We start from the raw sequence: 71415 nt of genomic DNA, 5'->3' as shown, positions 1-71415 counted from the left end.
ATATTCATTATTGGTGTAAATAGATGTGATATGTTTCGCCTTAAGATAATGATATCGTTAGAGCTGGGTTTCGATTCAAATTTCAAGAATCGATTCGATTCCGATTTTTAAGTTTCAGAATCGATTTTTTCCGATTTTCTCAGATTCCATCCGATTCGATCCGATTTTGATCTGATTTCCGATTCCATCCGATTTCGATTCGATCCGGGGGTTAATGTTATTAAAAATGAAAAATGTATTTGAACCGTTTCCTTCACTTCATGACTGTGTAGAGAAGCAACATATTAAAACTAGTATTATATCAATATTAAACAGCAAATCTTACAAGTATTGGTAGTTACTGATGGCTGGAAGACTGATGAAAAGGTTAAGGGGTCAATCTTTAAAAAAAAAAAAAAAAAAAAATCTTAAAAAAAAAAAAAAAAAATCGATCTTTGGACGTACGAATCGATAATCGGTCATTAATATGCGAATCGATTAAAAATCGGAAAATCGATTTTTTTCAACACAGCTCTAGATATCGTTGTCTTTGTGTCTTGTTTGTAGCGAACCCAAACCCATATCCTCACAGAGAAACACAGTCACACGCTTTATGCAGAGCTAAAAATAATTGTGTAGACATGAAAAAAGCCAGAAGAGGTAGAGACCTCAGATATTAATACCGAGGCAGGGACTGTTGGCAGAACTGCAACCGCATACACGTGTAGTGATTAAAAGCAAAAAAAGGTTGAAGCCATTGATTTCAGGTTGGCTATTTAATAAATGTTATCTTACACACACACACACACACACACACACACACACACACACACACACACATTGCTGAAACTCACATAAAAAAAACAGGTTGATGGAAACCAATCTTATAAGACGCCACTTGCCATTTAAAAAACATATGGCATCGAGTCACACAGACGACTACAAAAATATAAGCTGTAATATAAGTGTGAATTTCACAGGTGTGACATATTTTAATGACATGATAATGTGCGACACATATTTAGACACAATCTCAGGATTTGTGTTATTTTCAGCCGTCAGGACTTTGGAAAATGGGAGATATTAAATCGTCACAAACTCTCTGTCCTGGGAGCATTTTGGTGCTTTTTGTCCTGTACTGTGGGTTTTCTGTGACTGACGTCATTGGCAAAACATCGGATATGTGTACTTATTGTAGTGACAGCTCCTGTCACTTCTGATTTTGAAATGAGTCCTTGTGTCACTTCAAGTTGAGATTTCTTCTCACAGTTCAACATGCATCTCGTCTCCTTCACATGGTACCTTGGAGGGTACTTGTAGAAATACCTACTAAATACTACACTCTATGTACCACCACTGTTGGCATAGACAGAAGATTCTTATGTGAAATTTGCAGGAAGAGAAAGGAAAGGTTTGTTTGTTAATAATGACATTATAATATTTTATGATTTTATATTGGCTTGTACCAGTTTATCATATCACCAGTACCTACTGTATATTATGTGAATTGCTTTAAAAAAAAGTGAAAAATGGTGCCAAACACAACAATATGGTATGAAAAATTCATAATTTTAAAGTAGCTATGGGACCTTTGAAATACTATAAACATACATTTACACCTTTAGATAATAGAACCTATTTCATATCATCTCTATGTCTTTATGGCTGAAAATAAAACACATTGCTTCGTGAGTATGAGGACGTGTAGAAATTTCAAACCCATTGTTTTCACTGTCAAACATGATTATTGGCAGAAAAGAGAAACGAAATGCAGAGAAAAGAGAGAGAGGAGTAAAAATGTCTTATCCAGAGACTAACATCTTCCAATCCCTCTCTACAGAGAGATCTAGCAGTGGAACAGGCAGTAGTCTGCATCTTGCATGATCTGCATATTTTGGGGGTATTATGATGACTATTGATGGACAGCCAGATCACCAGTGGAGATGAAAACAATAGCGGCTGTTTCTCATTGGAACCGTTAACACAACACTCCTTCATATAATACAAAAAAAAAAAAAAACATACAAAGACAAATTACCTACAAACATACACACACGCAAATCAAAACTAAAAATAGCTCCACAGACGCACCAGTATGTTAATGCTGGCACTAACAGGGAGGGAGATGGATCACGGTAATGAACCCTCATGGGCTGAAACAAAGACCCACTTCTACGACAAAAGACAGATTCTCATGTGAACTCACGCACAAAGGCAGACAAAAAAATCTAACAATGCAGAGTCTCGCAGTAGAGGGTCAACACAAAGCACAATGATTTGCAGGCTCTCAGAGCAGGAAACAGCGTAGAAGAAGCCTTGCAGGCCTCTACTGTCAAGTCCATCTCACAATCAGTCCGAGTACAAAAAAAGGAAAAGCAGATGTGCGTGCCGTGTATTTACATACACCCATATGCCTAAAAAAAAAAGCCTACTCTTGCATGCCATTTTGGGATTTTTCAGTGCCCGGAGTGCTCATGTTTTTATCATAGGTTGTTCTAGTGGGACATGATACACTGGAAGTGTTAATAACATCCTCCACCACAGAGAAAGGAAACTCTTAACCTGGCAGCGTCTCTGCTGAAGCAGTACAGGGACACATTAAAGAAAGTCACCTAATCTAGCACTTCTGATATTACTGGCACTCTTTCTTCTTTCCCATTTGGTTCCGCATCTCTCAAGCCATTCGCCCAACTTAGGCCTCTAACTAAAATGCATTACTTTGGGGGAAAGACTCGGAGATAATGAAAAATGGATCAGTACAATCACTATGAAACATCTGATCTCAACCTTCAGGGAAACACACGCTACACCTTCTATTCTGTTGTGATATTACTCATGACAAGCTGAGAGATTTTAGAATAAGACATCAAGGTATGATAAGTATCGAAACCAGCTGTGCATAAAACACTCAATTGTGTTAATAAATTGTAACTTAACAAATGAATGTAGCCTCAATTCATAAATGAGGTGTCATTTTACAGTTACAACCAGGAAAGAGAGAGAGAGAGCATGTCTGTGCCTGGCGAGATGAAGTCATAGCCCCGAGAATGAAAAATCAATAGAGTCTAGAAATTTCCACTGAGTTGGAGTGGATTCAGTATTGATGGATCGATGGACGGCAGGAGAGTGTGAGTGTGAGACGGTGCTTCACAAACACGTAGGCTGGTAAGGCTGTACACATTCAGACAATTCAATGACACGAAATTCATTGATGCATGCTGCACCTAGATTCAGGTAGAAGCACACCACCAACACATGGAGGAGATAAGAGACCAGTCTTATCATCAGCTCCATGTCTACCAAACGCTGCTTATCTGCCTTTTATCTTAAAAATAAAAACAATCGAAAACTCAATAAAGGATTAAATGATTTGTTAAGATGAATATATTTTGCAGCACACCAAAATCCCTCTTTGCTCATGAAACAACGATGAGACACATCAAAACCAGGATCTTCCTGTTGTCTTCTCTATCTCGGTGCTAAAACAGAGCATCTGAAATATTTATAGCCTCTGTCAGGCCACTGCTTCTGCAGCCCATTACAATCAAAGCATGCTTTTCCTTATTTTTATATTTATGTGTGTGTGTGTGTGTGTGTGTGTGTGTGTGTGTGTATCTTGATGTTTGGTGCGCAGACATCCAACAAATGCACACACACATACTAAACACTGATATTTGGATACTTAGATGTTATGCAGGTTTGGATTATCACGTCTGAGACAGTAATATAATGCAGTACAATGCAAGCAACATAAACACAAATGCATACAGTAACACACAAGAACACGCACAAGGGTGACAACAGAGGTACAGAACGACTGCAGATGAGATTTTCATTATCAATAACCATCCATCCATCCATCCATTCTCTACCGCTTATCCTGTATTCAGGGTCGCGATTATTAACGATTTCTGAAAATGACGATTGGGGAATCATTTCCAATGATTTCATGAGTCTGAAAGCTTAAAAAGACCTCTTTTAGTGGCAAGCAGCCATTACAACCTTCAAGATACATAATTTATTCTTCTTCCCTTTAATTTCCAGTCCAAACCCTAACTTCATATTCGACATGAGAATAATCCCACAGATTACAAATGTACTGTACACACACGTGCAGGGAAAGAAATAGGCTACACATTTTTGTCTTTTTACTGAAAATGTTCTTTGCATTCAAGATTTGACCAGGTGACACAGGATATTTCACCCCTTCAAATTACACTTCTGCCTGGTCCTTTTTCCTTACTCATTTTCTGTTGCGCATTTCTGCCAAGAGACAAACAGGGGAAAGACAAGGACAATGAGGGCCAATAATAATCGATAAAGAAGCACGTCTTCATTCACTCAGGAACGCATCATATCCACTTGTTTCTTGTTTGTGCTCCTTCAACTTCTGTCTCACTGCTTCACCCATTCGTAGCTTTGTGCAACCCCCTCCCCTTCTCTCACTCCCTCAACATGCCTCCTCTCTCTCTCCTTTCATAACCTTTCAATATTTATGAGCACTGCAGAAATGCTACTGGCAAAGCGTGCTGAGTAGCGCTGTCCCTCAGAGTCTGCTCCTGACGTCATCACTCTGGGCTGACACTCTGGGCTCCCTAAGTGTCCAAACACAAGTCAAGTTCCCTGCCAGAACAACTAATATCTGAAAATAAATGTTAGTAACACACAGTTAGAGTCACGTGGGAAACTAAAAACAGTTAAAACAGGGTTTTGAATGCACAAAATTTGTTGTTGGATGGAGAGCTTTAGTGATTGTTTGTCAATGTCGCAGGTGTTACTTATCCAGCATGCATAACACCCGACCTTGGAACACCGATGTGGAATATAGCCATCATAAATTATACTAATGATACTACTACAGCGGAAAAATATCTGCTATGAAAAAGGTCAATACCACCAATAGAGATGATATTATTTAAAAAGAAATAGGCCACTGAATGAATGCCTTTGCTTGGTGATAACTCCATGACCTTTTTGGAAATACAGCACAGCACGGCTGCATCGATTTTTGTTGAAGAAGCACATTTACATGAACCACAGCATGTAATCTGGAACTTTTTTTTCTTTATAATTCATATTATTATATATCTTTTTACCAGGTCCTGCATAGTCCTATATATAGCTTGGGGCTGATTGCCCAATGCCACATTAACTTCCCTGGGAGTGAAGCTGTCTGTGATTGCCCAATCAGGTTTAAGAGGTCGGCACTAGCATGTGATATAGCAATCGCTCTGAGCTGCATCTGCTCACCCAGGATCTGATGTGACTGACCTTAAATGCGTGCAAGGAGGTGGTGTGCCTCTCACTTTTAATAGCTTCAAAAAGCCTCATTTGGAACACAGTAAACGCTGCGCTCTCATGCAGCGTAACACTGTGAATCATCATTTTTATACTTCAGTTTTTGTACGGATTAAACAATACATGACTTCCATTCTTTCTCCTAAACTAAGCTAACTGGCTGCAGTCTGTAACATTATAATTAACAGATATATATGAGAGTTGTCTTAATGTTTTCATCTAACTCCACTAGAGAGCAAATATGCAGAATTTCCCGCAATTTGCATTGTATTGAAATTGTAACATGAATGTACTTGAAATAATAGAATTCAGTTTAATATGAGTAAACGGGCATGAAAGGAGAAGGGGGGCAAACCCGGCAACTCATAAATGGTGCATTAAGACACACAAAGACTGAAAGGAGGATAAGGAAAAGGGGATAGACGTTAGAACCAAGGAGCCTCTACGTCTGAAAGTCATGTGCGCATAACTAATGCAAAGCACTCAGCTGCACTCGGTCCACGACTGCACTACCTCCCACAAGGCTGATATACTATCACTGTGACAGGAGGAAGCAGTCGGCGGAGGGAGGAACAAGAGTGATGGATAGGAAGGAGGAGAAAGACAGGAAGGGCAAACAAAAGAGAAGGGATGCGTCTACATCCCCGTAATGAAGCCGATACCATCTGAAAATGCTGTTTACACGCCGAACGGGTCTGCCCACACATTTTCAGGTTGTTATTGCAAGTTTATGACACACAACGATGGCATATTATATCATCACCTCAGACTGCTTTCCAACTTCTCATTTCAACAAGTGTTCAAAAGGTGAAATGGCTGAAAATACCAGCTTTGGTGTGGTTCCAACAGCTATAGCAGATACATTAGTGTGGACATGCCCTAAATAGTGATATGGAGAAGTGGAGGTCAGGTGTAAGTGAGAAAGATGGAGAGAGGAGGAATGTAAGCCTGCTGTCACGTGTTAAAGCAAACCTATCTGCGTGCAAAGGGAGAGATAGGGTGTCTTAGAGCAACGAATCCCCACTCGGGGATGTTTTTACTTGTATTCCCCCCACAGAAAGAGGTCAGAGGTCAAGGTCAGATACAGACCAGCACTCCCGGGGCCTGTGGAGATGCAATGTCTTGAAGCAAGGTCAGTGATTCCTATTAAAGGGAGGTCTGCATAGTCACCAAGCATCTCTGCTACCCCAATGAATCATGACATTCCCAGTGGTTCATCCTTTAAATGTATATCTATAAGCCCCCCCCAACCATATATAATGTGTTATATATAGTGCAGTCTATGGTCCATCCTTTCTATTCATCCTTTTAGCGGTTGGTTTGAGTCGTTTGCGCTGCTCTCAGTAGACGACACACAGTTGTAACACTTCTCGTTTCAGCACTGTCAGTTTATCACTTCATCCTCCCCCCATCCATCTGTCATCTGTTCCTTCTGAGGTGTTCTCAGGCCAAGACTGAGGTCATTGCCATTACCTTTGGGCTTTGATGCATCCGGTCTGAGGATATTTATCTGTGAGTTGGCAAAATCTTACGTATTGTATTTGGCGTGTGTGTGTAAATATAAATATATATACACAATAACAGAGTTATGTACATAGCATACTAGGATAACATTTATAAAGCTCAGTGAACTAAGTTCAGTGTTTAATATCTGACAAAGCGTTCATTTTTTATGGCTCTACATTACTGTATGAACAACGTTGTACAAATGTTACTCTGTGAAACTCTTCATGATACATACAGAGCGTAGTTTGCAGTAGGATTTTAATAATTAACCGCTTAACCATCAGTTACACAGTTAAAAGACAAAGAAAAAAAATATGTATTTAACATGTTTTTGCATTAATTTATTGCTGCAGCATCTCCTCCATTCTTCACTATGCCATCATCAATGTGGACCTGTGCATTCCTCTTTATGAACATTTGGCAAATAAACAAGATTGAGTTATGTTTTATAAAAGGGGGGGAAAAAGCATAACTGTACTAGATAACTGCACAGATAGCAACGTGTAAGTTAACCACAAAACTCAACAGCGAAGTCACTATAAGGTCACTGCAGTATGACTCAGGAGTCGGAGGCACAGTCGGGTGTTAGATGTCAAGAGTAACTGTGATCGTGGCCTGGGGAGGGGAAGATAGACAGCCTGAGAGGGGTAGGGGGGTTCGGTGTGGGGGAGCGGGAGCCGCTGCCCTATCATGACGTTGACTGACTGACTACCAAATCAGCCGTGTCATGAATCAGGACTGTAGAGCGCTCCCGAGCTGACACATACTAACTCACACGCGCACACTGACAGGCACAAGACACACAAACACATGGGGTCTTCAGCTGCGTGTGGATGCACGTGCACCCAGAAAAAAAAGCCAGGTGCCACATTTTTAATACACAAATGCATAGACTCATGCACTCAAATCATGTGCGGACATGTCGGCGTGGACACGTATAGTAACTTTACTTTCAGCCATGATGGAAACAGGCAGTCAGAGAAGCTGACATATGCTCCGCACTGCAGGATGGAAAGACTCCCAACAACTGACAGACTCCAGTTCATAAGCCATGACCTCCCCCCTACCCACACAGTTTGTTCTTCCAAAACAAATAGAAACTCACAGACAAATTAACCCCTAACCCTAAAAGGTCATCTCCTAGCAGCCTTACAGCACCGCAGGGGATGGAGACCCTTCAATTTCATTCACTCTTTTTATTTCAGCAACAATCTGGGGGACATGATACACAATGACAGTAGACTGATGAACCGATTCGTGACGGACACACTGTAAGTCAAATATGCTGTGGAAATATATCATGCATATCATACACCATAAACCATGAAGGTCTACTCATTTGTTTTATCACCCGTTTGGGTCCTTTTTCACGTCGGACCGAATGCAGCGCAGTTTTTTTACAAACTGATACAATCTTTCACTATAATTAAACAATGTTTACATAATTGCTTTGGTGATGTTTTTCTGAGCTTTCGCAATGAAGTTCAGTTAAAAAAATCTCGACTGTGGAGAGGAGGGAGAGGACTGAGAGAGGAAGAAGTTGAGAAAACAGATGAGTCATTTGTACCTTCCTTTTTGGTGTTTCCGGCACTTATGCATTTATATATGGAATATATATGCGTTTGCATATCTGTGCAAGCATGCGTTAGCTGCATGTTGAGCCGCCCAACTGTGCGTGCCCGTGTCAGTGACAGTGGGTCATCACTAATCACCCAGCGGGTGCAGAGTCATACCAGTAAGCCTCATGCTAAGCGAGAGGCGGGGGCACAGAGGTGCTGCTGGAGGATGAAGGAGGAAAAGTCAAAGAGGATGCACGCAAGATGAGCTAAAAGACAAGATCGCAGGAGGGCACGGCTACCTCCAGCTATTATTGTGAGATCACAACTACCACTATGACTACAGCTTCTAAAAATAAACAAAAGCAGCGTCAAGCTCTGTCTTGCTATCCTGAATACACCGAGAATGAGCCTCAAATGCGCCTTTGTCAATGAAATTATGTTTTAAAAAAAGTAATCAAATCTAGTGCTTTGGTATCTGGAATTTTAATGAAATGTAGGGATTAAAGTGCATATGCTTCATCACAATCAGAACCACCACAAAAATGCCAACTCATCTCAACATGCCACCGTGAGAGAATAATGGTATTATCCTCAGCCGCAAATTGCTATTGCTGGTCTGATGGATTTCACGGGAGGGTGACCACTCCCCGAGGCTGGTCGATAAGAGTCATCTCCTTATGATTCAGCATTCTGTGCTGGTTCACAGGGGGCGTTTTCGCCCACAAGGAGCTATTCATCAGTGGGAAAAACTCTTGATGCCTGGGTCAGGCCTGAAGGCCAGTAGGGGTCAACACATTGCCTGTCATTAGAAAGCCACAGCTAGTAGCTTGTTCCCAGAGGCCAGCCAACTTCTGCAAGTGTCCAATATAGTCTAGATTAGAAAAGCGAATCACAAAAAGAGAAGATGGGGGAAACTGGAATACTAAATGATTCCTGATCTGAACTCATTACTAGTGAAAAAAAAAACAGTCTGTGGGCCAAAACAAACCCCCAAAAATGACCAATGACACTGAAACACATAAAAACAGGAGACTAGTGAATCATAACAACGCCTGAATTAAGCCACCTCTCAAAACACTAAAATGCATCATCAGTCTTGGTCTAAAACTAGTCAATGAGGATGTAAATGAGGTAGCATCATGTCTGTGACACATGTTACATGATGTCACAAAGATAAGCCACTGAGCTCTTCCCAAAGCTCGTACTATAATAAACCTTATGCACCAGGGAGAGCTAAAAATATGGGCTAGACAAGCTGACACACTGCATTTGCAGAAAGCGGCACTTCCTACAGAGCACCATCAATCTTCCTCAGCGGCCGTGACAGTATGTGGCTGGTGTTGTTTTCATCTCGTCTGTATTTGAGTCATCGTGACAATATGTGGTCCTGGAGAAACCTACTGTAGTGCGAACCACAGATGCAGTTTTGGAGTACTTTGCCAGGTGTTCATTTGTCTTTATGCCTGCTTGTGGGCATATTGTCAACACGATAGAGTCACAACCCTGCAAAGTTGCAGGCACTGAACTTAACAGGTGTAGAATTGAGATCAAAATGAAGGCACAGATTGAAAATGGGTGTAGTCTGAGCAAGGACGCCGGAAGGAGAAGGGGAGGACGTGGGGAAGGGTCCACTGGCAACCCCACCTTTTGCCCCTGACCTGATTTGGCTTTGAGGCTGGTGTAACCCCATCGCAAGACGCGTGTTTTCTGTGCTGTGTATTAAATGTGATATTCATACACAAGTGTTAACAGGCAACCTAAAAAAGTCCACACATGCACCTTAAATTAAGGCCTGTGCGGGAAATAGAACATTTTGAAATGCTGATTCCCTTTTAGGATAAAATGTGCAAAACAAGAACACTTACTTTGAATGCTCTATTCGTTCTCTGCTGCAGGACTATCACGGTAATAAAAGACAGGCCTTTCATGTTGGAACAAACAATTATCAAGCAAGTACCTGGCTTTGAGGATAATGTATGTTTTAAGCGTTCTCTTTCTAATTAATATTGAAAAGGCCCCCTGAAGCCATGTTATAACGATGAGATGTGAGACAGTTGGAGAAAATACTGCTGCAGCATTACGTATCAATTGTGTCAGATATATCTTGGGAGGAAGAAAGTAAGCAAGTAAAATAATGATATCTACAACAGACAGAATCTACTGTTCCAGAACTTTTAGCAGTGGAGAAAATTACCAGATGCCAGATTCAAATATACAGCAATTAGAGACAGATTTGTGAACTGAAGTCAAAATAACTAAGCTGTATACAATGCCAACCCTTTTATAATGTGTTGTTTTCTCTCTTTTTCCTGTAGGGGAAGCAAACTACAGTGTAATCAATGACTTCAATCACGTTTTGCATAGTTTAATGAGCATGCTGACTTGAATTCTGATGAAGGAGAAGAAGCCTCACCTTGCTAAGCTTTAGGATTAAGGGGGTGTTTTTAGTATGTATGCCATGTGCATAATTGTTTTGTCCTCTCACCTTGGCCTTCCCAACGGGACTGCTGGTGCAGAGCCAGCAACACAACCGGTCACCCTGTCAGTCGCTCGTCCCACCTTAAAGCAGCTGAGTCAGATCCTCTGCATCATTACAATCTGGCCACGATCCACAAATAGTTTAGTTTATGTGTATTCGTATCAGGCAGAGATGTGAGACAGAGACCAACAGTGTAAAAAAAATCAGGTGTGTGAGGAAGACAGGACATAAGAATTCCAGACACATCACGTTGGGCGTTTTAGTGACTAACTTTCAAGGGTTACAGATCTAAGATGAAAAACGGACCAGACTGGCCAACGCCCGCTAGCAACCCTTCAATCAGAAGGTAGCCACACCCTGAAGAACACCCTGCTATCATCTATTTCACTCTAATGGGACGTTCATTTATTAAATTAACATGCTGCCATCAACATGGCTCATACGGTAATTAGTAGTTATAATATAATGAGAGTATTTCTAGTCAATGACTCGGCTCTATCCTCTTGTGACTTTTGTAACAGGAACTAACAGAAAGTAAATAGATGAGAGGATGCAAAGCCAAAGACATTCCTTCAGGGAAGACACAAAACGCTGTTTATTCCTTCTACCATTTTATCATTAAGTGCCTTCGGCTCGACAATTCCTTTGGAAAACATGGCTGCGGAAGGGTTGAAATCAAGATGAAATTCTCCGCTTGGTGCCTCCAGAACAGTATTACATTTCCATCTGTTCCTGTGTTCCTGCTAACTGGATATCATCTCAATGCAAGCAAAACATTTTATGACTCACAGGCTGTTCTGGCAAAACACAGTGTTAACATTTATTTATAAAACTCATCCTCTAACTCTGTGTTTAGACTGCCAATGGATGGATGTCCTATGGATGATTAATTGTACGCGACTGTTTGCTGGATTTGCCACAATACACAAAACAGGGGGGAAGGAAATTGAGCACAAGAGAAACTCACTATGATCTGCTTTCCCGAGTTCCTGTGGAACGTTTGAACGTATTCCCTGCATTCTGTCTCGCATTAGTTTGTCAAATAACCGCTATCAATGATGGACGTTAGAGTTAGCTGCGGTCAATAACATCAAGGAGTTATTCATGCACATTTTCACTGTTGAATTGTCGTGAATTACTCGACCGCTTGATGATGCGCAACATTAATTATAGATGTTTGGAAGCTAGAAATGAGGGCAAATACGCATGGATATTCATTTCCTGGCTTTTGATTTTACATTGGCCGGGCACATCAGTTAGTGGTTGACTCTGACGCAGCAACGACAGTGGCTGAATGATGCTGGCAGCGGCTCTGACATCTAAAGTGAGTCAGTTTTGCTGACAGAAAGCATGTCGGGGATTCCAGAGAGAATCATTTTGAATCCTGTGTATACAAACATTTGACACAATGTGTCTGTTTTTACATGATGGTCTTGATTTTACTACTCTGCTACTGAATGACTTCTTTTTAGATAATGTTAATTGACTTATCTGGGCTTCTTCTTTGCAGTCATATATAATTTCTTAAGACAGAGAGCTAGACACTGCAAATAAGAGAGGTGCTGAGGGTGTGGTGAAAGAAGAAACAGTTGCTTCACGATCCCCTTCTACCATCTAAAGTTTAAAATTGAATTAGCAATGAAGTATTTATACAACTGCAATGTGCATTTTCCAACTTGATGCCTCTGTACAGTAGACAGCAGAGGAGGACGGTGCAGGGAGGCACACAGCACTGTTGATTGGGTTCCTTTCTATTTCTCCCTACATACATGTCACGGACATAATGACAAATCCACAAGCAACACTCAACAACAGCTCATACCCACAGGGGGAGGAAGAAACGTAGCAGAAGGATTTGGAGTCGACTGAGGAGAAGCACTCAGGTTGGGTTTGCTTCCAGCTGTCTCCCCTTGCCGTTGTGTTTCCCAACCCTGCTGCCTGCAATGTGTGCTGATGGAAGCTCACTCGGTGCAGAGTGCAAAGTGATATCAGTGAATGAACGGTGGCTGGTTTTGGCAGGGATGTTTGGAAACCGCTGATATTAGATTTTGTTATTTCAGAAGTATCAAGACTTGAAAACCAATAGTTTACAGTACTTTTTCCTCTTTTACCCAATAACTTGGATTTTTACAGTGTGTGTGTGTGTGTGTGTGTGTGTGTGTGTGTGTGTGTGTGTGTGTGCGCTTGATGATAAGGGTGTCATGTGTCACTGGGATTGCACCAACTGCTACATGGGTGACGTCACAAATCAGTGAATGTAAAAGTCTTATCAAAAAATGACATGTGGAAACCCAAATTGTTTCCATACCTTACTGGATGAACAGTGTTTACCCTACTTAAATGTGAGGTCACGGGGTCGTATCCTGAGCCTCCTGGACCATTTCCTGCATTCTCACTTTGGCTTTCTTGGAACAGATACGCTGTCACATTACTGATACTACTTAACAATAAAAGTGGTAACATCCTTTCACCTCATCATTAAATGAAACAAGTGAGTCTGAATAATATATCAATTGAGGCATTAAATAACCCATTAGCATATAGTGTTTTTTTTAAATTGCAACTCTAAAGTAAATTGATTTTTGATCCCCAGTGACCACTATATGAAATCCTTGATTTTTGATCATGCATTACATCCATTAGCCGGCACACATACTACAAAACGTGTAGGCCAGTAGAGGAAAGTGATGGAGTCGGGGTGTGCCTGAGAGCGGCTGCTTCAGTGCATTAGTGGCTTCCTGCAGGCCACACGATCCATGTAGACCTTGAGGAGCACTAATTCCATTACATAATGCCAAGTTCCAGCTCTGAGTGTGTGTGTGCTCTTTGTGAGCATATCAGCTGTGTCTGGCATTGTGCCAGTCCATATCACTTTCACTCTTCCTCTAATGATTCTTAGGAATTAATAGCACTAGGATACTGATTTTAAGTCCACTGCATCATTAGTACTAGGTCCACACTGTATGTAGGTCAATTAAAGGTTTGCAGTTTCCCGGTCAGCTACAGCATCAAGAGATAATTGCATATAAGGCAAGGAGGGTGTGTCTGCATTTATGTTCTGACTGTCACACAGTTTACATTCCGATGCATAAACGTTTGGCAGCTTTGAAAGTTTAAATGTTGCCAAGATTAAACTAATGGAAACACTCTTCCTACTCTCATGCACAAGTTTGATCATGTATTTTACTTTGTCTTTCCAATTTCATAGCATTTGAAATGCTTTTCAAATGTTTAGCTTATTCTAACCTCTTCCCTTTTCAGTTTGTGTTTATTTGTTCAGTGTTCCTAATGCAATATGAAAGTGGCGGTCCATAAGTACACAGCCAGAATGGGCACAGAGATTTGCATTAATGGAGCAAAATTACTTTTCTTATGTCTGTCAAAGTTGTCTAACAAGCAGCCACACCATGCAAGGTATGCATATCTGAAATCACTTTGGTCAACAGATCAAAATGTGTGTCAGAGTCGAGACCTAGATAAGCCCTCGGGGGAGATCTGATAAATATCGGCCATCATGCTTCTATTCTGGAATCCTCATGTTTGAGCAGGTACGATCCGGGGCAACATCAAGATACAGTATTACAGCAGGTGCTCAGCAAGCACACTGTAGTGGTGTGTAGACAGATGGGAGGCTCTGGTCTCAGATGCAGTGTAATCCTAGGATGGTAGGTAAATATAGCCTGTGGCTGCTTCGGGCTGGGCTGAGTGCTGCTTCGCTCTGCTCGACCTTGGCTCATCCTGCCCTCCCTTCCCTCAAATGGATGAAAAAAGGCACCAGTCCACACTATTACGCTACTGTCATCCACCCGAAAAAAACATGCGTATCATTCCTCTAAAAATGTTTTCAAGAATTGATCCAATGTATAAGCTTTCACCATACCCTGCACCACCTGAATTTGTATTCAGTTTATGTCACCATGTTATATGTGTCCTGTTTTATAGCAGCGATACAGAGAGCATCATTTTGCTGAGCTGTACAATTGAGTGTTGTTGCTCTGTTCAACCCTGTGCTGACATTTTCACAAAGCAATCTCTGATTCACTACCTTTCCAGCACTAAATGACAGGAAGACAACAGTAGTAGCTACCGAAGCATATTGAACATCTAGCAAGCAAAACACTGAGGCACATTGGTCGGTGGCAACCAAAACAGAGCGAAAAGGGCAGTATGTATCGGTCACATTGCTTTCTAGTGACAAACAATGTATGAATGCAGCTTTAAACAAAATAGTACTAAGTAATCAGCAAAATATAGGAGAAAAAAATATAGGTTTGTGCATATCTATTCACACAAATTTTCAGGTAAACCAAAAAAAACCCCCCAAAAAAACCCAGAAGTACAAATCAAATACATTAGTCCCTTGAATTCTAGGACACATCCTTAAGAGCCCCACTCTCGTGGGAACAGATAAACATACTCCACTTCCTCCCACTCCCCACTCAAATGCATGCTGATCAAAGTATTCTTTTCATACCACCTCTTTCGTCGAATCTGGGACAGCAAATAATACTGTATTTAATCACAGTAGACTGGCAACCATCTGCAATAGTTAATACTTAGTGTAAAGAGAAAAAGGGGGCTGGAGCCAATCCCAGCTGACATTGGGCAAAGGCAGGGTACATCCTGGACATGTCGCCAGTCTCATGCAGATGATACCACTTTAAATGACCAAAGTTAGGCATTCATTAAATCCCCTGTCATTGTCCCATGTGTTGTTTTGTTTGCGGACAAAAGTTGGCAGACAGGCAAAGAAATAGAGCGAGGGAGAAAAGTGGGTTTTGGCTAACTTGGGTTGGGTATCCATAAGGTTACATAAAAGTGGAATGAGATAGCCTGAAGCTCTTCTATCCACTCGCAGTAACACAAACTGCACGTGCATGCACACACATACAGCTCCTCTCAATACACAGGCAAGCAGATACACGTACACAAAAGCACACTGTCCATTAGAATCCATTGTAATAAGTGCCAGCCTGGAGGAAACAGGAACATGTACAAGCCAAAGGAGCCTCATGCTGAGGTACTACAATAGAAAGTTTTATAACTCAGATTCGTCAATCCCATTGGTTACAGAGCACTGAAAAGACAAACAATCACTAGTGGGATTTAAAGATGACCAAGCATTTTCATGTACGTCCTTATTTATATCATTACATTCTTATTATTACATCATCAATTTTTGTATTTCATCACAGCCATGTTATAAGTTGCCAATTCAAAAAGCATTGATTGTTGGTATGCACCGCACTACTGACTGTGGTCCAATTAAATGTTTGTTTTTAACTTATTAATTGGTGTACTGAACTCAAATTCTAATTTGTTCCTGCAATTCATAAGACAAACTATTAGAAAGTAGACATCTCGGAAGTAGAATTTTCAAACATTTGGTGAGCAAATTCTCCTTTTCACCCAGAGCTTGCCATCACTTTCTCTGTTTAAAAAAAATATTAATGTCAGTATATCAGCAGTCACTTATTAATGTTAATTAAGATATAACTTGCTAAAATGTCAAAATGACTTTTGTCTGTCGTCTTGTTAAAGTGATCTCTGCAAGCTGGTGTCTGATCGTTTGTTAGGAAAGAAGCTCCATCATGGTGCAACCGCGAGTGCTTCTGTCGTCCCAACAACTTTAAGTGAGCGATACTTCTTCTCTCTCTAACTGACGACAGACCAATTTCAGGAGTTCCATTCTGTTTACGTTTGAATTCACATATCAATTATTAAAGCTGATCAATTTGACAGTTTTAAACGAGGACCTCCAGTATTTGGATGAAGAAGCTTGTGAAAAATAGTGTGTGTTGGTAGTGAACAGCTGTTTTTCAATGCGTCAGATAGATACTTATAGATACAGATGCCCAAAGTTCAGGACCAAGATCGGGATCAGGGCCAATAAAACTCGACCGCAAGATCCCTAATGCTGAGCAGCATGAATCAATGAAAGTTATTTGACTGTTGTGACGAGTAACTAGTAAACATACACCAGTGATCAATGATGTATAGACAGAAAGGGACCCATAGTGGTAGTGATACAGCCAAAGAGGCAATAATACATACTGGCAATGCAGCCAAACATTGATCTCATTCAGTGCATTCCACATTGATTATATGTTGCTTTGATTCCACGATGAGCAACATATAGAGCTCTTGTTTGGACTGAGAAGGAACTATTAATGTAGATACACAATGCATTTACACACAAGTATATGCACTGTTATCTTGCTATTGCAAAAGGCAACATTCAGTCATATCATTCAGTTTGCCTCTGTGACATTTCTGCTGTTACTCTTCTCTCAATTATTTGTTTCCATTTTTCAGATGAGTGAGGAAAGACAGGAAAGATAAGGAGAGACCGAAGTAGATGACAAAGGTTGTTGATCTACTCCCAACGACTCTGCAGCTGCATGGTATGCACCGTACCTAGCAGAGCTAGCAGATTGTCCCTGCACTTTCTTTTCAGATTTCCTAACTGCATTACTGTCCAGTCTATCCAGAGTTATGATAGGATCTCTGTTGGCACAGCAGAGGACGACCTATGTGCAAAGAGTAGGGAAGAGAGGGGCGATGCTGCTGAGTTTGATTTACATCGAATGGAGCTAATTAACATCCCCAGAACATTAAGACCAGCCCGCGCCTCCTCTTTCCCTCTCTGTCTCTTTGACTTGCTTCCTCACTCTTTCATGGTGCATAGCAACACTCGACTGTGGAAAGAAAGACAGATTGAGAGAGAGATACACAGGGAACAGACACACAAAGTGACACGTTGGTGATTGAGATGAGAGGGAGAAGGGCCACTCATACAGAAGCAGTGAAGCAGGGGTGGTTTCACAAAAAACTCTTCCTTATAGCTGCATCAAATGTGCCTTAAGCAGTGAAATCCTGTAGATGACACAACAACAGCGGTTGTCTACATTGCTTTTTTTGTTGTTGAATAATTTAAAATAGCAATGAAAGAAATAGATGTGAGTTCTTGCTGATTTATACTTGAGAATCAAATTAGAACTGCACAGAGCAAAATCGTTTTGGCCACTTACATGGCTACAAACTGTTTTATTTTTTATGAACTGACTAATTGTGCTTGGGGATGCATATTTTATTTTCCACTACACTGAAGCCAAAGGAACTCTTTACAAATGGACAGTTGTTATAAATCAAATGACCATTAATGAAATCTTAAATGTAACAGCGCAATTGATTGTTGAACAGTAAAATAAACCTATGTAGCAAACATTAACACACTATAAAGGTCAACAATAAAGTTAAGTAGGCAATAAAACTGGCTTTCACAAATCAAACTATACCAACAAAAAAGCATTAATATTCTAGATTTGATTTGGCTTGTAGTCTCTGATCATGGTTTTGTTTAAAATGACTAGGGAATTGAAATACAACAGAAGTGCAAAAAAAGTACTAAGTTTACACAGGACAAGAACAGCAGTTTCCTGGGTGAAAGCCCTGTTTTTTGAACATACTTAAAGTGCAAACGTAATCGACAACAAAATACTTTTCTGTCGAAACATAATTCAAGATGCGGTTTTGTTCTGTGGGCACATTATTTAAGGGTGATCAGGCTGCTCAGCTGAACTACAAACACCCAGTGATGGATACAAGTAAAACCATACAATAGTTCTGGGCACAAACAGGAACAAATGCAGGTTGTTTGACTGCAGAAGTTTGGATATTAGTACTGGGAGATTTTGGTCGGTACCTTAATGTTACCCGTACCAATACCTAGCCCAAAATTAAATTAAATCTGTAATGAATTAATGTAATCCTCAAATAATTGGTGTCCACACAATTCAATTTTAGTTTTTGTACCATTTGATGCAGTTGTTGTAAATGTGCTTCTTTAACCAAAGCTGTTTTACATACATTCCCACTATAAGATCTTTCTAATTACAACAGATTCTGCACATAAACATAAATTACTATTAGATTTTTGAATTACAACTATCATAAGATAGTGTACAAAGGACATTAAAGAGGGCCTATTTTGCTGACAATACAGCTAACATAATTGATTCTGTGACATTCGAAAAATATAATACTTCACTACATCTACACATTTTCATCACGACAGTTTGCAAGGTTTGTTGATGAAAAGTAAACCAGTAAATCATACCACACAGCCAATCCAATTTATGTTGAATATTAAATACAGAAAGTTGATTACACTCCATGAGTATGCAAGCTCTATCTGCAATTCCATTTTAGAATATTTTCCTTTGTGTTTTTTGTGTTTACATCAGACAAAATTACTCTCTAAATATTCTCTAAATTTCTCACACACACCTCACAGAGTGAATATAAAATACCTGTCTTTTCTCTGTTGCCACTACTCCATATTCATATGTACACACAGAAATATTGCAGGAGAAACAGAAATAAATTGAGAGTGTGTATTGCATTAGACACCGAAGTCTGTACATGCCATAATCCTGCTGATACCACTAAGGAATAAAATTCATAAAAGTTTTTTTTCCATTCATTCAACAAGTCCCTTTCGCAGCAGAATATGTATAATTTCCGTGCTGCCAGACATGAGTGCAAGGCACAACCCCAATAAAATCTACACCTCAAGGTACAACCAGAGTGGGAGAGCGCAGGAGAGAAGTGAGACAGATGGGTGAAATAAGAGATCTCATGCCTCTAGGGTGATATTTTACGTGCCGAGTTTGTAGCAACACCTTTGAATCTTAACTCGTTACACAACAGATATTACGAGCAACAAATATTTTATCATAAGCCTGGAATACTTGACTGAACAATACGTGTAGCACAAACATGCCCCCCAAAGAAGATGGGTTAAAATTGCATCTATTATTAGAGTGTACCTCCATCTTCCCCCTCCATTTTACATCTTCCCCAATGAAAGAAAAAAAAAATCTGTAATATGGGGGAAGACACCAAATCTAAGACCAACACAGCTTCAAGGAAAAGAATAGAGCGTGCAGGGCATGCCAATGGTGATGAGATTATATGCATACGGAGACATGCAAGTGCAGCATACTGAACTTGCATTGCATTAATATAAATGAGCTGCACCTTTGCAATGTTGAAATCCCCCAAAATGCTTGCAGAAGAAAACTTACATTGACATTAGCATATTATTTAACCACCAGCCTATATTAGTCCCACTTCTAACGGCACACAATCATCATCAGTCGCCTTTTCCTTCCCCCACAGCTAAATATCTAACCAAGCACACACAACCTGTACCACAGCATATGTGCTTGACTGGGTAGCCTGCACGCACCAGCTGAGGCCGCAAGACCAACTGTGTAATTGTACATGTGTAATTGCATCCTCACCAATCTTGCACAATAGATGCAGTGAGGGAGAGGGAGGGAGAGAGAGAGAGCCCTTGAGAGAAAGAGAAAGGCAGGTAGAGGGGGAAAGATGGATGTAAGAAACATCGTCACCTCCCCTGTCTCCTGAGACAGACAGCCATACCTTGCGCTTGCGATCCCTGGACCGATTCCTCTTTTTTATCTTCTCCTCCTCCTTCTCCCGCTGCTCCTGGGCGGCGGCCTCTGCGAGGTCCTTGGTCTTACGGAGCTGTTTGGCGGCTTGCGCCATGGTGCCGCTGCTATTGCCGCTTCTGCTCTAGTCGGCGTCGCTCCAGCCCTCCTCTTGTTTGCAGCCCCACCAGTCGTCCCCCGTTTCCTCTTCCTGTGCCCCTCTGTCCCCAGAGCCCCGTCACCTACTACCTCTTCTCTGGTGGCCACCACGACATGTGTGTCTCTGGGGCAAGCAGTGGGGATGTCTGTGTCCAGCTATTTGTGTGTATATGGGTGATATACAGACACAAGACAGCCTCCAGCAGCCACAAAGAGCGATGCTACAGCTAGAGGTGCTGATGCTGCTGCCTGTGCCGCGGCTGCTACTCATCCAGTCCACTTGCACTGCGCTGAATTGCCTCCCCTCCCCCTTCTTTCTTTCCTGCCTTCCTCTCTCCCTTCTCTCCTCTCTCCTCCCTCTGCTTTCACAGACCAGTCACGCATTCCTGTGTTCAACACGGGGGGGATCCTGCTGCAGAGCTCCCCCTTTTTTTATCTGTCAAATGTCCTCCTCTTTCTGCTGCTCTGCCTCTCCCTCCGGTCTGCTAAAGGCTTTTCTTTCACAATAGCTGTTGCGTCTTGCATAAGTGGGGTACAAAAGATGAGGGAGCCAAGGCTGATGAACGCCTTCTAATTATTATTTTTCCTCACATGTTCACCTCTTTCTGACCACGGCTCTTCCATGGCACCTCCCACCTGGAAACAGATGGAGAGAAAGAACAGCAGTGAGACGTGTACAGAAGAAATGGATATCATATTTAACCTAACGTACAGTATCTGAGTGCTTGTTCTTCTGCGGCAAGATTCTCAGCACAGCATGGTAACTTTTTGACTATCAAAGGTTGATGGAAAGGTGGCAAGGAACCATGGTGCCATGCATTACCCCGCTTCCCTCTTGTTTTAGTGTCAGAGTCAGACAGGGGGAAAACCATCAACAACATGAATGCTTCATAAAAACTGCATGTCCTCTCCCTCCCCCTTCATTCCACCACTTTCCCCTCTTTCCATCACATCGGGAGGTCATGCATGGCCGTTTGGTGTTGCAATTCAGAAGCAAATGAGTAAACATCAGCATGAACCGACAATATGGTGTTGCAACGATAAATCCATAAACCGCATTCTTTAAAAACGATGTATTTAATAATAATTTAAACAAATCAAAATAAAAACTGTGCTAGGTTCACACAAGATACGAAGGTCAATAGAGGCCAGGGCCAGGACCCCCAGGTGCAGGCTGTGCAAAGATGCCCTTGAGACAGTCTAGCGCATTACAGCAGGGTGTAAGATGCAGGCAGGCACGGTGCACACGGAGCGCCATAACCAATTGGCGGGCATAGTGTGCAGGAACATCTGTGCTGAGTCTGGGCTGTAAGTCCCGAGGTCAAAATAGAAGAAGGTGTTTGAGAATGACCCTGTGGGACTTCCAGATTCAGACTGATAAACTGCTGATGAATGAATTCAAACCATCAGACAAGCAGTATGACAATAGTGCATGACTTACATCTCTTTGTTGTCATTTTAACAGTTGTATTTTTATTCCAGTTCTCTCAACAATAAAAGTATTTCTGAGGATATTTATCCTTTGTCAAATAACTACTAGTGAGTGTGTACCTCTGTACACTGTGTGTTTGTGGGTGGGTTACATGTTTTTTGAACTGTGCCTTCATTTGAGTGACAGCTTTGTATTTTCTTGTGCCCGATGCTAATGGACCTATTAAGCTGGAAGTAAGTGTAACAAACGAATGCCGTAGCCTCCACTGCACTCTAGATTTGCCTGAGCTGAAAGGCCTGGTGCAATAGCTGTCAACCAACCAGACAAATTCCACATAGAAAATTACCTCCAAGGAGATGTGTACATCCAAGGTTATGTGCTCATCATAAAGACTAAAGGGCAAGGGGTTTCTATGCCTGTATAACGGTTTAACCAGTTATGTGTCAAATAATCTTTGGCAGGCACATTTTAGACATATGAATGATGAAAGGATCACTCCCACGGGTGAATGGATGTCTTGCTTTCACTGTGTAACTGTTATGACACCTGTCCAACAAAACATGTCATTTACAGAAAATGCCATGCACTGCTTATTCTCCCAATATTTCTCCAACCAGTGATGATGAAATTATTTTAACACAAATTTTATTCTGAAAGACTGTGTCCATATCCCACTATTTTGGCCACTATGTCACATAGTATGTGAGGTTGCATGCATATAACCTGTTGGAAGTGTTTGTGACTTAATATAACATCCAAAATAATGTAGCTGCTGCTATTGCATTTGGAACCACAATACAGCGTTAGATTAACTGCTAGCTAGCTTAACTGCAGTTGGTAGCTAGCAGTTAAGCTAGCTAGCTACCAACTGCTAACCTTTAACCTAATTATTCTCGTGTTTTAGCATTAAGGCTGAATGATAACGTCCCTCTCATAGATTTTAGTCATAATTTAATGAACTGCAAAAACGAGTGGTAGCTCCCAAGCTAGCTTTTAACTAAAAATATGCACTAGCCGAAGTTTTTTTTAGCTAACGTTTTGTAAGCTAGCTAACCTTGCTACCAAATAATGTATGGGCAATGTAAATAATTTAATTAATAACTTGCTTACCATAATATCCCCGCATATTTATGGACCTGTTGTCAAGTAATGCATCATTTTAGGATCCTTTTAAGCCTAAATGATCTGTAAACTGAAACAGAAACCGTTGCTGAACCTGAGAAGGTGTGGTCTGCTATGACGTCATAATGCCTCCACTCTTTCTTTGACAGCCTGAACTGTTATAACAGATGGACGTGAACATAATTGGCCGGCAAATAGATAACTTTAAGCCATTAATCAAAATAAACTATACAGTACATCTGCTGACAGCAGTGGGGAGTGAGGAGGCCACATACTGATGAGTTGGAGCAGATGATGCTGGGATCTATCACTGATCTATCACTCTGGGTTGGAGTTGAGTCCATCCAGTCAAACTGTAACCTGCTTAATATGCAAAACGATGACGCAGCAAACATGTTCACTTCCCGTAACCTGAAGCAAAACAAGTGGATGAGGTTTTGTCAATATGATTTGTGTATTTGGAAATATCTGGAGGCCTTCTTGGTTGATAATGCCCTATCTTGGTCATGGATGGGACTTCAGTATGAGTGGACTCATATTCTAATGACTGCTGGGAACAGAAAGATTAATAAAACGGATAATTCTTTCAGTTCTTTATAAAATGTCTTATGTGTCAGCGACTCAAATATCTTTGGAGAGGATGTTACATATTTGATGTAGTAAAATAGATTTACAACTTGCTGAGTGCTTCTGGGGATATTCAGCTTGCTGTAGAAGATGTCCAAGGATGTCGCATGATTGAGGATTAAGCAATCATACAATATAAAATAAAATAAAAATATGAACAAAACTGGCCAGTAATGCAGCGGCTTCATGATTGAATTAGGAGTTATGTCTTATTCTTTGACTTGCCACAGTGAAGTCATGGCTCACCAACATATGGTTTATAGCATAGACGTGTAATATGTATTACATGTGTCACACTCTACATTCCTGAGTGGATTAAACTGTTGCTTATGGATGGTGATTAATGATTCTACAGTACTAAGATTTACAAGTACATCACTGCTGTTTAAAGCCTCAAACTGCCCTGCAACATATTTCACCACCTCATGCCTACAGTGCTATAGCACCACCAAGTGGTAGCTGGTTGTTATTACTACTTTCCTGTAACTTGCTTATAGCTTTTTAAAAACTTTGGTTTCATTCATGGGTATGTGGAATTGTTGGAAGAGTTTCTCTACCTGTTTTGCTTGAATTTTTTTTTTTTTTTTTTTTTTTAGTGTTTGCAAATATGTGAGAGAAAGAGACTGCAAAGTGTGCACTTAAATCACATTTTATGTCACAGTACACTGACTAACTTTATGTGAAACCACGCTGATGTGCAGACATACGTGAATGTGTTCATGGCAGGGTTGTTATGATGATGATTTAAAAATGGTAACAAATAATTATAATCAAATATGTATAGATAAAGTAGTGATGCTGTTTTTTTTTTTTTTTGTTTTCAGATTATTGAATTTATCTTTCATTTGGTCAGATTTTGCTCTTTGTATATGCACCATCATTGTTATTATTGTTATGCATATGTTCTTTAAATGTCCTTGAAATGCCCGACCGTTTTGCAGTGCCTTTACACTTGTGTCACATGCCATCTGGCTGACCTCCAAAGCGCACTCGGTATCCACTGGTTTTTGCCCTTGATGATGCACTTCCCTCAGCAAAAAAAAAAAAAAAAAAAACACATTCTGGGACTCAGCCAGTGCTGCTGTGTCCAATCTAAAGCCTATAGCCATCTCTGAAATGAAAAGAGAGGTTGTGAGTGCTGCAACAAAGGACACTTTCTCTTCACCTTGATGTGACGTTTACCCTCCATGTTGTTCTTGAATAGGCTTCATCAGCTTTATGCTAATAATGTTTAAGGTTTTCCTTTGTAGGCTAAGTATAGAGTGTTTGCTGGAGCGGTGGGTATATTGTAAAAAATGCTTGTGACCTAATTAAAAAACAAAAAAGTATACAAGAATGATTTGACTTTCATTGCAATTGCAGCCTTAACTTATAGTTGGTTTGCATTCATTTTTAACACGAATAAAACATGGTTTAACATCAAATCATGTTTTAGCAAAATGTATTTAATCTATTTAAAATATGATTTAGTAGTAACTTTAAACTTACAGGTATTATTATTATTATTACAATTTTTACTTCATGGAGAGGACAGTGTGAGAGTGAAAGGGGGAGAGAAGGGGACGATGTGCAGTAAAGGGCCACAGGCCGGACTCGAACCTGGAGCCGCTGCAGTGAGGACTTAGCCTCAGTCCAGTACCCCGTTTAAATGGCTGCCTTTTTAGATGGATTAAGCAAAATAATCAAGCTCCTCTGAGAATGTCCGAGTTACAGATTCAAAGTTGAGTTTTATGATGCTGCTGATTTTTTCTCAAGATACCAATCACAAAGGAAACTGTTCTGGCTGAAAAGGAAGATTGGACCATCAGGCACTCTATTTTTTATTTACTGTTATTTACTTTTTCCCCTTACGGTGCAGTTCTTATTTTCTCTGCTATGATTTGGCCATATTGCTCCATTAATTTGGCCAACATATTTTTCTCAAAGGATGATGAATTAGAGCATCTCTGGGTAACATTAGGCTAAATTATGTAACATTTTCTTAAGGAATACAGATCAGCTTTTATAGTCGGCTTATTAAAATCCCTACATTTATTAATTTGTTTTCCTTTGAGTAAGCAAGCGTTTCCTTATTGATTAAACTCTATTTAAATGGGTTAAAATCAGGATCAGAATTTCAACTTCATTTTTGCTAAACTCAATTAGAACTATGTTTAGATTAAATAAAGTCTTCTTGGTGCAACCCAACCATATCAGTATCTTACCCTTTATGAGATAGATGCCTATTTTTTCTTTACTACTACTACAATTAGCAAAACAACGAATGCTATTGCTATTACAGTACCATCACTGCTGTAGTTCCAGTACTGGCAAACACATCAATTCAATTCAAACAACTTTATTAATCCCATGAGGGGAAATAGATTTTTTTTCATACATCAAACAAAGAGATAGATACACCAAGGAGCATAAAGTTGAATTAATGAGTCAAAAAGAAAAAGAAAGTCAGTGCACTTGCACACTTGAAACTGTAGGTGTCAGCAAAGTTTTAATATAAGACTCTACCACATCCGACATTGTGGAGAAACCACACATAGGAGCACACACTATGGATAAACTCCTACAAAACTGCTCAGGACCAACATCCCTATTTTGTTATTCTTGTTATGTATTTCCCCTGTGTTATGTGCTGTGGGATGTCTTTCTCACTTAAAAAGGCAATGTAGCTTATGCAGAAATATTGTGACATTTGTGTGACATAATATCCAATTAAGCAACCTCAGCATAATAATAAATCATACACACGTTTAAAGAACTGTACTGCTGGCTCTGCCGGGTAGAAGTAACATAATATTATTTAAAAAGTTAGTACACCAATGCAGACAAACAGTGAAGAATAGGTTCAATGAATTTGCCTAGCATTTGGACAAGGTATTTTTCATCCGGAGATATATTTATGATGGTTTATCATGGCAAAATTAAAGAAAATAAAACAAAACAAAAGCTCTTTATTTATTCTCATCTTTTTGCCATGTTAAATGTTAAAACACACATATTCTCATCTGCTAAGCGAATACGCACATTTCCAAAATATCAATCCATTCCATTATAGAATAAGATACCTGATATGTTTAAATTTGATAAAGCTTCACAATTTATTCTTGGGGTGCCACTGCACATTTTAATGGATTAGAACAATTAGATTGGCGTAATTGATTTATGCTGCAGCAGGGCGAAAGGCTTCGGAAGAATTTTTGTACCCTTTTTTAAGTCTCAAGCTGTGCATGACCACTCCTCCATTAGCAACCATTGATCACTGCTGCTGGCTATGCTGGAGCCACTCTGGGAGATTCAAAGTGCTTGGGGGTGAAAAGTTCTGGCGGGCACCCAGAATTTATCTCAGAGTCACCCCTGTGGAAGCCAAGACACCACAATACTGCAGCCCAGCTTCCTGTCAAGGAGAAGAATAATGCTAACTTTCTCTCGTTCCATCTGAAATGCTGATGAGAAGACTAGCGCAAACGGCAATTCTGCATTGCTTAAAATACAAGTCTCCTTTTTCATTGTCAAAGCCTTCTCGATAGCAGGTGATGACGGTGCAGGTGGCATATTAATCAGCCTTCAAGCACAGATATTGCAATTCTCTGAACATCTTCCAGCAGCATCCGACTTTCTGATAGTTATAGGGAGGAAAAAATATGAGGCACATTGAAAGGTGGTGATTCATTCTTAAAAATCCCCATTGAATCCAGCAGTGTATTACTCTGTCTTTTTTTACCCTGGAGCCGCAGCATCGCCTCCCTCACCCTGCCGGGAAATTCTGCGACCTCTAAGGCTTGGATTACCTGGCAGGACCTGAGAGAGCAGCTCGAGAGCACTTGAGGACAAGACTGGTGCTGCTCCCGATCAATGCACATCGACTGGGCCTTTTTTTCTTTTTTATTACAAGAGTTACATTACAGTAAATGTGTTTGCTTTGCAGTGGTCCTGCAAACTGCAACGGCAACTACCTTGTTCCATAGATTAGTAGGAGGAGGTCTGATCCTCCTCAAATGGCCGCCCAGGGTATGACGAAGCAAGTGCTTTGCTTTATTGCTGCTGTAATCTCCGGTTCATGTCACAACGCTGCATGATCCGACTCGAGACAGGGACGGGGCTTGATGGAATATGATGGGGTATAATGGGACATGATAATATGACAGGTTAGGATATGTGGTTTGTCATGATATAACATGACACAACCCCATCGCCATACACACTAAGCAATCGGTCCTTAACTCAAGGAGTGCTAAAGCTGCATAATCAGTGTGCTTTGTATGGAAAAAGCATAACATATGACATGAAATACTTACAATGTGTGTAACACAACTACTGACAGTTATTCTTTTGTGACTTGGGTAGGTAACAACGGAGAAACCAGCAACAGTATGCTAGATTTGATAAATGATCCAACCCATAATCCCAGCCCAGCATTGCCAACTCAACGAAGCTAGCAGTGCTAGCTCCATGAAGTACTTGCTCTCCCAGCCCAGAGCCCGCCCCCCCTGCCCCGATCCGAAGTGCTGACTCAGGCTGCACAAATCCATGGATTCAACGTCCGTGGATTTACTTCTACTGCCTTTTGATCGAGCGAACATGAAGTCCAGCAGTCTGTAATTAATGTTTAATAATTACAGACTTAATATCTTTGCCTCAGAGTCGGGTCAGGTACTGCTGGGTGCATTTTCTACCTGAGGTTCAGGTTAGAGTAGCACACCGCTCTGATTAATATATACTCTCTGTTCTCTTCTCAGGGTTGGGGCATCTTCTCTGTGAGACTTAGATTAAAGCCTCCTGCCTTTTGAAGGGATATCTCTTCCTTTTCTAACATTAAATCCATCCAACTATTCTTCACTCGCTGTGAGGGCCCCATCTGTCTCAGAAGTAGAATCTACGCCTGGTGTTCAAAAACTCCCAAAAGGCCCAGCACCGACTTAAATGCTGTTTCACCACATTAACATTTTTCTTCTGGGATAACAGCACTTAACGCGTGCACTTTAATTGTGTGTCATTAAAGTTACTTAAGTCATTCAATCTAGGAGAAAAACAGAAGGTTGAACAAATTAAACACATTGAGATGAGTCTGTTCGGGGATCATTAGATTTCCCTAGCAGTGGAGGGAAGGGAGGTCGATATAATATAGATCTCCTGCAATGTTGTTGAAGTCAGGGGTTCTCAAACTTTCTGGGGCCAGGGACCCCTTACAGGGGAGACCCCCTCATAATCATATTACAGATTAAGCACATTTCAACTGACACTGGAAGTATGACTTCTTGTGTGATTGTGTGTGGCTTCTTACTTTTAGCAATCTATTGAGCGACCAAATAGGAAGCCTCCTGGGCTTTCTCTGAAGGTGTGGCCAGGTTCACCATCTGACGAGTGTGTTCCTCACAATTTTGACTGAATTTTTTTTTTCCTTTTTCTTAATTTGGCTAGTTTGGGCTCACGTCACTTGATGATGTGGACTGACTCAAATATTTCTCCATGGTAGCATGCTAGCTAGCTGGCTAATAGGCCTCTGCCACGCAAAGCAGCAGCGACAGTGAAGTGTGATTGACAGATTGAGGTGATGTCAGAATTGTATCAGAGTTTCTATTGGCCCAAAGTTAACGTGGGTGGGAGGAATGGACACAATATACTTGTTTTAGAGGCGTAAATGGTCCCCAGCTGTAGACTGACTATGGGTCATGGACCCCCAGGGGTCCTCGGACCCCACTTTGAGAACCTCTGGTTTAAGTGATAAATAAACTGCTCAATACCAGGTTACAGCAGAAGGTGAGCAAGCAGGAGTCCTGCAACATAGCTGGTGAGTGGCACTCGAAAACTCGTGTCACTGTCCCGGTTGCCCCGTCTCTGCCTCACTACAGAGACACGGAGGTAAAGGGGGAGAGAGACGGAGAGAGGCAAGGTTGTTCAGAACGGGAAGGGGAGGGGGCAGAGTTTTGGAAACGGGGAAGCGAGCTGCACTGCAGCAACTGGGCGTTGGCTCAGCCCACGGAGAGAGGCAGAGGATGGAGAGAGAGAGAGAAAGAGTTCCAGGCCAAGTCTCCTCGATGTGAAGAGAATTAATATATATGTAGCCTTTATAGATACGATATTGTCCAATGGGTTGACAGAATGACTTGGGTACATTCTGAGTTCAGGCTGGCACCATCAGTTCAATGGTGGAAAGTATTTAAGTGTATCGAGACATTAGATGTAAGTACACATCAGACAGATAAAGTTATTAAAAGATTTTCCACACATCAGCTAATACAATTTGATATAAATAGTATAGATAAAACTGTACAACCATAATCAAATATCAGCAATAGTAATATAACACTATGGAAAAAAGGCACTTTTAGTACACCTTTTCTTGTACTAACTTTAAGTACATTTAGCTGATAATATGTATGTAGCCGTACTTAAGTTAGAGCAAAAATATCAACATCTGACTTCTAACTTCTAACAGAGTATATTTTACATTTGTACTTTTACTTATATAAGGAATCTAAAGTATTTCCTCCCCCATCGATCCGTTGAAACGTTTTATTTTAAATGATATATAATCAAGGGAAATCAGGAAGATTTCATTTATAGTTTTGGGTTTTATGTCCACATCTTTAGTTTGTGCTTTACTGATGTTGCAACATCTCAAGCATTCTTTCATACTTACTTACTCGGTTGGACTTGAATTAATGTTCTGCTGTGTCATTGTCTTTCATTTTCACCTGTTGCGACATGTCACCTAACTCTGCTGTATTTATGTATTCAATATAGCCACTATAGCTATATAACCACTGGACTTCAGATATGAATGCTTTCTTTGCTCTTCCTAAAAAAAAACGATCACTGCAAGTGCTTCCTGAATTTCCTTTCTCATTATGAAATGCGCACAATTATGTATTAGTGTATGCACACATGGCGGGTCGTTTCAGGCCACCTGTCATATTATAATAATTTATAGAAAGCCATGATGTGCAGGCAGCTCCTTTATCGCCGACCCACCTAAAGAGCGGCCATATAATGTTTATAGCCGTAAGCATTTTTTTTAACCCCTTCACAGAGCCGCCTGTCTGTCTCTCTCTCCTTTCCCCTGCTGCCCAGCTCCTTCTGTCTCCCCCCTCTCTCTTCATCCTTTTCTCCTCTTTTCTTCCTTCCTCCCTCTCTTCCCCTCTCTAAGCCAGGAAAATGTGCTGTGTCTGCATGGAGGTTATTTGGTGCAGGAGACGGGGAGTAATTGATAACGGTTGCTGCTTTTGCTATGTTCGCTTTTCAACGAGAAATGAGAAAAAGACAGAAACACGGGGGATTGCAAGTGAGAGGGATAAGAAGGTGGCAAACAGAAATACAATGTCTAAGGAAGTCATGTTTTACTGTGTAACGATTAGCCTTCTTTTTTTTTACTTTATCTGATGTTTGTGCAAGATAGAAGAATCTACCAAGGCTCTGAAATAAGTAACTATGCTGTGTATTGACAAAACCCCATGTCGCTGTCCGTGGTGCTGAAGTAGCTCTAGAAGATATAACAACAATTAATTACATTAAATACTTAGTGTCTATCCACTGACTACTTAGTTTAGACATTAATACATTTTTTATTAATACACAGTGCATCTGGAAAATATTCACAACGTTTCACTTTATCCACATTTTGTTATGTTACAGCATTATTCCAAAATTGATCAAATTAAATAAAGTGAAAAAGGTTTGTTTACATTTTTGCAAATTTATTAAAAATAAATAAATGAAATATAAAATGTACATAAGTATTCACAGCCTTTGCTCAGTACTTTGTTGATTGTTGTATCTGTAGTGTTTTAGTGCCTTTGTTGTAATGCAGGACTGAGACAACGCAGATGTTACACAGCAGTGAAGCCAAACACTGGAAATGGGATCTATGGCATGTGATACTACAGTGAAACAGGGTAAAGCAAATGGATTCACTCTTGTCTCATTTTTCAAAATATGGATAACGGTAAAGCTATATTTCACAAGCAAACTTACTCTAAGGACAATATGATTTTTTAAGTTAGCACAAGCTAAAAAATCTGTTGTCGTACTACATGTAGTACTAGTCGATTAAAATTCAGGGTTTCCAGCAGACCTGCTTCATCACTGAATGTGCTCCTTAAATATTGATGAGAAGTCTTGAGCGAAACTCAGGCTCACTGTGGCCTCAAGTTAGAACTGTACGGAAAATATAAGACCCATAAAGGTATATATGGAACTACTATAGCTTACCTGAGAGCACACACACACACACACACACACACACACACACACACACACACACACACACACACACACACACACACACACACACACACTCTTTCCTGGAGGCTCAGATATATTCAGTCATGACAGGAAATTTATATATATACTGTATATGTGTGTGTGTGTGTGTGTGTGTTACTGTATTTGATTTCAACTTCTCTGACTTTGTAATGCTCATTCTGAGAAAACAACAATATGTTGGAGGGACAAAAATAACCAAGCGGCAACAAAGAAGAAAGAGTTTCGGGACTCTGTAGAGAAGAAGCTTCAAGCTCATCCTGCGCAGGGGAACATTTGCCACACCCAAAATGCTAAATACCTCACCCCCTCATCCCCCTTTTCCTTCTTCAGGGGGAACGGAATATGCTGATGAAGCTGGCAAGACTCTCATGGCTGAAGAAGAAGCATTTTGACACTTCTGAGATATCAGCGTGAGTCAGGCAACCCGAGGGAGGAAGCCTGTGATATCTCATCTCTGTCAGTCTTTGGAGTTTTAAGTGTGCTTGCTTCTCTCTTCCTCATAGTGTAAAAAGTGTTACGGATACTGCATACCATTGTGTTTTCTCAGAGTTTAGAGGGCCAATGTTGTGCTTGTAAGAACTTTTTGGAAGCTGCTTTTAATCAAATCAGTAGTATTGTAACGAGCGAACCCTCTGAACCCTTTGCAAACAATCTGCTGTGCTCTCATATTTGACTTTGTAAAGTGTCTCTAGATGGCAGACATGAATGCTATCCAGAGCGTTTCCAGCCACTCACTGCACTGCTGGGAGCCAAAGATGAAAATAGTCAATACTTGGGTGGTGGGAAGAGAATAACTGAATGCATCAGAACAACTAAAGCATGCGGAAAAATAAAAAAATGTCCCTGCACCGAATTCTATAACTGAATCAAATATTAAATGCAATTGGTCAGGAAAGCACTGTTGAACCGCTATTGCTTGAAGGTTTAATCTTTTTTTTATTGTTTTATAACATATTGCGTTTCCCGGGTTTAGTTCCAGATGGCTCATAAACAGGATGAAGGACTGGAAAAGTGTACACTCATGCACAACACATATTTTTCAAGCGTGCAGCAGCTTTTCTTTTTTCTTTTTAGTTTCATGAAATATGCAGAGTAAAGCTCAGTCATTGCCATGCACCAGTCGGGGGGTTGCGTGACTTGGAGCTCCATGACGCAAAGCAAAGAGACGGCTTACTCAACCGCGATACTACTTTTACTCTGTTCAGCCCGACTGCATTACAGCACAGGTTGTAGTATGAAAAGGGAGGTTAGTGGATTATAGAGAAGAAGAAAAAACCCCAGCAATGCTTTGAGTTTCCTCAAATGACATCAACATGACCTTGGGTGGATGCAGATATTTCTGCATGGTTTAAGAGCATCATTTAATGTTATATACACAATGATGCCCATTAACCTACAGTGCATAATTAATTTTGGTTAGGATTTTATTATGCATAACACTCATAACAATTTTTCCAAATCGGGGTTCAATAAACCCGGCTAATAAATCTTACAAACATAAAAAAAAAGAGATATTAAGCCATTTAATTGTACATATCACACCATGGAACCGCACAATGAAAAGAGGAGTGGTTGTGTGATTGGGCAACGCCTGGGGGCAACTGCAGGATTTTTCCCCAAAATTTTAAATAAAATATGGGAAGCACTTACTTCAAGGATTTTAATGCAAGAGCAAAGCTGAGGCACAATGCTGATGTAAGGTGCCAACAGCTATGACTCATCCCCATTAGGGAAGCACCCTCCCTCCACCCCTCCTTCTCGCATTCCTTCCACCAACCCTGCTTTCCTTTAATGCGTCTGCATCTATTGATAGCTTTTTTTCTTTTAGACGGAGAGTGAGCACACTGAGTAACTACCGTAACTTCTGCATTAACGAGCGAAAATAGAATATTAATACAGTTTCAACAACAGACTTAGGAAGCTGCTCAGTAGGAAAAGATGCTTTTCCTATTTGATGAGCATCTTTTTCAAGAAGCAAAGTTTATCAGCAGTAATGGAGAGAAAGGAAGAGATCCTGAGAGGAACTTATATTTCAAACTTCATTCCTGCTTTGAGCAGTCACCGAGCTGTCAGTCACTGGCATTAAAAATACACTGAACATGAAACCCACAGCCTTGACAGGATGCTCAGTGTGCTTTTCTCAACCTGAGCATTAATCCTAACCTTAAAGCCAAGTCTCTCAAATAGTCATGTGAATAGGTTAAAGTGTCCCAAATGTCACAACGATGCATGCAGATCACAGCAACCTGTCAATCACAAGTTAGCCACGCCCTTAAGCATACCCTGCTTTATCGTCTATATTCATCTAAATGGGACCATTATTATCAAAATGGACATCATGCTGTATTGAAACTTGAAACTAGTGATTGAGTCCATAAACTCATCTTTAAAATGTTTACTGAGATGATAAACCAAGTAAGAATCAGGTTCTTTTTTAGACTTCTTTTTACAACGAGAAGAGTTGCCCCCTGATGGCCAGTAGAGAGAATGCAGGTTTAATGACCTTCCCATTTGGAGGTTGCAGCCTGATACAGACATGCATGCCTAATGTGTAACCACATCTGCTAAACATAGAAATATGTAAACTGTGGTGTCTGCCCACAAATGCACAGTGTATGGGGCATACCGCTCACATATGCAGCTGCAGGGCTGACACTCAAGCACACACATATACACACATCTTTCTAGAGGCAGTCACACCGACTTGAGGGATTACATACTGTCTCAGAATACAAAGTAGTGCTTAGCAGGATCGGCTGCAGGCGTGATGGTGAACTTATTACTGTCTGTAAATAAACGTACCCTCATTTCCAGCCATTCTCTGACTTGCAATTAAATGACAACTTTAATCCCACAAATCCAAAAAAATGTCATCTAATTGCTCTTGATGGTCCTTTTTACACTGACAATTTGGAGGGTCTCTCAAACATGTACAAGGGCATTAATACACAAAGCACACACATCTTCTATTCCTATTCACAACCAAATAGTTTTAGTTAGACGGTCATTTAAACCTCCTTCCCTCTCCTGTCATCGGTCCAAAACGGGTGAAACCGCCTCCAAAAAAAGAAAGCAAATCTATTGGTCGTTTGTCTTTTAGATATGAGGACTTGTGCAGGGCAACCGTTTGAATACAGAACGAGACCATCCCCCCTCAATGCAACAGTGTTGTGTTCATGCTGCAGCAACAGATACAGTTACGTAATGAGTTTTCAACGGATACTTAACATCCTGACACACACACAGACCAACACCCACCCTTCTAAATCCCAAAACCCCTCTCTTTTCTCTGTCTCTCTTTTCCATGCCCTCCCCTCCCCTCTTTCCTCCCTCCCTCCCTCCCTCCCTCCCTCATTCAGCTGTATCATGATTCTGCAGCTCAACCTCTGCAGCATGACTCCACTTTCCTCTGCGCCTCAGTCTGCCTCTCTCGCGGCTCCTTGACAAGTCAAACAGAAGCACGAACAGGACCGGCTTTAACTCAGACTAGAGGCAGAGCTACAGCACACACCGTGGTGTGTTTTACCTCGCGCAAACAACATACTACACTTTCACAGTCACTACTATTTTTAGAAGCAGCCCAGACAGGTTGATTTGTCCTCGCTGCAGTCATCGGAGCTTTTAAAAGGTGCCCTTGCACATCAATCAGACAGAAATAACTTCAAAACCAAAGAACATTTGACTGGAGTTTTTGGAGGAATAAAAGACCAGGTGACGTGCTACAGCATTTTTACGCAGTCTCCCTAAAAGTGTTACCTCCCTCTGTTTTTGTGCTTTATACTGGAGCAGCCCATCAAGACTCAAAGGAGCACCACAACAACGATGTTGCCGTTTAACATCTTCAGTGTTAATCTCTATGCTTCAGTGACTAGTAATTGTGAACACTGCCCAGATACTGCATTCCCCTCTCATGCATTCTAAGTAACCAATCATGCCATTGCTTTAGCTCTTCAGATTTCTTCAAGGACGTTTGAAATTCCCTCGTCTCGGGGTCTTTTGTAGAGGTTCTTTAAGTCTGTGACGCAGTCTGGAGACCTTCCTTCCTTACTGTAACATCGGCCTTTTATTTGGTCCTAGAAGAAAATAACCTCAGTCGTGCTGGGCACAGTGGTGCTAAACGCTAATGTCAGCATGCTAACATATTCACAGTGCCAATATGCCAATGTTTAACAGGTGTAATGTTGACGATGTTCTCCATCTTTGTTTAGCATGTTAGCATGCTAACATTTAGCACTAAACATGAAGTGCAGCTGAGTCTGATGCCATTAGTTCTGCAGGTTTTTGGACCCACTGAAGTGGTGGCCCTCGATGAAACCAATGTCATCCAGAGGGGAAGGTGAGTCTGAACCATGTTCCACTGCAATCCATCTGGCAGGTGTCAAGGCACCCTGAGGTTCCCCTGAAATTGCAAATGTCAACCTCATGGTGGAGCTGGAGGAAATGTCAGGATGTCACAGTTTCATTGTAACTGCCTGGGTATGATGCATGTTTGTAGCAAAGTGTATGCTACAGTGGTGGTGCTGGATGAAACGACAGGAGAAAACCAAGCTCATCACAGGGACCAACAATGATTCATGGTGCTCCATGCAAGAGTTGTTGAAATATTTCAGTCTGTATTCTGGACCAAAGCGATGGATTGACCAGCTGACATCGCTACCTCAAGTCACAGATGATCTCCTTCTTAGAAGGACATTACATTTATTTTTTTTACTCATAGCATCACCTAATGCTTCATGTGGATATTTGTGTGTTTCACACATAAAGGAACACACACAAATGCTGACTCATACCAGTAGGATTCAGGTGAGTCATCCAAGTCGACCTGAGCAGTTTGAACAGTTTCCTTCTCTCTCAGAATGGTCAAGTCTATAATATCGTGCTTGTGTTTCATTTCACTGAACTTGGGACCGTATTCTCCAAAACATAGCTATGCATTTCATACAATAAGTGTACAAATGTGATCAAACAAGGGCTTACAAAAACATGATTCAGCATCTGACGTGAGGTGTTGAATGCAGCATATTCTCTATTCTATCAGAGCCATGACTTGTCATGTGTATTGCTCAACCTCCAGACAGCAGACGAGGACAAATGTCATTGAGGTGATTGTAATTCATCGTGTAGTTTCTTCACACCTTGTTCTGGCTCGTCGGAAAATACGCATTGAGGTGATTTGCCGAAGAACGGTTACTGAATGGATGAATCGGAAGAGGGCAGGGCATTAAAACGTCTAAATAAATGATTGAGGGAGATAGAGACATAAAAAGAGAGAGAGACAGTGGATCGGCTTCTGTGTAGGTGGAGACAGCAGAGAAGGGAGGAGGGTTGCAGAGAAGAAGGATGATGAGAGACTGCAGATTATGATGTCAGACCACTTTAAACTGGTCCAGGATGTTGGAGATAGATACTTAGAACTCTGGGAATTAACACAGAGGCTCTTTCTCCTGTTACGCTGGTAACTAAATTGCACCATCTGTTTATGAAATTAATGACTTGCAGGGTAATTTAAATACATTTTGTAGGTGAAATATTCCCTTAAGGCCGACCCATCTGGCGGCTGGAGTTTACCAACAAAAAAAGAATCCTCTGACATCAAGAAAACAGTCTAATTTTGTGAAGAGAGAGTTAAAAACAGACACTGATGAAATAATTAAATAGGGGTCTCACCGAGTTCACCCTCAGTGGGGAAAATTCTGTTTGATCTGCTCGGCTTCGGCTGATCGTTCACCTCCTCCAGATGAGAAAAGCCGCTGACTTCAGCTTTAAGATTCACTCAAAGGCAAGACCTCGTCAGCATGTGCAAGAGAGAGAAAGAGAGGGAAAAAAACCACCCAGATGTGATGTGTAGCATATGTTTCTGACCTTTCCTTTCCATTCTCTCTGAGTGACCCTGACGGATGACAACAGCTTCCTGCAGCTCAGTGCAGGATCTCCCCCTCCTCGGACACCGGGCCGCTTTATTTGCAAAGAACAACATGTGTAAACAGAATCGTCTCGATGACATTGGCGCAGAGACGCACTGACAACCGACACCTGCCACACAACACATGCTGACACGCGCAGTTTGGGGACAATATGTAGCGAGGTAGGGGAGGCCACAAACATGCTGGAGGTGGCAGGAAGCGCTTATGCGGTTAACAGTCCATATGCACTGAAGACGGCAAAGCAGTCTCACTGTACTTAAACACTAAAACATGGAATATGACCTCTGCTACATTTTTTAAAACATTGCAAAATGTGACCTGGGATGGGATCTAAAAGAATTAAAAAGGCATTTAATTTTGACTTCAAATACAGAAGATTAAATCCTGCAATGCAGTAAAACTGGCAAAAATATTATAGAGACCTTTACGAATATAATAATAGATAGCATGAATAAGTAGTTTGATTATCAGGCTGGACTCAAAATAATAGTCAGCAAATACCGCCTGAAGTGGAAACACCATACATCACTGGAATATATATTGTTTAGTGGAAAATAAAGTGTGCACTAGGGTGTCCGTGCTATAAATCGGTTGGGCGTTGGGAGCCAACAGATTTATACCAACGTAAAAACCACTTTCCTTCAGTCGTATATATTTTGTTGTATAACTTCATCAAGGGTGGGATTGAAACTAATGTTGACATGTCATTGTTTTCCAGTCTCCCCTGCTGAGGAAGTACTAAAAGATGCAACTGTGTGCATTTTCCAAGTTGCCTTTTAAAATGTTGCAGAGGTGGAGATGGTTTGTATGGAGGCCATGTTCATGGATCATGTGTACAAATGACCAACTCCTCAGGAAAAATGATTTACTTTCACCCCCTTCAAAACCTCCTGGGCTCCACACAAGTCTAATCCTTTTTGCGTGTGCTTTTCATAATGTGTGTGCGTGACACAGCTTATTTCTTGGGCTTCGGCCAGTCATACTCCCTGTGTGAGGAGAATGTGGAACGGTGTTATTTCTGTGGCTACTTAGCCGTCCGCAGAGAATCACCTACGAGAAGAGGAGCTGCATCTGCCCATAATCTCCACACACCGAGAGAAAGCTACTGATGCATTGCAGATAAACTGCAGATCCCAGTGTAACCCCTCCCTTTGTGTTCTCCTATGCCCCCCTCCCCACCTCCACTCTTGTTGCTCTTTTTTTGCCCTGACACTATTCATGACATCATCACTGCCTCCACACCTCCCACTATCTACAGCCTGTCACACCCTGCTTACTGTACCGCATCATCGGATCCGCTTCACCTCACACTCCTCACGGATCCTCCTCAGGAGGCGACACAGCTTTGAACTTTGCAGAATACTGCAGTCTGAATGCCATTATGTTGGTTTGATTAATCACACACATGCCTCTGCCAACAATCTTCTTTGTTATGCAAATGCTGACACTTAAAATGTGGATTAAATGTATGACCAATTAAATATAGTGGAGTGAAAAGTACAACACTTCTTTATGAAATTATTTATAATATTTGCACAATGAAAAAACTACAAAACTACTTCAAAATTGTAAATAATTACAGTTCTTGACTACATGTAAATGTATCTAGTTACTTTCAACTACTGACACACACACACACACACACACACACACTTGTTTATTTACATATATGTTTGAATGCATATTAAAATTATTATAATACCCTGAAGTGTAAGTGTTTTTAATGCCATATGAGTGTAATTTCTGAAGTAATTGTACTTATAGTACACATTCCATAAATATATTATAGGAAAATGTACTTAAAGGGAAATATATATTTTTGTATATTTTTAAAATATATGCTCAAAATTATTATTGTAACAACACAATGGAAGTATATTTTATTTTGAATTAGAATAAACCAGAAGTATAATTGTGCAAATTATAATGACAGAATATATTAACGGTAGATTGCCTTTATATTGGCAAGACTGAATTTAATACAACACAAACAACGAAAACTTAATTCTATGAATCATGCATGTGTATTTGTACATACATGACATGTACTTAAGTGTACAAACTCATATAAAACACGTTTTAACGGGGTGAAACTCACCACTGTGTTTTTTTTAGCTGCATTGTTCCATAAAATGGAAATATTCAAGAAGCCTTGTGCAAAACTTCAAACATATTATTTTCACACAAGCCCGACATATTCAGTATACATGTTGGGATCTCAACTACAATTTGAATTTAAACAATGTTTGGCTACACAGCATCCTTTTGTAATGACTCACAGGCAGGTCAGTGAGGTTTAACTTGCGAACGGACTCAATCTCACCAGAATGTTTACAATCCCAGAATTCCATACTCAAGGATGATATTTGCACATATTGACAATATAATCTTTAGTTCCTACATGTTCAGCACCATGTGTTTCACTAAATCAGTTTTTCTCTCAACACAAAAGACAACCACATATAGATTTTCTTAGCCGACGTGTTCATCAGCCGACCTGGGAAGACCTCTGGGAATAAAGTGTTGATCAATAGGAACCTCACGCGGGAGCTGAAGGTGCACTAATCTATATCCTCCAGTTTCAAGGCCCTGACGTGCACACATACGCACAGACACATGTGACGCAAAAGGGAAAACGTATGTGATGTAAAACCTTACAAACACATCTGAATAACACGGCATGGAAATGTGTGTTACATTCAATGAAAACTTTATGCTTCAAAGTGAAATACGAGACAAAACTGGAAGCACACAATGGTGCATCAGCACGTAGTTACGACCGAGGTGCCCGACGTCTTTATGTACTGTATCCTGTGAAGGACGTCTCCATGACAACAACTTATGGTTAACTGAAGGTATGTGATGCAAAGTGCAGCAGATGGATAGTCATGTTGTAGAGGGTGGAAAAGCGGTAATGTTATTGCGGTGAACAAGAAGAGACAACCGTTATGGCGACTCGGAGCCAGACACAATGACGTATGGAGAGACAGAGAGGAGGCGAGAAGGAGAACGAGGGATGGAGGGAGGGAGGGAGTCAGTGGGGAGCCAGAAGCAGGAAGAAAGAAATTAAATACATAAAGGGAGTAAAAAAGTAAACCTGGGCGAAAGGTAATCAGGAAATATAAGAGAGGGTGTAAAGAAGGGAGGCGGAGAGTAATAAAGAGGGGGAAGATGACACAGCAATAGTGGTAGAAATATGGAGAGAAAAAGTAGACCCCATATGGTGTCATGAGCAGCTCAGTCTTTATGGCTCCGTATGTGCCTCGTCATTTACTCAGACCCCCTGCATTCACCCCGAAACGGTCCACACACCACACACACACACACATGCACATGAACACACACACACACACACACAGACACACACACACACACACACACACACACACGCACACGCGCTAACAAGTAAAATAATGATTAAGTGCCATTTTAAGAGTTTTAAGCACTTTGATACTTATCTGAATACTGCCTTCACATTTAATGGGAAATTTCTGTATAGTGTATAATAAAAAAAATTAAGCCTGAAATGAGGAAATATATAAGTACATCCATCCATCCATTGTCTACCGCTTATCCTGTATTCAGGGTCGCAGGGGGGCTGGAGCCGATCCCAGCTATGATTGGGCGAAGGCAGGGTACACCCTGGACAGGTTGCCAGTCTATCACAGGGCTGACATGTCATCAATTTACCTATCCCCATCCTGCATGTCTTTGGACTGTGGGAGGAAGCCGGAGAACCCGGAGAGAACCCACGCTTACACGGGGAGAACATGCAAACTCCACACAGAAGGAACCCGGGCCCGACCCGGGAATCGAACCCAGGACCTGTGAGGCGAGAGTGCTACCCACTACACCACCGTGCAGCCCTATATACAAGTACATTTAGTTCTACTATTCATATCACAACATGCTTACTGCTACCACAAAAATCACCACACACTCTACACAATAACAAGCTGAGGATCACTCCTTGTTGATACAAAACTGTCATCTTGTGTTTTGAGTATTTGTAGTTGGCTCCATTGAGCTGTGAAAAAAGAATACGCCGCTGTCATTTCATCACGGAAAGATTTTAAGCCGAGGAAACAACCGACTGATTTTTGCTGGTCGCTGTCCGTGGTGCTGAAATGACAGCACCAGTCAGGAAGGTGTCATTAAATCACATCAAATTCACATCTAGATTGGTTGATTTATCATGGTGAATTTAAGCATCTGAACTGAGAGATTACAGATTGTTTGTTTAAAGTATAAAACTTAATGATGTGCTTACATTAAGTAACGTAACTGCGTAAAGCATACTACTATATTCTATAGAATTAAGAATTGGAATATTCCCCCCGCAGAATTTAACAGAAAATGTAAAATATAAATTTAGTATTTTGGAAATCGTGGTTAAGGCCTTGAAGCCTACTGACAGTTGATGATCAAAGCTGTATATATATATATATAATATATATATGCTGCTCAATCAGCTGAATAAAAGGTCAGGCTGTCCTTGTATCCTCTGTATCAGCATATATGACAACACATCCCTGTGCTATGTCCCTGAAAGATGCTTGCGCTTTGACCTCATTCGAACGGGAATGCACTCTCGGTGGACTGGTCTCTGCAATTTGGAAGACTTGGACAGACTAGGGCTGCCTGGGATGGGCTTGACTGCTTCTGCTGGAGCCTGTTTCTGCTGCAGTGCCATTTGAAAACACTCCAACCCTTCTGCAGTGCGCTGGAGCCCAGAACTGATGTTGAATGACTCCCCTGTTTTGGCCCAACCCACGCATCCCTCACGCCAGCGTGTCGATCACACCACCGCCGCCGTCACACTTGTAGGGCACCCAAGAGCACCTCGAGGTCCTGAGTCGGCCCAACAATTAAGTACATGCGGCTAAAAGATCCTGCGAGCAGCATGAGGGCCTGTGCAGAGAAACTCATGGCGGTCAACGGTGGTCAAGGACAATGTAACGTCAGCATGCGAGGAGACTGTGGGTGCGGCTGCTGGAATATAATCATTTACAATACATATTAGTGCACACACAGGAGGAGAAAGTAATTGTGACCGTCTCTCCTTCCCTCTCTGTCTAGCTCTCTTTCTAGTCTCTCTCTCTCTCTCTCTGCCTTTCTGTCTCTGGAGCAATCTAAAAATGGGCCATGCTTGATGCATTAGCTCTGCTCGACTAAAGCTCACAGAGGAAATACAACGAGGAAGACAAGAAAGTGTAGACAAGTGATTGATGGCAAACGTCAAAGTCAGTGTTGAGAAAGTTCTGACATGCTAAGGCTATAAAGCAGACTTTTTAAAATGTGATATGTTCACTTTCACTACCCGCTTTATGTCAGGAATTGAACTTAAGAAGTGCACAAATTTACACCTAACTACTGTAAGAATAATCAGCAGGAATGCAATATATATATGTGCAATATCGCGTCTTGCTTAATCACTGCTTGTTACTGCAGGACTCGCAGCCTGGCTGCACCTGTGGAGGAGTTCTCGTTTTGACAGAATTAAACACATTAAGTAATTGATCCTTAAAAAGCACCGGTGCAGCCGTTTTTGCTGCATTAACCTACAATAATTGGTAATCGTTTTCCGCATTGGTCGGAGTGACCTGAGATTAGGTTGAAGCATCAAGATTGATGGGAGATCAATAACCTGTCGGTGGGGGCGAGCCTGCAGATGGGCAGCCCCGCTCACTTCACCATTCGCAGAGGAAATCTCAGCAAATAGATGGAAAAGCCACTAATCCCACGTGGCTTTGCGTTTACAAGAGTGAGGATTCTCCAGATAGCTGGGAGGGAAAGCGTGTGCATGTGTGTGGTATATAAATGATATGGTAAAGCTGTGTGTGCTCTCCTTTACAAGATAATACATTATAGAAGTCCCTGCATCACAACTCTGCAGTTAAAACATCCACATGAACAAATGTACAAATCACTATAGTTTTGCAGTGTTTCGAAAGATAGTCAAAAATCCAAAATGACAGAAAATTAAATGAGTCTCAAAATGGATCAATTCATGAATGTACCTGAGTTCTATTAAACAGACATTGACTATTTAAGTTTTAAATGATCTGTATACCAGTGAGGAATTTTAAAAAGATTGTTCCTGGCAGCATTTCTCTTCATCACTTTAAACGTTGAAGCACAAATGAGGAAATGCATATAATATCATATATTATGCTAAGTTAATTTTAGTTCATACATTCATAGGTTACTCCAACAAGCTGTAAATAAATAAAAAAATGAAAAAAAAAATGCTGTCATTTCATCACAAAAAGTGTGAAATGACTGATGTTTGCTGGTCGCTGTCCGTGGTGCTGAAATGACCAAGTCAGCAAGGAAAGCGTCATTAAATCACGTCAAATTCATACCTTGATTAGTTGATTTTAGGATCTTCCTTAAGAGATTAACTTACTAACTGACCAACAATCTATCTATCTATATCGGACACCCACGTATAGCGCCTGCAGCCCACGTGGTTCAGACAGAACGGGACCCCGGACCATTAGCAGACAGCCTGAGGGGAATGCTGCCCCCTCCCTCCCTCCCATCAATGGACGAAACAAAAACTGCTTGGTCCTGCCTTGTTAGAGAGAGAGCCTCTGGTATATAAGGAGCAGGCAGAGCAGTTCTCAGTCGCTGTGGAGCCACACACTCACCTACACACATACCACACACACCCACGTCCCACGTCTTCACCACCGGCACCGTCCCCCCTTCATCCCTGCGCACATCACAGTCTGACCGAATGAGTTACCCGGTGGAGACTATAGGGAGTCCCTTCAGGAGAATTATGGATAATAGGACGACCGGCTACGGCTACAGCCGCTCCAGCGGCACCCCCTCCAGCGGCTTTCGCTCCCAGTCTTGGTCCCGGGCAAGCCCCGGCTCCACCATGACTGCGTCCTACAAGAGGAGCGTGAATATGCCGGTATCCCGGGCTTACAGCTCAACGGTGCTCAGCTCCGCCGACAGCGTTGATTATAATCAGACCTCCCTCCTGAACGGAGACTACAAGCGATCCAACGAGAAAGAGCAACTCCAAGGGCTCAACGACCGATTCGTTGTTTACATTGACAAGGTGCACTACCTGGAGCAGCAGAACAAGCAGATCGAGGATGAGATCCAGGCACTGCGTCAGAAGCAGGTGTCCCGCTCCCAGCTGGGCGACCACTACGACCAAGAGCTGCAGGAGCTGCGCTCCATGCTGGAGCAGATCCACCACGACAAGGCGCAGATCCAGCTCGACACCGACCACATCGAGGAGGACATCCAGCGGCTCAGGGACCGCTTCGACGAAGAGGCTCGCATCCGGGAGGAGACCGAGGCCATCATCCGCGTCCTGAAGAAGGACACGAGCGACTCCGAGCTGATGAAGTCCGAGTTGGATAAGAAAGTTCAGTCGCTGCAGGACGAGATCGCCTTCATCCGCAACAACCACGAGGAAGAGGTGAGCGAGCTCATCGCCCAGATCCAGGAGTCTCAGGTGACCGTGGAGAGGAAGGACATGCAGAAGGCGGACATCACCGAGGCACTGCGGGAGATCCGCTGCGAGCTGGAGGGCCACTCCAACCAGAACCTGCAGCAGGTGGAGAACTGGTTCATGTGCCGCTTCTCCAAGCTCACAGAGGCCGCCGAGCAGAACAAGGACGCCATCAAGTCCGCCCGTGATGAGATATCCGACTACCGCCGCCAGCTGCAGTCCAAGACGGTGGAGTTGGAGTCCATCCGCGGGACAAGAGAGTCGCTGGAGAGGCAGCTGAACGACATCGAGGACCGCCACAACAGCGACCTGTCCAGCCTGCAGGTAAACCGGCAGCAGCCGTGCGTAAAGGGCTGATATCACCGTTTGAGTAGTTTTTAAATTATTAGAATTAAACTTATTTGAAGATTTTAATGTTTTCGTGTGTTTAAAACTTGGAGTTGCTATGGTGATGATGGTTGATCTCCTAAATATCTATATATGTACGTTTTTATTTGAGGGACTTTAAATAGCAAACTTTCTGAATGAGAATGAAACGATCATATTTTATTTTCTATATTACGTTGAAGGGCCTGCGTTGAAACATTTTCTGCTGCGTAATGACTCACAAATAACTCTCCAAGTGCCAGGAAGTGGTTAAAGGGAGACACTGCAGCAGATCCCCCCGCCCCCTCCCACTCCCCTCCCCTCCCCACCCCCTACTGCTGAGTCAGAGGCATGGGTCGATGCCTTCACTGGCGCTGTCTTTACAGCACACATCGAGATTTACAGGTGGGGGCGGGGCTGTATTGAAGAGTGCGGAGGCTGTCCTTGAAAAACAAATTGGCATTCGTCATGAATGAATGCTAGTATTGCGTCAGATTATATTAAGGCAACAATCTCTGCAGCAACAGTCTACAGATAAATTAAAGCACATTTGTCTTTGTCGAGTTGCTGTAATGAGTCTCTGTAATCTATGAAGGCGATAAATCAAAGCTGCACAAAATTGATCTGCAAAAGAGAATGCAGCTTTGCTCTGCGTATCGTTTTGTTGACCTTGCATTGCGTCTGCTCTGTTTTTTCCTCAGGAGACAATTCACCAGCTGGATAATGAGCTCAAGAGCACCAAATGGGAGATGGCTCGTCACCTGCGCGAGTACCAGGACCTGCTCAATGTCAAGATGGCCTTGGACATCGAGATTGCCGCATACAGGTATAGACTGGCATGCATTTGACATTTGAAAAGCAATTTCACAAAAGCGTTCTCTAAATGCATAACACTGCATTTGCTGTCCTCAGGAAACTCCTCGAGGGTGAGGAGACCCACTTCAGCACTTACCCTTACCGTCACACGGTCACCCCCACCAAAATCTCTAAGCCAAAGTCAGAACCCACCAAGCTTAAGGTGCACCACAAGTTCGTGGAGGAGATCATCGAGGAGACTAAAGTGGAGGATGAAAATGCCGACATTGATGAGGCCTTGGCGGAAATAGCACAAGAGCTGTCTGCCAAACTCGGAGGTGGAGGAGATGAGGGAGAGGAAGAGGAGGCAGGAGATGAGGGAGAGGAAGCAGAGGGGGATGAGGAAGAGGGAGACGAGGAGGAAGTTGTATCCGCCACTGTAGCCAAAGTTAGCTCTAGCGCACCCGCTAAGGAGGAAGAAGAGGAGGATGAAAAAGGTGACGATGAAGAGGAAGAGGGAGAAGGTGGTGAAGAAGGAGAAAAGGAAGAAGAAGGTGAGGGAAAGGATGAGGGAGAAAAGGAGGATGATGCAGAGGGAGGCGATGAAGGAGAAGAGGGTGAGGAGGAAGTTGAGGAAACAGTGTTGTGCTCCAAAGCTCCAGAGTCTAAAGCCTCTCCTGACCAAGAGAAGGCCGGAGACAAAGAAGGCAGCGCAGGAGAAGAGGAAGCCGGTGCTGAAGAGGAGGACGGGGATCAGAATGAAGAAGCAGCTAGTGAAAAAGCATCAACAGGTGGAGATGAGAAAGAGGAAAAAGAGGATGTGGACAAAGATGAGAAAGTTGATGAAAAATCAGAGGAAGTTGTAGCCAAGACAGAAGCCCCCAAAACAGAAGCTGCAAAACCAGATGCCAAGAAGGAAGAAGCTGCTAAAACCGAGGCATCAAAACCTGATTCTCCAAAGTCTGAGTCCCCTAAAGCTGCGTCCCCCAAGTCTGAATCCCCTAAACTTGGATCTCCCAAGTCTGAATCCCCTAAACTTGGATCTCCCAAGTCTGAATCCCCTAAACTTGGATCCCCCAAGTCTGAATCCCCTAAACTTGGATCCCCCAAGTCTGAATCCCCTAAACTTGGATCTCCCAAGTCTGAATCCCCTAAACTTGGATCTCCCAAGTCTGAATCCCCTAAGCTTGGATCTCCCAAGTCTGGATCACTTAAACTTGGATCTCCCAAGTCTGAATCGCCTAAACTTGGATCTCCCAAGTCTGAATCCCCTAAACCTGGATCTCCCAAATCAGAATCACCTAGACCTGAGTCTCCCAAAGCTGATTCTTCCAAGCCTGCATCTCCAAAGCCTGAATCCCCCAAAGAAGGCTCACCGAAACCCGGATCCCCCAAACCCAGCTCCCCAAAAGCAGAGTCCCCAAAGTCAGAAACCCCAAAACCTGAATCTCCAAGGGCTGAATCCCCAAAGACCGAAACCGCAAAGCCTGAGGCCCCTAAAGCTGCTGAAGAGAAATCCGAGAAAAAGAGTGAGTCAATAGATGACAAGAACGTAGAAAAGAAGGATATTGCCATGAATGGAGAAATAGACAAGAGCAGCCCAGAAGAGAAAGAGAAGAAGGACGAGGGGAAAGACGACAACGTGATCGCTAACGGCGTGGACGAGAGCCCCGTCAAGGACGACGGCAGCCAGAAAGTGGTGATCACCAAAACCGTGGAGACCATCACCACCGGAGAGGACGGATCCAAGCACGTCACCAAATCCGTCACGGTGACCGAGACCATGAAGGAGGAGGTGGAAGAGGTCGTGCAGGAGACGCTGCTCTCCACCAAGAAGATGGAGAAGCACTCCACCCAGTCCATCAAGCAGGTGACCGAGGCCGAATGAGCGGACTCCACGCAGCTGAGCCGGCGGAGGTGGAGCAGAGGAGGAGGGCACGAAGATAAGCAATCAACTCACAACTAACATTACAAAGGAAGTCATACAGCTAGAGCGATGTAATAAAGATAACCACTCGCAAACATACAAAATGAATCATAGAGAGAAGCCAAAACTTTAATGCTATAAATTTCAAACGTGCATGTTGAGTGACAGCTTTAAACGGGCTTTGCTGCAGACGCGGTTAGGAGCGAGCGAGACATTTTATCCTCTTTTTTCCTTTTTTTCTGCAGTTCACGGGCAAGCTCACGGGAGGGAGGGAGGGAGGGCCTCTGCATGCTAGCTCAGGAGAGGGGAGCACCTCTCATCGGTATGTATGGTAGAAACACTGTAAAAATAGTACATATGTTAAAGGAATAAATGTAATGTGGGTGGGAGAGTGAGAGAAATATAAGTTGTGAGGGTTTTTGGAGTTTGTGTAAAGGGGATGGGGTGGGGGGATGTGTGTGTCTGGGGGTGGAGGGGCAGGACAGGCAGACGGGAGGGTCCTCTACACAGACACATGCTCTACTGAAGACGCCTTACTTGACATGTGAAGATACCAACTGAGCCAAAAAGAAACTAACAACAAATTCACCACACACAGAGAAGAAAGAGCCGGGCAGCGATATGATAAACTCATGACCGTATACATCCAGTAAAAAGCTTAACAAACCTGAAGAAACTCCTAGCCTTAAACATGCTTTTTATCAGTGTCTGTTATGTTTACCTGACTGCAACTGAAAAAAAAAAAAGAAATACAACAACCTGTAAATGCGCAGATTCATGCATTCTTGTATGCATAGGATGGACTTGAATTTAAATACAGAAATAAATGAGGTGCTACTGTTTGCAATGCCATGACTTTACTCATCATGAAAGACTTCCCAGCAGCATTTGCTCAATAAATGTCATAATGAAGTAACAAAAAACAGAGTGTGTTTCTTGTCATTTTATATTAATGCGTTGTGGGAATGCTTTGCAATTGTGGATACATTTATCAAACATATTTGAGTCATAATGCAATTTGTAAATAGTTGAAAGTTGGCAGAAGAGATAATAAATATTTAGTTGTGACATAAATGGCTTTTCACAACAGGAAGTTTAAAAAATGAAGGTTGATTTATTGTCATTCTTACAAAATACAAGTTATAGTCCCTTTAGGATACACGCAGAAAAAAAGAAAAAACATTATGGTGGGATGAGGAGTTTTACAGCTCTAGTCTGATGGGACGACAGTTGATACTGCTCTCTTGCCAGATGGCAGCAGGGTGAGGAGTTTATTACTGGGGTGGTCTTCAAGAGTCCTTTAATGCTTGGTACATGGGTGTCAATGAGTTCTGGGCGGATTTAATCTCCCGCTGTAGAGCCCTTCTGTCCTGGGCTGAGCTCAAACATGCCAATTTGTAATGTTTCCAATCAGGATCATTTCTATTAGATCTGTAAAAAAGGGGGCGATAGAAATACATTAGTGATCTAATGTGCTCAACTAATCTAAGTAATGCTATTCAAATGGTTTGAACTACAAAATATTACAGATACTAATTCGTGGAAATGGCTATTACATGTATCAACGACAAAAAAAAGATGACCTACATTATGTACCTCTTTGGATTTTGAAGTACGAGCATCCAGATACATGAATACTCTATTGAGAGTTTATTATTATATAATTAAAGCAGTTCTTAAATATTCGCCACAATATTTCATTTGCCAATGTTTTTTGAACCTCAAAAGTGATCAACCAAGGTTCATGACATTTTTTAATTGAATTCTTAATTTTGGAGCGTGATTAGGTTGAAAGGAAGGAAGATTTGTCTTTTCACATGTGTTATTTTGGTGAAAGATTTAGTTCAGCTTTAAATTGGGTTGATGTGTTGCTGAATCATTTTCCAAAACGTTTTAAATATGTGGCTTTGTTTAGTCGAAAGCTAAATATATGAAGGAAGAACAGAAATACTTCTGTGTCAGTGTCTAAATATCTCTATAATCCGCTTTTTAAACCCACCACCGGGGCTGTATGCAGTGGTGCAGACACTTAATGACGAGCCAGGGGAGTAAAATAACCGAGCAGCTGCTGGCTGAGGTGTCAGAGGATCATGTGTGGGTGTTAGCGTGGATGGTCTCTAATGACATTAGAGAAGATTTAGAAATAGTAATTTTAGGTAATTGCAAAAACAAGGTTAATGGGCCATCTTGTATCAAGGCATAATTAGATAAAAATTGATGTCATTTCTTAATATTTCACATGGATTCATATAAAATAATGCATTTCCATACCGGAGTAATCATTATCATATATGCAATTATAACTAATACTTGTGTGCTTTCAGTTAAGACACATTAAAACTGCAACTTTAAGAAGGAAACGTTTTGAAAGAAACATATTCGTCTTATAAATGAAAAGTTTAAACACATCAATTCAGTACTACTCTTGGGATTTTGCTACTTCTACAAGCCTTACTTGGTGTGTTATGACCATAATCCTATGGTGTTTAATATTAGCAACTTTTAGATTATGTTTGAGTAATTTCTTTTAATTCTCCCCTAAACTGCTGAACTTCATTTTGGTTGCTGCATCCTGTCATTACCCCTCGTGGCCATAGTGGCCGCTGTTCGCCCAGATAAGGACCATTTAGTTTCTCGAAACGTCTCACCATTAAGTGGAAATGGGACCCGAGCAGGAACAACAAACTCCTCAAAAGGTATGCCGTGTTTACTTATTATTTTTAATAATATTTATATAAAATATAAACTAGTTTTAAAGGCAGTTGCACAGCAGTTGCTTGAGAAATACTGCGTGAGGTTGAATGTGACGGGTACTTATTTTAAAAACAACTAGAAAAACTGCTAATTTAGTTTGGCTGGATGTAGTTGCAGCATCATCTTATGACACACATCTCCTTCTCGAAGTCATAACTCAAACCTGACCACAGACTTGACGCTAATGGGTGTCAACGACGGATAAACGGCCTCATAACCCTTAAAAAAAACCCTTTCCTTACCTGAAAATCCTCGCGTTTTCTTCCGTATCAACGTAATTCTGTTGTATTTCCCTATCTATGGATACACGAACTGCTTATAGCTAACTCGCCATTTTTAAGTGTGCTAACATGTAAACAAACAGCCTTATCTTAGCTCAAGGTAGCCCACTGATGTATTATACTTCCTGTTTACTTAAACCAATGCATTATGGGAGCTTTAATTCCAAGAGCATAGCTCAAATAGATAGTGTGGAAAAAATATACAAACTTATTTTTGTGTTGCATTGGGGGGCCCACATTGTAATACGTTGAAAAAATCTTATTAATAATGACATAGTGGGATATAATAAGTCTCACTTGACTGGAAAACATGGGGAATGACACAATGACAAGTAATTCCAGGGGTGTGTTTATGCTGTAAATCTGTGTTAAAAGTTACACCAGGACTTGTTTATGCTTCAGCAAAATCAGAATCAATGACACACATATGGCTTTAAGAGGTGTTTATTTATCCACCAAAAACTCACCCGCTCACGTTTACATTCAGCAATTACAAATATTACACAAAGTGCAGCCAGAACTGTATGGGCTACTCTGGATATTTGCTATAGCAGTTGACCTTGATTCATTGCTGTAAGTGGCTATTGGACTGTGTTATTGAGCACCATGTTAACAAGCAGATTTAGTAGGATAGCAGATGCCTCTACAGGTTATCGAGCTAATGGTCTTGACTGATGTTTACTGAGGCTACTGGCTTACTTTTTACCCTTTGTGCTCTTTTCTTCTGCAGCTTCGGGTTTGGCTGCTTTCTCCTCTTTGACGTCAGCTTTGTCATCTTTCTTGGCATCCTTTTTATCTTCTTTCTCTTCGCTTTTTTTGGCCTCTTCCTTCTCCACTTTCTCTTTTTCCACTTCTTTTGCATCCCCGTCCTTGTCATCGCCTCCTTCTGTTTTTACCTCCTCTTGTGCTTCCTTTTTCACCTCAGGCTCCTCTTCCTCTCCTTTGTCGGCTTCCTCCCCGGCATCTTCAGTGGCCTCAGTCACCTCTTCGCTTTGCTCCTCCTCATCCCCACCTGCATCAATGAGAATTGTATTATAATATGTCATCCTGATTTTAATAATTTAACTTTAATTGAGCATTTAGAGAACACAATCAAAATCGATGCACTTGCCCTCTTCTCCCTCCTTAGCCTCCTCATCTCCTTCCTTAGCTTCTTCATCTCCCTTAGCCTCTTCTTCATCTTCTTGCTCTTTATCTCCCTCCTCCTCTTCATCCTCCTTCTCCTCTTCCTCCTTTGCCTCCTCTCCTCCCTCTTCTTCCTTCTCCTCCTCCTCTTCCTCCTTCACCTCAGCCTCCTCCTCCTCCTCTTCCCCGGGTGGGCTGGCCTCTGCTTTCTGGGCGTGACTGGCAGAGACGATCCCCTCAGTGGCGCTGATGCTGGAGCTGAAGAGGCGTGATGTCATCAGGTAGGAGGAGCCAGAGCTCATGCTGGAGAGGACGGGCCGGGCGTAGGACGGTGCTGAGAAACTGTGGCTGTACAGAGAGGACACAACTCCAGGCACTCCTACGCTGAAACGAGACTCCTCCCCTTCCAGCAGCTTCCTGTAGAGGTCGGGGAAAAGACAGGAGATGTCAACACTACGATATCATTAAGTGTAGGAAGTGAGCATTTATCCTAATAAATTGTTGTGGACTTTATTCCGAAATAAAAGTACTTTGTAAACATTACCATAAATTACACATTTAGTTAAGCTTTAAAACTTTGCAGATCCATCTACATAAACACAGATACTATAGCTTTGTTTGAATTTGAAGGTCCCTTTTACTTAAATGTTATCAAATATGTTCACCTTAAATGACCTTGTGAATAATTTTCTACCCACTATCAGGTATTTATGCACCACTTCAATATGCTGAAACCAACACTACTAGGACATTTGATCTCTTTGTCTTCATTGATTCCTTTCATTTTTTTTTCAGACATCCCAATATGGTTTCTCAGCCTCACTGTTGTTACTGCTCACCTGTATGCAGCAATCTCGATGTCCAGAGCCATCTTGACATTCAGAAGGTCCTGGTACTCTTTCAGGTAGTGGGCCATTTCCTGTTTGGTGCCCCTCAGCTCAGTCTCCAACTCTCCAATGGTGTTCTAAATAGAAGACAAAATCAAGTCAAGACGCAGGAAAGACGCACATAAATGAAACTTAATTAATAGTGAGTGATAATCCCAACAATCAATAGATGTGAATAATGAATAACCCATCATGATAGATAGACACCACTGACATGCATAGCATCAATCTCAGCACTTTGCTTGTCCTCCATCTCATGCAGCTGCTTCTCCAGGGATTCATTGAGGCCTCTGCATGCATCGATGTCTAGCAGGCGGGCCTGGAGCTGGCGTCGGTACTCTCCTGCCTCGTCCTTGGAGCTTCTCACGGCGTCACTGTGCTGGGCCACGGTTTCAGTCATGGAGCCCACCTTCCCTCTGAACCACTCCTCTGCTGCCTGCATGTTCTTCGATGCCAGCCTTTCATACTGGGACCGGATGTCCCTGAGTGCCCCAGAGAGGTCCGGGGTTGCGGCCTCAGACTCTACCGCCACTTGGACCCCCATCTGGACCTGGGCCTGAAGCTCAACCACCTCGCTTTCATGAATCCTCTTGAGGAAGGCCAGCTCCTCCAGCAGAGTTTCAACGCTCTTCTCCAGCTCGGCCTTAGCTATGGCAGCTTGGTCGGCCTCACGACGGGCATCCATCAGCCTGCCCTCGGCCTCCTCACGAGCCAGCACTTCCTCCTCATATCGACCCTGCAAGGCACTCAGGGTTTGCTCCAGCCGCTCTCGCTGTCCCAGGACAGCCTGCTGTTCTGCCCTGGCCTCATCCACAGCAGCTCGCAGGGCCCGGGCCTCTTGCTCGTACAGCGCTCTCAGGCGGGACGGCTCGTTGTGCCTCTGCCTCAGCAGCAGCAGCTCTGCCTCCAAAGCACGGTTCTGCTGCTCCAGCTCACGCACCCTCTCGATGAAGCCGGCGAAGCGGTCGTTGAGGTCCTGCAGCTGGCTGCGCTCTTGGGTGCGCACGGTGCGGAAGTCGGAGCTGATCTGGGCGGCCTGGCTGAGCTCCAGCTCCAGGGCAGAGGCTTGTGAGGAGGAGGAGAGCAGCACACGGCCGGGAGAGGAGTACTGCAGACGGGAGGAGGAGAGCGGGGATGCGTGGGAGGAGTAGACGGAGTGGGTCCTCCCTCTGGTCACCGTGACACGAGGGGATGCCTCGACATACCAGCGTTTGTATGGCGAGGCGTAGTAAGGGTCATATCCGAGGCTACTCATGGCTGAGTGTTTCTGGGAGGACAGGCTGCTCTCCCTCTCCTCGTTCTGTATGTGTGTGTGAAGGGCTCAGGTTTAAGCCCCGACTGCTTGCTGCTGCAGCAGCCCCGTGCTTTTATAGCAGAACAGTGAAATCTGACGCAAGCGCTTTCCCCAAACTCTGACTATGCAGGCGACTCGATAGGCTTACACTGCAACGGAAAGAATCGACACAGATCCAGGGGGAAATTAGTTAAAGATAGAGAGGTGAGAAAAAGGCATGTTATATGGATCCGTACTTCTGTTTGTCTTGTCATAATGGTAATGTTTAACCAAGTGTCTAAATAAAGTGAGTGTGCTTCACAATGCAATAAAAACCTGCAATACATACAAAACAACAATGACAATATAGATATATTCTATTCTATTCTAAAACAAGAAATAAACATCATCACTTTAAACTGAGTCTGGACTTTGACCACAGCAATACTGCAAATAGCTGAGATACTTTTTTGGGCGGTGACATGTACAATATAGAGCAAAAACATAAACAAAACATACTTGCTGCAGGAGAGGGGAGGGGTGGGGAGGGGAGGGGAGGGGTGGGGAGGGGAGGGGTGGGGTGTCCTGATTTAACAACCATGACACAGCATCTCTCCTTCTGGTGGAGAGCAGAACTGCAGCCATAACCTCAAAAGATAAAATCCCACCCAGAAGACAACAGGTCACGTGTTCAAGACTGTAGACTATATAGAGAAGAAAACATATAACATATTTTCAAATGTATTGGTCCATCAATACGTATATATATATATATATATATATATATATATATATATATATATATATATATATATATATATAGCATACAATAAATATGTATAATGCCATCCTTATGATTTGACATATGACAGATTAGACAGATATTCTTGTTTATTGAAAGTCTTCTTGTCTTTTGTCGGGTTGTACTTTCAATTCCATAAAAGACAAACAGTCCCTCTCATCTGCAGCACAGATACCCTGGCAGGTCAATTACACCCAGCTGCTGACATGCATTTTCTTTTCTAGTGTGACTGGTGTGTGTGTGTGTGTGTGTGTGTGACAGTGCAGGTATGCAGATGCTCAGTGAAAGTTACTGCTGGGAAATTCAGCTTGCTTTTTTAAGCTCCATGCATAAATGAAGTGTATTGCAGTGCTTTTTCCAGCAATATCTGTGTATGTGCGTTTTTGTATCTATATGTGCGTGCGTGTGTGTGTGCGTGTGTGTATGTGCATGATCCATAGTGTGAATGCTACCAGTAATTTGCCTTTGCAGCAAAAGGCCCCCAGTACTTACAGGCAGTGCTGTGCCCAAACAGAAGTGAGGCAGGCAGTGAGAGGTGGAGGGACTTCAGCGGGGAGCTGCATGGACACTGCTGCAGGCTGAGTCATCGTAACAGTTGTGATCACACAAACTCCCCTGTGTACACTCTCTCCCACCCGAACAGCAGTCCGACAATCTGCACCAGGGAGGGTTTTTGCCAAGGAGGTTACAGGAGCTGGGGAAATGAAATAGAGAAAGTAGAACATTACAAAATTAAATCACTTTTTGTACTTATTTCTAGGTGGTAACTTATTAGAACATACATAACGAAACAAAACAAAGGCTACAAGCATATTACTTTATTACATCACACATTACGATTATTATAAAATATTGTAAGTATCAGCGTGATGATACTTTGGACCAGAACTCATGATGCCTGAAAACCCAAACACTGATTTTACGTTTGGACCGAGCTCGTATGACATAGATACAAGTCAAACGTTCACTCTCCGTCTCTGTTCTCCGCCCCTCTGGTCTCCACCAACCCCTAAAGAAAATATATGGCTCTTTAGCTACTGCATGTTCAATAGCCAATAACTTAATCTGACAGCAGCTTGCTTGGCAGCTGGTGTACAACAGGTTTATCAGCTCCTTTTGGCTGGAAAATGGTTGTTTACAGGGGTTGAACAGTAAATGTGCCATAGAACCAGATCCAGAGAGCGAGGTGTTAATTCCCCATTATGAGCACATTTAAAACTGGGGTTCATATTCATTTTAACATCTAGTCACCATAGAAACACAGTGACAAAGAACCATCCTTTTTTAGTTTCTACTTTTCACTATACAGTAACCTAACCCCTTATCACGATCACATCAATCAGGTTGGCTTTCCGCCTGGAATCCCATAACTATCGTATTTTCGAACTATAATATGTGTCTGTTTTTTCTATAAATGGATCATAATTTGATTGGGAGGGGCAGGTGACTTGACAGTTTTGTCTCAGTGGCTTAGTTTCCGAGCTTTATCAGCACTTGTCTCTCCGTCCTGTAAGATTCAGTGCTTCTCCACGTTACATTTCATGAAGGATACTGCAGAACATTTGGCATCGATTATTCCTACCAGTCTTGTGTATAATATAACAGGGTGGGACACTAGGTACAACACTTTGAATCATTAAGTAGAATAAAAGTATGTAGACAGGGCAATCTCCTATCACAGGGCAGCACTTTACATTTTGGTTTGCAGTCGGCTCCGTGTTTGCATATTAACCACTTTATAAGTATGTACATCTGACTGTTTCTTACTACAATTGAACTCCTTTAAGATCAAATGTCAAGCTTCCTCAGTCAGATACAGTGTGACATGTTGCATGTAAAAATGATACGAGAGCAACTCCTAGAGGTGATGCATAGTAAAAACACCTTTACTGTAAGACTTTAAATAGATATACGATTATTTTTAAGGTGGACTAAGTCTAGCCCTTAAGAATAGTCGGGATGTGCTTAAAGATCTTTGGGGAGGCTTTTCCCTTTTAACTGTCACTTCTGCACACTGCTTTCATTGCTTTTGCTGTCCCTGCATCTTCAGCCTGTTCTTGATTCGTACCACAATTAGTATTCACAATAATTATCATTCTTAGCTGTCAGAGTAGAAGCAGAAGTGGTGGTAGTCAGTAAGTTGCATCATTTGTGGCATTGGCAGGTTCTTGTACAGTGATCCAAAGCACAGGAGTGCATGCTGTGGGAAGCTGCCGATTCAGCTGTGTTTTGCCCATGGATTTCCCCCCTACTGCAGTGTTGAAAAACGTATTTATGCACCACAAATGCCCTGTGAACAAATTTAATATTTACTAAACATGAACTGGTGTGTAATGAGCTGCAGTTTCTTTCTCGTCTCAGAGTGAGAGACCTCTCTGGCCAACTCTGATCTTTACACTTTTGTTCCATAGATGTCGGTTTAAAAGTCATGTTGCTATTTTGGCTTATTATCTGACCTCTGGCCTTCCCAGCCACCACATGTCCCAGCAGCCATACGGAGGTCTGGTTTCTATTGGCTGAGCAGGCGTGTCCATCAGAGCGTGAATGCCTCTCACAGGTGGAAAGTAAAGGGGGGGCCTGTCTGCTATGCACTGCCACTCTCCAGGCTGCTATAAAAAGAGTGTGGTATGTTGGCTCGGGCTCACTGTTGGTCAGACAGTGTGTGTGTGCACAACTTAGAAGGGCTGAGGGAACCGTGTTTGGTCTAAGCTAAACTTGAGGAGACACACTGTAAACATGGCTGCCGTCCATCGCTTGGTTATCGTCCGCCACGGCGAGAGCGCCTGGAACCAGGAGAACCGCTTCTGCGGCTGGTTCGACGCCGACCTCAGTGAGAAGGGTGTGGAGGAGGCCACGCGTGGAGCCAAGGCGATCAAGGATGCGGGCCTCAAGTTCGACGTGTGCTACACCTCCGTGCTGAAACGCGCCGTCAAGACCCTGTGGACCATCATGGAAGGCACGGACCAGATGTGGCTGCCCGTGATTCGCACCTGGCGCCTGAATGAGCGTCACTACGGAGGCCTCACCGGTCTCAACAAGGCCGAGACGGCCGAGAAGCACGGGGAGGAGCAGGTGAAGATCTGGCGCCGCTCCTTTGACATCCCACCTCCACCCATGGAGAAGGATCACGCCTATCACAAACTCATCAGTGAGGTGAGACAACTGAAACTTCAGTTACCGGAGACATCTAAAACACTCCAATGTTTGCTCAACTGTCATGTTATGTAACTTATGTCAGATGTTGTGGGAGTAAAGCACCTTTTTACTGTTCTTACCTCCTCCAGTCCCGTCGCTACAAGAACCTGAAGCCCGGCGAGCTCCCCACCTGTGAGTCACTGAAGGACACCATCGCCCGCGCCCTGCCTTTCTGGAATGACGTCATCGCGCCCGAAATCAAGGCCGGGAAGAATGTTATCATCGCTGCCCACGGCAACAGCCTCCGTGGCATCGTCAAGCACTTAGAGGGTGAGCATTACAGTTTGTAGGAGGACAACGCTGAAAAAAAAAACAGCAGAGGTGAATGCTGGCATATAAATATTTCAGTTTGAAAAATACACATAGTTTTATAGGCCAGGGCCTAAATAATCACAGACACTTATCTATGTGAACACACAGTCGTGGATTACAGAGCATAAAAATAGCACACACGGAGCAGAGTCTGTTCAGGGACACAGGGTCATGAGCTTGGTTCTCATTACAGTCATGACCTTTACGTAGAAAGGTTGTAGTGGACAGACATGGATAAGGGAGTTATATAGCCAAGGAGCCTTAAGGGCCTAAATGTCAGATGGTAACAGTAGGTGTCAATGATGGCAGAAAGATGGAGATCAAGTTTCTTAGAATACAAGTTACAGATTCCTGTAAGATTATAACAACTTGAAAATAAAGTCAGACAAAAACTAAACCTGCACTGCTGATTACGTTTGTTATGCAAGACCATTGTCCTTCTATCTGCATGCCTTTTTATTGTGTTGGATACATTCCATCTGTTCTGTCTGCTGATAAGCACGTCTGGTCTATTTGTCTTTCCAGGTATGTCCGACGCAGCCATCATGGAGCTGAACCTGCCCACGGGAATCCCAATCGTGTACGAGCTGGACGCTAACCTGAAGCCCGTGAAGCCCATGGCTTTCCTCGGCGACGCGGAAACGGTAAAGAAGGCCATGGAGGCCGTGGCTGCCCAGGGCAAAGCGAAGAAGTAAGCCTGCTCTGGAGGCTCCGTGAGGAGGCAGACAACAAAAAGAGAGACTGTTCCCTCCCTGTAGTTCATTCCAACTGGGGAAATGTTTTCTGGTTCTTTTGGAGATGAGCCATTTTTCAGCACATTAGCCCTGTTTGTTTAAATGACAGACCGAGAGATGACTTGTCAATCAAAGCAGACAGTCGGGCCCCAACATGTTACGCATCCACACATCACTCAGCCCTTTTAAATTGTGGTCAAGCCCCGTGTTGAGGGCCTCACCACTCTGGCACAACCAATAAAGAAACAATCTTTTTATGTAGGACTGTGTCTGTTTCATTTCTCTCCTTGTCTCAACATATCGCTTTCTCCCTATTTCCTTTCTTCAAATTACATTGTCCTCCATTGTATCGCTTCAGTTTCCCATGTGGACATCAGTGGTTTCAGCAAAGTGCAAAGGTGCTGTGAAATGATATCCAGGAGAAGGGCGGGAGAGAAACGCAGTGAGACGAGTCATTGGGTTCATCCTGGCAGAGTTCCCATGATGCAGCTTGTCTGAGTTTTTGCCTATCTACCCCTACAGTCGGATAACACTGAGACCCACACAGGCCAAGAATCATTTCAAGTAACTATCTTTCATAGATAACCTTCAGACAAGTGAAAAAATACATAAAAAAAAAAACCTCAATAAGTGAGTAGATGATCATAAATACTTCAATAGTGATTACCTTAATAACATGATGAAATATTTCAGGAGTGGTGCCTTTCAGGATGATAAAACCTCCATCTGCAGGACACAAAGAATCACTGAATGGTTGAGTGAATATAAAAATTATGTAAATCGTATGCTATCGCCAGTTTGAACCCCAGTTGAGCTTTGGGACTAATGCTTCAGAGTACTTTCCACCACCACCACCATCAAAACACTGAATGAGATGATTGAAACATGTTGAGAGCTGAAGCCACTTTTTTGCCTTGTAACTGAAGTTCCTTTATGTTGGTTCTTCCTTTAAATTGTCACCCATCTGCATGTAAATCAACAAAAACTGCATTGTTTACACTTAAAGAACATTTGGGGGGATTTTTAGATGATCGTTATTTTACATCATACATAGTGATGGATTCTGGTATGTCACAACAATCTTTTCCACTTTCATTCATGTTATAATAAAGCACCAGTAAGATATTTGCAGAAGCATTCGCCACATAGGTTTATTTTAGGATAAACAGTCTTACAGCAAGACATTACGGACATTTATTAATGAGTACCAAACATTACCAAAACAGACAAAAACACAAGGGTTCTGCAAAACTGCAGGAGGCAAATTATCCTGGTTCTATGTAATGTCTTTTATGCCATCTGCTGGCCACTTAGGGGAACACTGCTTAACTGAGTGAATTAATGAACCAATCTAAAAAATGTAGCTTGAATTAGTGTTATTTTGGTATTATTGTAATGAGAATGGAGCACCTTTCTCATGGTTGAAACCTTAAGGATGGAGAGTCTGTAACCACTGACTGACAAGCAAGTTAAACTCTCATTTGTTGAGGTCGTCCGCTGCATTTGTCCTTTTAACAGTCCACAGGTAGACTCGGAAGCTGTATCAGTATCTTGTCACTTTCATTTGACAGTTCATGATCAAAGCAGTTCAAATTTGAAAAAAAAATCCAAATAAAATAAGAGCTTCCTCATTTTCCTTTGAGGGGGCAGACAGGCACTGTACCATAAATCATTTGAAAGGTGTGCTCTATCGAGCACAGGCTTTGATGTTGATCAGGATGTTTGGTGCAGTCAATGTTCAAACAGGTTCAGGAGCTCAGTCATGGTTGGTTTACAGCCGAGGTGTTTTGATCAGTAGCAGGTTTAGCAGGGGTTTTCCTCTTGAAAGACTTAAAAAAGCTGGGGAGACGTACTATCTTGTGTGGGTTTTCCTTGTATGCGACTGCTTCATAGGTTTGGGCTTTGGACACGTCTACATACTCTGCAGCACTCGTCACATTCTTTTCTATGTTGTTGATCAACTCCCCCTGATGGGAAAAAAAACACAATAACACCAATCAGGTTGTGGGTCCTTTGACATCAGTATATTTCTTTAAAGCATTTCCAAATAGGAGAGCCATCTTACCTGAATCTCCAACAGCATGGCGGTGTCAGCAAATACCTCATGCAGCTCTTTGATACTGGACTCGAGGCAAATAATGTCCTGATGACGAGATTCAATCTCACTAAGAGCCTGGCTTGATATCGGAGCGTCACAGTTGATCTGCGATAGGAAAAGTACACCAGATGTTTTTATAATCTTCTAATTAGCTTCATAGGACATTCCTAATGCATATCTAAGAAATCAACAACAAAAACAAAACTACAGTGGGTATTATTAACTGTTGCAACGTGGTTTTTGTGGCCCAGAACTGGAGGAAATTCCACTTACATCAGATATGAAGATGGAAAGATTGTCACGGTGCAGCATCTTCTCCAACTCTTCATCTGAAGTCACTTTATCCACTGAAATAGTGACAAAGCCGATGAGTTAAAAGGGGAGATTGTCAATGACGATACAGATTAGTTTAACAGGCTGTCATGTCAGAGACATAGTTTTAAAATAAAAGTCCATGCTTTCATCTTAAATGACCTCTTACAAAAATAGTCTATCATTCCACATTTTTTGTTGTGAGCTAACAGGAAGTGTATGCGTTTCAAGTGTTGACCACAGGATGGCGCAATTACCCCCCTACACCTCTCTACACCACTGTCTTCTAACTAAAATCACACTCTACATGTAAACTGAGGGGGAAATTAAAATTTAGGATGGACTTCTCACTCATTTTCATGAAATAATTGGGAAGAATTTAATATTATCACCCCAGCATCACCACCTATCTGAGGAGCCATCAGTATAAAAATCACTCACTGTAAATGTACTGGCATGATTAGATCATATTGTCTGATATGAAGTCCATTAACACAATGAGCAAGGTGTGGGGGGTGTGGGGGGCATTTTTTTGGCAACTCACCAATCTCCAACTGCCGCTGAATCTGCGCTTTGCATTTCTCTCTGAAGGAGAATTGTGTCTTATGGTAGCCTCTCATGACTTCAGCAAAGCACCGAGTCAGGTGTGAGTGCTGGTGAAAGGCAGTCAACAGAAATTTCAATCACATTATTGAACTAGAAATGAAAATGTATTCCGTTAAATAGAAATATTGCACGCAGACCACTGTCAGCGGTGATTCCCTCAGGTGTGTCAAGACCGAGGATTCTCTGTAATAAACTCGGTTTATCATCTTTATGCACCTGGCTTATTACAGGAGATAAAAGTGCAGCCTCACCTGGTTCATCTCAATACGCTGAATTACTGAGGCTCTTTTAATGTTGTCATCCACAGGCATGTTCTCCTGCATTGCTGAAAGAACACAGATCCAAAATGAAAAACAAGAACCAGAACCAATTTAAAACTCTACCACACTATTCATGACTCTGTGCGTGCATGTTGGTTAAATTACAGATTCTCTGAGACAATATATCTGTATCTTCCTACAGTCAGGGGTTCGTTCATCCGAGTTTGTGCGTTTACTGATGGCGAGTAGAAAGGAGTTCACTAGCCTTCCTTTTACTAACCATTTGCAAATCAAATGCGGTGTTATGAACTATGCAGTTCCAGAATTTGAGGAACAGTGATGTGCTACACAGTTCTTCCTCATCGTCTCAAACAATAAATGGTAGCCTACACAGCTGCTTATCGATAATAACTTTGCATGTTGAAAAACTGCCCCTAGTCGTGTTACGCCCCGACTACAGTATGAGACAAATCAATACAGTACAAAAAGCACATGTTGCAAAGCATAAACCCAGCTCCACTCACACTTTAACTGGGCTCGGACCAAGTTGGCGTTCTTCATCGTCTCATTGTTCAGCAGGTCCAGCTTGTCTTTTTTTCCTAAGAGCAGCACAAGTTCACTTCTTAGAAGGAATCATTTCAGGAATTCAAATTTCTTGCCGTAACTTTGGTCATCCCTTAACTTTAAAGGTGCCAAAGATCACTATCATCTAAGAATTAATGGGTTTTATATGCATTTGTCTGTTATATTCTGATAATGGCGGCTTGGTCAATACAAGATGCTAGACCACCTCATTTAAATAGAAATGAGCTAATCTTGTTATCATAGAGAAAGAGCATACGTGCGTATGCCGATTCCTACATCCTGGAAGAGAAATGTCTTTCTTGACACTAACGATCTATTTTAGCCCTAAATTTTTGCCTAAAATGGAACATCATCTATTCTATACATTTTTTTTTTCATAAATAATATTGTTATCCCCTCTGTAAACAGGCACAGGTGTGTTTGTCAAAGGCTGTTTCATTGTTTCTGGTGCTCCGTTTGTCTTTTCAACAGCGTGCCCTGGAGGAGGGGTTGATCTCTGAGAGCATCAGCACAACAGTGGAGGCATCACATTTTTTACTTTACTATCATTTTGAAGACTTGCGTAGCTCATTGGGACATCGCCAACCAAATATGCACGTTTAACTACAAAGACGGTGCTCTGCACTCACCTGTGTCTCGGTTTGGAGAGGAAAGGATGGCTCCGTGTCGTCTCTCCACCTCTTTCGCTTGGCGGGAGATTATTTCAATGTGGCTTCTCACCTCCCCCACCTTAACACACACACACACACACACACACACACACACACACACACACACACACACACACACACACACACACACACACACACACACACACATTAGGCTACTGTTTATGACAACAAACAAGACACAAGATGTGTGAAGTTTACCGTTTTGAAGAACTCCTCCATGTTGATTGTGCTCTGCTTCAGCCTCTCTGTCATATCATCCTGTTGCTCCAGTCCAAAGAGAGGGAAATCATTAGGCACCTTGAAATGGAAGAGAAAAAACACACACCTGTTGCTCCAGATACAGTCATTTGAACGCTGTTAGCACAGATTTATACGGTCTACTATGGGAATAAAATCAGTTTAAATACACTTCTGTCATTAACAACAGCAGCTGGATGTATTATTATTATTATTATTTTTAACTCCCTAAAACTGTTAAATGTTTACTGTAATATTACAGCTGCCGCGGGCACCGCATTGTCACAACAACAAAGGGCAGGAGGACGTCCCCGAGGTTTCAGTTACTTTCGGTAACGTTACTAAAAACATGGCGGACGCTCTACCTGCAGTGTGTCCTCCTCCTGTGGGCAGAGCCGCTGAGCACACCTGTGTAATAAAGAGCCAGCCGTCAAACAAAGAAGCTATCCACCACCCGTGTGTTCAAGCTAAAGCTACGCGGATGAAATAGAAATGAAGCCATTGAGGCGTGTTTGAAAGTTACTGTATGCTATGCTAGATGTGATGAGAGTGTAACGTTAGCTGAGCCGAGGGTGCCGATATGCTCCTACCTTCACGTAGTGACCAACGGTTAATGTCTTCTAAAGTTTTTTCCTTTAAATGTTTCTGAAGAAAGGACCCACGAAAACGTTCGTGACGTGTTTTAAAACCGCAGAATTGTTCGTACCTGTCGCTCCATAAAATGATGAACCCCACTGTCCTCGGAAAAGGGCGTTTGTCAGTTGGTCCTAATTAGCATAGGCAAACGCCTGCCAATGCCCACGTAGGGCATGTGGAGTGAAGGGCCGTGTGCACTCGCGAGGGCGGGGCAGCGGACTCCAAATGTACTGCATGGTAAAATACAGTGGAAATCTCTTATAGTGATCATGCTTGTCTGGCTCAATGAGTTACTATAAGTGGATGATGGTTATAAGCTTTTCCTTCTCCTTTATTTTTCATGCAGATTACCACCTTGTATACATATAAAAATAAAAAATAAAATATATAATTTTTTCCATATGTATGAAAAACCCAAAACGAACACTACTAACCCCTTATTCTGTTAAAACTCTTTGTTTTCAGGGTCATGCAGTTATGCATCTGTTGGCTTACTGTCATGTTGAGGACACTGAAATAATTCAGCCATAATGCTATAATTTTTCTTCATAGGAAAATTCTAAATTCAGTGTCTGTGGGTTTATTTATCAACACAGCATTAGGCTTTGGGATAAGCATTTCATCAAGCCTTTCAAACATTTGCCTAAGAGATTAAATGTGTCCTTTAGCTTTATGGTGTTTGTGGTTGAGTAGGCATCATCCCCGGCAAATAAATAGATATACTTCATTAAACTACATTGGGAATCTCAAAGGGTTGTGTGCTGTTTTTCGCAAGGGTCCACTGTCCTTCTGATATTTTTATGACAAATATTCAGCATATTGTATTAAGTTCATCTCTTCTGTCTGTCTTAGTATGCAAACTCCAAACAGCAATGTCTTCTCCCTTCAGTAGGCTGCAAGACAGCATGCACCAGTGCTAAACCAAGCTGCAGGAATTCTGCCAGCCTTATTTGTACTGTTTATTTTATGGTAAGCATCCAAGACACGGGTCCTTGCTAACCTGCTGTTGCACAGTTTGCACAGGTGCAGCGTATTAGCAACACGGATGTCTGCACACGATGTACTTGTACATGTAAATTCGCGGCCCAACGGATCTGTTTCTATCAACTGACCACATTGTTGTTACTGTGAACCGCATGCATCCCCCTCTCTCTCTCCTCACAAAGGTGAAAATGTGCTCGGAGATATGAAAGGATCACAGCGCCTGCCAAGTCCGATGAAAATTCTGTGGAGAAATAAATAACAGATCCTTTAGAGACCTACAGCCTGGCCTTTTCACATGACTGACACACAGCGAGAAGCTTCCGTCTCCCATCAGAAGTGCAGGTTTTCATAAATAATGCATCGAGTGCTTGTGCGAGCTAAAGAGCTTCTTGGTTTCCTGGTGTGTGGTACGATACTTCCATCATTTTACCGGGGGCCATGAGCAAAGTAGGCCTTAGCTAGAGTGTAGTAGATTTCAGAGAGGAATATAGTATTTTTGGCCAAGTTTACTTTTCAAAACAAAAGCCACAATATTGTTTTTAACTCAATTAATACTGCCGTGAAAAAAGTTGAAAGATATTTCGGCAGATGGTTCCATCTATCAAGGTTTGGCAGGATGTTTGCTCACTAACTGCTATTGAATATTCTTGAAACACCTGTTCAAAGTCAGTCCTTTTTAAAAATGGTCCAAAACCTGAACCAAAAACTTGAATGTATAAATTCACAATTTCATAACAAATCTGGCTAGGCTTGTACTTCAGGTGTGCTCGAAAAGATATGGATATTCTGACCTCTCATTTTTATACATTTGACCTGCAAGTGAGAAATGTTTTACCTCTCTGAGGGGAAGTCCTTTTTTTAAGTTTTTTGGACGCAATCCAACATGAAAAACAACCCACTCAAGGCACTTTGTGTTGCCCTTTATATGACAGTTTTATACATGTATTATTCATTAAGGAAAGACCTGGAAACAATTCTGTGTAACCACTCTGCTGTCTGTTGGATTTAATTTCACTTAAACCCTTGTCTCATTTTAATGTTTGATGCATTACTTCCTTTGCGCCACTAGAGGTAGCTTCAAGATTAGAATCTGAAAGCAGGAACTGCTTTTTCCTCAAATGATGTGATAATCGATACCTGAATCAGCACTTAAACATAATTCAATTTAGTGGGAGTCCGGTTTACTGAGAGATCTGCATTTAATGATGAATCACCAATATTTACTTGGCAACAGAAATATTTTGTGCAATTTCAACAGATCGGAGAAAGTAAATCACAGTATCCGCCGGCAGCCAATGGGAGGTAGTTTTCTTCTGAGTCAGCAAAGAAGGTCATGTAGATATTTTTGTGTTATGATGCTGTATAGCAACACATATTACAAGGTTATTTTACCCTTTATGGAAAAAGTTAGAAGAGGAACACACTGCATGAGTCTCATAAGTGGGTTTTACATTGTTGGCCACTATACGCATTCCCCTGGACAGGCAACACCTGCACTGCCCCACATTGGTAATTCTGATGTTTTTTGGCCAGTGTCCTCTCGGCAACAATGAGCTACTAATTACTAATTAACAGTCTGCCCAGTCCATAAAACAGATGTACCAGCCAGGTCTCAGTGCCAGCATTGTTGTTCCACCCTCTACATCCAAGAAAATATGCCTCTGCGGGACAACAGTGACGGAGCTTAAGATGTGGTAACATGCCATTGTAATGCAGAGACAATCTCTGGTAGTGCTTTGAATCAGCGCAGTCAGCAGAAGGTTTGTCTCGCACCGGGGAAAGCACATAGCATTATTGCTTGTAGCAGATTTCATAATTAATAATGAATGAATATAAAAAAAAAATACATAATGAAAAACAGGGAAAACTTAAAAAATTTGATATTAATCTGTTACGTCTCAATCTCAGGGTTGCTATTGAGTTGTTGGCATGGTAGGGCCTTATCGGACTTATGACTTATTACACATCAAGTAATGGTTTTTTGATGTTTATCAGTCAAATTTGTAGCGTGAAAACGTGCTTAGCCAACCAAATATGCACATTTAACGATGGTGCTCTGTAGTCAAAGCATATCGATTTTTCAATATCAAACTCATATATTTTCTAGTAAGTTAACTGTCAATTAATCTTACTTTATTAATTCAAATGTAATTAATTTAGCCCTTATAACATCAAACTCATTCACATCTGGAAGTTTCACCTGATGGATCAGTCTGCCTGGAGATGGTTGGTAGCTCCTTATGGAGTGGCTGCGGTTTCTCAGCATGTTGGATCTTGATGGATGACACTTAGAAGGTCATTTGTATCACATCCTTCCATCCCTCTCATTCTCTCCATTGGCGTTTTGTTGGGCTTTCTCTGGACCTGGTCATCTTCTTCGTGGAGGTTAAACTATTTTCTTCATCTCTCTCTCTCTCTCTCTCTCTCTCTCTCTCTCTCTCTCTCTCTCTCTCTCTCTCTCTCTTCCCCCCCCCCTCTCAGCAGAACGCTGAGTCATCTTATCACCCTCCCCCTTTGTAGCTGCAGGGGTCATTATGGCATCTTTGCCTGTCTCAAAATGACATTTCATATCTTCCCTTTTTCAGGTCTCTTTCTCTTTATAGTTGCCGGAGCAAGTCTTCAGCAGGATGTTGCATCAAGGTTTGGAGTTGCAGGTGCCTCAGCTGGCCTTTCCTCTTAGTTGTAACATATAACAACCCAAGTGAAAGTGCTTCTCAGGTCAGCTGGATGTCCTCTCGGCACGTCGGGAGATTTTGGTTTGCAGTGGGCCTTTGAGCCTGGAGATGTAGAGATCACAGTTCAAAGTCCCAAGAGAGCATTCTTTTGACTTCTTTTTGGCTTCTTATTATGTTCTGAGAAAAGGGGTGCAAACAGCAGGCCACCAGTGAAACTAAAGCTGTAGAACGTTTCCAAACCGTAAATCACTGGATAAAACGAACAAATTAAACACATGCATGCCCATAGATTCCAGTGGAAGGCTCCGCCTGTGATCATAGAGCTAGGGTTACAGTATTGTGCCCTTTCTTTTTGTCAATGGAAGCTTTGATGCTTTGAAGAGATTTTCACTTTCACTTCAGTTTCCCATTAGAAAGGGCTGTCTGACAAGACATCTCTGCAAGACGAAGCGATCAAAACATTTGCTACACATGAAGAGATATTGATTTGATTTATTTGGGGCAGGGGTGGGGGGAGGGGGGGCTTTTTATAGGCTCCAGTTTCGGCCAGTAAATCACTGATGAGTGCCTTATACAAACCATCCCTTTAGATATTTCAACATCAGTTGTTGGTGCTAAAATGTGTTGAAAGAAGAACACAAGATTCTCTCATTAACGATGTCCAGCAGTGGCCACAGAGGAAATCTAAGCCCCTAAACATGGCAACTTTGATGGCATGATCTTTGATGGCATGATCTACTGGCGGAGCAGCACAGGCCCACAGTCTTTCTTGCTAACAGTGTTCGATGTAAATCAATAATGCATTCTTGCTGGCAGGCTCAGCAGCGCTTAGCAGTGATTTAACGGACTGGTACACCCAGGAGTAGACAGGCAGCTGGGGAGCAATTTTGCTTCATCGCTGATGAAGAGTCCCCCCAGTGAAGCAGCAGGTCGGTGAAAGTCCAGCTGTGACGTGTTTCAGGCCTTTCTGTGTAATCTTTTTGACTAGAAGTTAAACACATGCATACGGCAAGTCTATCACCTGACATTAAAATATATGTGTAAAGCTGTAATAATAAAGATGGAAGTCCGATAGATCTCCATAGCGCCGCTTCAGCCATAAGATCTGATTCCACACATTATCATTCTGCTGTTGGGGAAAGTTTAATTAGTTTAATATCTTCCCATTGCTGCCGTCCCTTGTCCTGTCACCTGCCCCCTTCCTTTGCCCTTTTTACTGTTGTTAAATGAGAAATTTCATTAGATATTAAAATGCAATCAGTAGACATATATTTGGGGCCGTGGCGGGAGTTAACTGTGGGGTGAATGCGGGCCCCCTGCGCCGAGACCACCTCATTAACCAGACAGGCAGGGGTTTACGCTCAGCGCAACACAGCTTTAATTGTGTTTTCACTTTCATGGTTAAAAGCTGTATCTGATAGAACCGCGTGATGCTCGGTGAGTGGAGCTGATTCACAGCGGGCTCAAACTCCGCCAAGGTTTTACTGTAAATAGAAAAAAGTCCATAAAATAAATATCATAAATCAAGGATGTCGAGTCTCCCAGAGTTGCTTGTGATAAGGTCGTGTAATATACAGTATGTACAGTTTGTTTTATCCACTTTATCTCTTGTCTACTTCTGCCTCAGTTATTGACTTCCTATATTTCCCAAAATGACCTCCAGCATCTCTCTCACACACAGAGAACTCAGAGACCAAGGAGGGACAGTTCCTGGTCGAGATAAAGCATGTCACGCTGCGCAACATGACCTTTAACAGCTGCAATGCATAATGGATGCAGGATTGGATATATATTTCATCTATGATGGATTTCTCTCAAATGTCAGTGGAGAAACAAGAATACAAGGCTTTTACTGTATCTTCTCCTTAACAGGGAAAAATACATCAAAAGTGTAAGGAAGTAAGGACATTCCTTTTTCAATTTTGCCCAAGAATGAATGAATACAAATTTAAAAATTCATAAATCTAGTAATTTTTAACCTGAAAAAAATAAATAATTAAACTATAATTTCGTAATGGTACAGTTAATTAACATTCTATTCCTGGTGTATTCAAGCACTCCTGTTTTATTATCTGTCAGTTGTAAGTCTAGCAGGAGATTGAGTTCGGTTGTGTGTGAGTGTGTGTGTGCATCTTTCTGTCTGTCCAAAGCTAATCTTGCGTACCACTGGACCCCTCAGCCTCACATTTGTTATGCTTATTTATTACTGTATGCTCAAGGACCTCTCACGGATGTGGTGACACACACTTTTTGAAAAACACGTTTTACTGACCGTTTAATGACTGCTGCAAACTTGTCGTTGAGTATCAAACTTGCGTCAACGCTCGTAATTTTGAAAAAAAAAAAAAAAAAAAAGACCTGAAGTGTAAAACGCTTCAGGTCGCGGTTACGCCCGAGAGACGCAGCCTTCACGCAGCTGGTGCAGACAGCTGCATAGATCAAACTGAGAGCGTGTCTGATGTGGGAAAAACACATCTTACATTCACTCAATAAACATTACAGGAGTGGTTGGTGCAGACGCACCTGGCAGGGATTTTGTAGTTGAATGTGTTAACAGTCACAAATTAGCTTCTTAAGTGGGCATAAATGATTTGATAAATATGTGAATTAATTGGGGCTGT

At 42.0% G+C, this 71415-nt stretch overlaps 5 protein-coding genes across 16 annotated transcripts in view; 2 read left to right on the top strand and 3 right to left on the bottom strand.

Moving 5' to 3' along the window:
• ank1b (ankyrin 1, erythrocytic b) overlaps positions 1-20856 on the bottom strand; it is a 55734-nt gene extending 34878 nt beyond the window's left edge. For 4 of the 8 annotated variants that reach the window (XM_084034729.1, XM_084034730.1, XM_084034736.1 and 1 more), the window contains exon 1: positions 20272-20856. In XM_084034729.1, coding sequence (XP_083890855.1) covers positions 20272-20397 — 126 coding nt within the window. In that variant the 5' untranslated portion in view covers positions 20398-20856. The remainder of the gene's footprint in view (positions 1-20271) is intronic. The other 4 variants (XM_084034734.1, XM_084034735.1, XM_084034732.1 and 1 more) reach the window with 1 other exon arrangement.
• Positions 20857-44422: 23566 nt separating this feature from the next.
• Positions 44423-49279, top strand: nefma (neurofilament medium chain a). 2 transcript variants are annotated; one of them, XM_084034388.1, is made up of 4 exons: positions 44423-45603; positions 46347-46471; positions 46558-47865; positions 47896-49279. In XM_084034388.1, the coding sequence occupies exons 1-4, from the start codon at positions 44545-44547 to the stop codon at positions 48326-48328; spliced, it is 2925 nt and encodes a 974-aa protein (XP_083890514.1). In that variant the 5' UTR covers positions 44423-44544; the 3' UTR covers positions 48329-49279. The 2 variants fall into 2 exon arrangements, with proteins under 2 accessions (XP_083890514.1, XP_083890513.1); XM_084034387.1 differs by having other exon boundaries at positions 46558-49279.
• Positions 49280-51830: 2551 nt separating this feature from the next.
• Positions 51831-54764, bottom strand: nefla (neurofilament light chain a). Its single transcript, XM_084035767.1, has 4 exons — positions 53629-54764; positions 53367-53491; positions 52514-52944; positions 51831-52414 (listed from the first exon to the last, which is right to left on the bottom strand). Exons 1-4 carry the CDS (start codon positions 54667-54669, stop codon positions 52098-52100), a joined length of 1914 nt encoding a protein of 637 aa, XP_083891893.1. The 5' UTR covers positions 54670-54764; the 3' UTR covers positions 51831-52097.
• Positions 54765-58114: 3350 nt separating this feature from the next.
• Positions 58115-59987, top strand: pgam2 (phosphoglycerate mutase 2 (muscle)). Its single transcript, XM_084035466.1, has 3 exons — positions 58115-58642; positions 58774-58954; positions 59522-59987. Exons 1-3 carry the CDS (start codon positions 58226-58228, stop codon positions 59689-59691), a joined length of 768 nt encoding a protein of 255 aa, XP_083891592.1. The 5' UTR covers positions 58115-58225; the 3' UTR covers positions 59692-59987.
• Positions 59757-65253, bottom strand: LOC311029997 (syntaxin-2-like). Of its 4 annotated transcripts, none has more exons than XM_084035464.1 (10): positions 65206-65253; positions 64865-64907; positions 64461-64559; positions 64221-64320; positions 63531-63605; positions 62998-63071; positions 62685-62793; positions 62102-62175; positions 61796-61933; positions 59757-61697 (listed from the first exon to the last, which is right to left on the bottom strand). In XM_084035464.1, exons 3-10 carry the CDS (start codon positions 64512-64514, stop codon positions 61491-61493), a joined length of 831 nt encoding a protein of 276 aa, XP_083891590.1. In that variant the 5' UTR covers positions 64515-64559; positions 64865-64907; positions 65206-65253; the 3' UTR covers positions 59757-61490. The 4 variants fall into 4 exon arrangements, with proteins under 4 accessions (XP_083891590.1, XP_083891589.1, XP_083891588.1 ...); XM_084035463.1 differs by having other exon boundaries at positions 65090-65225; XM_084035462.1 differs by lacking the exon at positions 64865-64907 and having other exon boundaries at positions 65206-65233.
• Between the last annotated feature and the right edge of the window lie 6162 nt (positions 65254-71415).

This window comes from Eutrigla gurnardus, assembly GCF_963514095.1.
Source record: "Eutrigla gurnardus genome assembly, chromosome: 19".
NCBI classification, from domain to species: Eukaryota; Metazoa; Chordata; class Actinopteri; order Perciformes; family Triglidae; genus Eutrigla; species Eutrigla gurnardus.
The sequence above is the reverse complement of the archived record's forward strand: the minus strand, read 5'-3'. Positions and strand labels throughout refer to the sequence as shown.

What these genes read in the sequence shown, in the direction of transcription:
- nefla (XM_084035767.1), bottom strand. Translation starts at nt 54,669, where the DNA reads ATGAGTAGCCTCGGATATGACCCTTACTACGCCTCGCCATACAAACGC. An exon ending in ATCGAGATTGCTGCATACAG is followed by an intron (nt 52,945 to 53,366) that starts GTGAGCAGTAAC and finishes CGACCTCTACAG; the next exon opens with GAAGCTGCTGGAAGGGGAGG. An exon ending in GGCTAAGGAGGGAGAAGAGG is followed by an intron (nt 52,415 to 52,513) that starts GCAAGTGCATCG and finishes TCATTGATGCAG; the next exon opens with GTGGGGATGAGGAGGAGCAA.
- nefma (XM_084034387.1), top strand. Translation starts at nt 44,545, where the DNA reads ATGAGTTACCCGGTGGAGACTATAGGGAGTCCCTTCAGGAGAATTATG. An exon ending in GCGACCTGTCCAGCCTGCAG is followed by an intron (nt 45,604 to 46,346) that starts GTAAACCGGCAG and finishes TTTTTTCCTCAG; the next exon opens with GAGACAATTCACCAGCTGGA. An exon ending in ATCGAGATTGCCGCATACAG is followed by an intron (nt 46,472 to 46,557) that starts GTATAGACTGGC and finishes TGCTGTCCTCAG; the next exon opens with GAAACTCCTCGAGGGTGAGG.
- LOC311029997 (XM_084035462.1), bottom strand. An exon ending in TGGAGGAGTTCTTCAAAACG is followed by an intron (nt 64,321 to 64,460) that starts GTAAACTTCACA and finishes GTGTGTGTTAAG; the next exon opens with GTGGGGGAGGTGAGAAGCCA. An exon ending in TTTCCATCTTCATATCTGAT is followed by an intron (nt 61,934 to 62,101) that starts GTAAGTGGAATT and finishes TTCCTATCGCAG; the next exon opens with ATCAACTGTGACGCTCCGAT.
- pgam2 (XM_084035466.1), top strand. Translation starts at nt 58,226, where the DNA reads ATGGCTGCCGTCCATCGCTTGGTTATCGTCCGCCACGGCGAGAGCGCC. An exon ending in ATCACAAACTCATCAGTGAG is followed by an intron (nt 58,643 to 58,773) that starts GTGAGACAACTG and finishes TACCTCCTCCAG; the next exon opens with TCCCGTCGCTACAAGAACCT. An exon ending in CATCGTCAAGCACTTAGAGG is followed by an intron (nt 58,955 to 59,521) that starts GTGAGCATTACA and finishes TTGTCTTTCCAG; the next exon opens with GTATGTCCGACGCAGCCATC.